Source organism: Miscanthus floridulus, chromosome 10 (assembly GCF_019320115.1).
Source record: "Miscanthus floridulus cultivar M001 chromosome 10, ASM1932011v1, whole genome shotgun sequence".
Taxonomy (NCBI): domain Eukaryota; kingdom Viridiplantae; phylum Streptophyta; class Magnoliopsida; order Poales; family Poaceae; genus Miscanthus; species Miscanthus floridulus.
Genome location: NC_089589.1, coordinates 108,663,674 through 108,735,762, shown reverse-complemented (window position 1 = coordinate 108,735,762; position 72,089 = coordinate 108,663,674). Strand labels below are relative to the sequence as shown.

The window sequence follows — 72,089 nt, the reverse complement described above, 5'->3', positions numbered from 1 at the left end:
AATAAAGGTCTACTCCCGGGCCGTGGCTGCGCCCGGGGTTAGAAAGTTACCTTTAGTCCCGGTTGGAGCCACCAACCGGGACTAAATGTCCCCCCTTTATATATCGGCCGTCTCCTTCTTCCTCCCCGAGCCCGAGCTCAGCACATTTTGAAGCTCACTGCACTAGTGTTCTTGCTTCCTCCCCCCTCCATTGTTTCTCCATCCATTCTTCGATTCCTCCGTCGATTTCTTCGATTCCTCCGTCGATTCTTCAGTTGTAAAGGTTACCAATCTTATACTCTCATTTTTCACCATTGTCTTATGTCATTTTGTTCACTATATATATATGGTTCTTTATTGTGGTTTTTTTCATTTGTAAGCAATTTGAGCTCAAAATCACTTCAAGCTTGCATATTTACATGAAAGAAGGTTAAATTATATATAAATATAAACTTAGAAAATAGTTAGAAAATTATAGAAAATCCGTACTAGTGGAACTTGCAGACCGTGTTCAGCTCGGCGAGCATGTTCTCTGCCGAGCGGTAACGAACGTCAAGGAGGAGCTTTGATTCTACGAGGGAGAGCGGCAACGGTCATGGAAGACCGTGTTCCCTTCCTCGTAGAATCGGAGCTCTTCCGTGGCCAAGTACGGTGCCGTCCGGTGGAGAAATGCTCGCCGAGATGATCACGTAAGCAAGTTCAACTAGTACGGATGATTATTTATTCACATGTCCCGATATCGTCGCAGTAGTCTGTTAATCACCGTACCCAAACGTAGTATATATATAAATATAAACTTAGAAAATAGTTAGAAAATTATAGAAAATCCGTACTAGTTGAACTTGAGGACCGTGTTTATCTCGGCGAGCATGTTCTCTGCCGAGCGGTAACGGACGTCAAGGAGGAGCTTTGATTCTACGAGGGAGAGCGACAACGGTCGTGGAAGACCGTGTTCCCTTCCTCGTAGAATCGGAGCTCTTCCTTGACCAAGTACGGTGCCGTCCGGTGGAGAAATGCTCGCCGAGATGATCACGTAAGCAAGGTCAACTAGTACGGATGGTTATTTATTAAAATATGTTTTTGAGCTATAATGTATTAAAAAATGAGTATAGAGATATAGATAATTTTATAGTTTCTTAATTTTATTTGTTTATAAAAGGAGAAATTTATAGTGTATTAAAAAATGAGTATAGAGAGTAGATGGCAACTGCTTCTGGGTCCTCGGCCTCTCATGGGTTTCCAAAGCGACTTAGGCCAGGCCTCCCTCTCATTCCATGCGGCAAGTGTCGTGATGAGACGAAGATTGTGATGGAGTACCGAGTGAAGAAGGAGGGTCCCAACAAGGATCGTATCTTCTACACGTGTCCGGATCGCAATGTGCGTTATTTTATCGTATTTAATGATTATGGTTAGTTTATACCTATTTTCATGATGGTTGTGATTAAAGTTCTAATTTTTTGTTTTAATTTCAGTGGGATGGCAGTGGACGATGTTTAGGCTTCTACTGGGAGGAAGAGTATGTTGAACTCGTGCAAAAATATCTTGCACAACAGGCAGATACGGCGGCTAATGAGGCAGTGATCCAGCTGAAAAAGCCCAAAGATGTTGCACAATCGGGGGATCTATCTGTTTTAGTTGAGATTGGTCGCGAAATCCTTGTGCTCCTAAAATGTATTTTAGCTTTAGTTCTTTTAGTGGTAGTTGGGATTGTCTACATTGTGGCGATGCTTTCATAAATTTGTATCTTTTGTGGTGGCACGCATGTTGTATAAATAATTAATTATGATCTAGGTTTTAATATGGTATTTATGTCATGTAATGCAGATGAGCCGGCATTGGATGTATAATGCTGATCGCCGCTCCCAAGAGTTCATTGACGGCGTGCATTCTTTGTTACGTGCGGCCAAGGCAAACAAATGCGACGGTTTCATGTGCTGCCCATGTGCCATATGTAAGAATACGGTGGAATATCCTTGCTCAAGGACTCTTCATTCACACTTGTTCAAGTCGGGTTTCATGCCAAACTATATTTGTTGGACGAAGCACGGAGAAACCGGTGTTGTAATGGAAGAAGGTGAAGAAGAACAATGGGACGACAATGATATTATTTCCGATGGTGCATGCTTCAATGATACTGCAATGGGAGAAGCTGAAGAAGAGGTAGCCGCAGAAGATGAGCCGGCTGATGATCTTTCTCAGGTCATTCGTGACGCACAAAGAGAATGTGAAAGTGAAAAGGAGAAGATCAAGTTCGAGCGGATGCTAGAAGATCACAAGAAATTGTTGTACCCAACTTGTGATGCAGGGCAGAAAAAGTTGGGAACCACACTAGAATTGCTGCAATAGAAGGCAAAGAATGGTGTATCTGACAAGAGGTTTGGAGAGTTACTAAAAATCCAAAAGAAGATGCTTTCGAAGGACAATGAATTGCCCGCCACTACCTACGAAGCAAAATAAGTTGCCTGTCCTATGGGGCTAGAAATCGAGAAGATACATGCATGTCCTAATGACTGCATCCTGTACCGTGGCAAAGAGTACGAGAAATTGGATGCATGCCCGGTATGCCATGCGTCGCGGTATAAGATCAGGCGAGATGACCCTGGTAATGTTGAGGGCGAACGTCCACGGAAGAAAATCCCTGCCAAGGTTATGTGGTATGCTCCTATAATACCACGCTTGAAACGTCTGTTCAGAAACAAAGAACATGCAAAATTGTTGCGATGGCATAAAGAAGACCGTAAGGTAGATAATATGTTGAGACACCCTGCTGATGGGTCCCAGTGGAGAGCAATCGACAGAGAATTCCCGGAGTTTGCAAATAACGCAAGAAACTTAAGGTTTGCCTTAAGTACAGATGGTATCAATCCTTTTGGAGAGCAGAACAGTAGTCATAGCACTTGGCCTGTTACTCTAAGTATCTACAACATTCCTCCTTGGTTATGCATGAAGCGGAAGTTCATTATGATGCCTGTGCTCATCCAAGGCCCGAAGCAACCTGGCAATGACATCGATATGTACCTGAGACCACTTATTGATGAACTTCTCATTTTGTGGAATAAAGAAGGTGTACGTGTATGGGATGAGTACAAACAAGAACACTTTGATCTGCGAGCATTGTTGTTCGTAACAATCAATGATTGGCCTGCTCTAAGTAATCTTTCAGGACAGTCAAACAAGGGATATAATGCATGCACACACTGCTTCGGTGATATTAGAGGTGTATTCTTGAAAAAATGTCGAAAGGTCGTGTACCTTGGCCATCGTCGATTTCTTCCTACAAATCACCCCGTAAGAAAAAAAGGCAAGCATTTTAAAGGGAAGGCAGACCACCTGACCAAGCCTCGCAACCGAACCGGTGAGGATGTACTCGATATGGTCAATGATGTGAAAGTCGTCTTTGGAAAAGGACATGGAAGCCAACCTATTCCGAACGACGCTAACGGTCACGCACCCATGTGGAAGAAGAAGTCCATATTTTGGGACCTACCCTATTGGCAAGTCCTAGAGGTCTGTAGCTCGATCGACGTGATGCACCTGACGAAGAATCTTTGTGTGAACCTGCTAGGCTTCATGGGTGTGTATGGAAAGCCTAAGGACACATTTGAAGCACGACAGGACCTGCGTTGTTTGAGAGAAAGAGACAACCTGCATCCAGAGAAGACAGATGATGGACGCCATTACTTACGTCCTGCTAGCTACACTCTAAGCAAAGAGGAGAAGTAAATCATGTTTCAATGCTTAAACAACATCAAGGTACCATCTGGATTCTCCTCGAATATAAAGGGTATTATAAATGTGCCAGAGAAGAAATTCTGTAACTTAAAGTCCCATGACTGTCACGTTCTCATGACGCAATTACTTCTAGTTGCATTAAGAGGAATTCTACCTCCAAATGTACGTCTAGCCACCGTGAAGCTATGTGCATTCCTCAATGCAATTTCTCAGAGGCAATTGATCCAACTGATCTAGCTAAACTACAGAATGATGTGGTTCAATGTCTCGTCAGCTTTGAGTTGGTGTTCCCTCCATCCTTCTTTGATATCATGACACACCTCCTAGTTCACCTAGTCAAGGAGATTTTCATTCTCGGTCTTGTGTTCCTACACAACATGTTCCCCTTAGAGAGATTCATGGGAGTCCTGAAGAAATATGTTCACCACCGTGCTCGCCCAGAAGGAAGCATCGGCAAGGGCTATGGAACAAAAGAGGTCATTGAGTTCTGTGTTGACTTTATTCCCGACCTTGACTCGATTGATGTTCCTAAATCGAGACATGAGGGGAGACTAAGCGGAAAGGGGACACTAGGGAGGAAAACATATATTGGTACGGATGATGATTATTTCAATAAAGCGCACTACACAGTTCTACAGAACTCCTCTTTGGTAGATCCGTATATTGAGATACACAAGGATCTCTTACGATCTGAGTTTCCAGGGAAGACTGAAGCTTGGATTACGCGTAAGCACATGGAAACTTTCGGTGGTTGGTTGCAAAAAAAATGTCAAGGTAATGAGAGCATCCATGAGCAACTGTATTTATTGGCTATGCAACCATCATGGCATATCGTCACATACAAAGGGTACGAGATAAATGGGAACATATTCTACACAGTAGGCCAAGATAAAAGGAGTACCAACCAAAACAGTGGTGTCCGCATAGATGCCACAGACCCGAATGGGAATAAGCAGACATATTATGGACACATAGATGAAATATGGGAACTAGAATATGCACCTACTTTGAAGATCCCATTGTTCAAGTGCCAATGGGTCAAGGTGACCGGAGGCGGAGTAACAGTAGACAACGAGTATGGAAGGACAACAGTAGACCTTAGTAATATTGGGTACAAAGACGAACCATTCGTTCTTGCCAAGGATGTGAATCAGGTGTTCTATGTCAATGATATGTCTACCAAACCAAAAAGAGGGAAAAACGATAATGACTCAACCAAAGAGCCAAAGCGCCACATAGTTCTTTTAGGGAAAAGAGTCATCGTGGGAATTGAGGACAAGTCAGACATGTCAGAAGATTATGAAAAGGATGACCGAATTCCGCCCTTCAAAGTGAACAAAGACCCTAGCATCTTGGTAAATGATGAGGACACTCTATGGTTACGACGCGATCATAACCAAGGGACATACGTAAAGAAGGAGTTCACTACTGTGCCCACTTGATGATATAGTGATTTAATGTAGTGTGTGTTTGAGATATTATGTAATAATTGTGAATTCATATGTTTATTATGTCATGTTTCAAATTAAATCAATGTTTGATTTGGTGGGATTTCTCTCTCAAAAAGGTAAATTAGGATATTGAGTGATGAAAAATTAAAATATTAACGTTAAAATGATGTGAAAATAAATTTCCTGTCCAAAACCAATAGTTTTAATAATTTTAATTAAACACTACATTTTTGCATTAACGAAATAATAAATATTAGTTACATTATGTTTTATAATTGTAACAAAAAATAAAAAAGTTAGGTTATAGATTTTTTCTATGTGCAATAAAGAAAAAGAAAATCCATATTTTTAACAAAATAATTTTATGCCTTTTATTTAATTTACTATGTATTTAACAAAAAACTATTGCATTTCTATTGTATTTAACAAGACTATTGCTTAAAACAGGCGGGAAACGAAACTGCAGGCCACCTTTACTCCCGGGTGGGAAGCCCACCCGGGAGTAAAGGTGGGCTGCAGTTTCATGGCCCGCCAAAAAAATCCTTTACTCCCGGTGCGTGCCTTTACTCCCGGTTGGTAACACGCACCGGGAGTAAAGAGACCTTTACTCCCGGTTGGTAATACGCACCGGGAGTAAAGGACCTTTACTCCCGGCTGGTGGCTGGCACCGGGAGTAAATCTCCCTGGTATATAACCGCCAGCGCCTGGCGCAGATCGATCCGCTCCTCTTCTTCCTCGTCGAACACTGCCGCCCTCTTCTTCCTCGCGCTGCCGTCTGTTCGTCTTAATCCGTGACACCGCCGCCCTCTTCTTCCTCGCGTCGCTGTCCGTTCGTCTTCCGTGACACCGCCGCCCTCTTCTTCCTCGTGCGGCCTCCACCGCGCGCACCCGTGGCCCTCCTCCGTGCGCGCCCGTGGCCCCTCCACCGCGCCCGCCGAGGTGATCAGTTCGTCTCTCTATAGCTACGTACATTCTCAGACGGTGGATCGAGTATTATGTTTGGAAACATCACTAGCTAATGATCGTATGTTGATATGGGCAACAATCTTATTTGTTCTGGTTCAATTATTCGTAGTTGTTTCGATGAACACTATTGGGACTGGAATTTCCCTAGCGGTTCGAAACTGTCAAGGAATGAATGAAATAAGCAAAACTATCAAAGTATTTTTCTGACAGCAAACCAGACAGTTTTGGCATGCGCGAAGTAGTTAAAACGTTACAGCAAATAAAATCTGCACAAACAAAAAATGTTATATTTTGTTGTGATACCGAATATAGATGTTCTAAAGTAAATTACAAATGTCCTAGATTTTATATACGCAAATATCATATAAAAATGAAGGAAAACTTCAACGTTTCTTCATTTGTGAACTTTGAATACAGATATAATATATTAATGTTGCTAAAGTAATATGAGCATTACATATTTTTTCGAGAAGACTATCTTCAAACTTTGTATCATAGCATCAGAGAAGTACTGTGCCTGTAGAAGAAGAAAATAAATTCTTATCATTTCGGAAATAGTAATGGTTATATTAGCAATAAGACACATATACTTACATTTCATAATGACTTATACTTACATTATCAGCATAGAATTTTCTCATATGATGAATGACTACATGGTTCACATGGTACATGGGATCACAACATCACGCACCGACACCGCTCCGGCCCGCCTCACGTCGTCGTCGTCAGCACGCCGGCCCGCCTCACGTTGTCGTCGTCAGCACACCGGCCACCGCGCCGACACGTATATATACGTCATTTGTATTCATATGCATGTATATATACGTCGCGGAGCACCGCCGCCCTCGTTCGCCCATGCGTTTCTATGTATACGACAGAGCACCGCCGCCCTCGTTCACCCATGTGTACAGACATATATACGGCGGAGTGGAGCGCCGCCACTCTTGTCACACCGCCCTCTCTCGCGGCCTAGTCGATCAACATTCGTATTATCGTTATCGTTAACGCTAAACAATCACACCAGGGCGAACCGCGCTGTTGATGTCACCGACATGGTTCGCCCTAGTCACCGACGCAATTCGCCCTCGGCCGTTTATGTATAGCCCTAATTCGCCCTAGTACCGACGCAGTTCGCCCTAGTGTGGTGAATTGCGTCCGTGATCGAGGGGCAAGATTTAATAATGCATATTGTTCGTAGATTTTACGCATGTAAGCAAAGATTTGATGTACTATATATTGGTTTTGTTTTTTGAAGCTAGATGGCCGACCCGAGAAACATGGATGAGGAGGAGTTGATGATGAATTTGATCAACACTGGCACTCAAGTTGCCGGCGATGATGGTGCTAAAAATAACGTGCAAGAGGATGCAGATGACGGGAGTCAGTACTTAGCTCTTGAACAAAATGAGCAACAACATATTGGCCAAGTATATATTTTTTATTATTAGCTATATATATTATCATATGTCTTATGTGTGCTCATGACATTAAAAATAATGTTTATGTTTTGTAGCCCTCTGGATCGACATCAACAACTACAACGAAAAGTAAAAATGTTCGAGGTCCCAAAAAGCCATTGGAGGGCCGCTTCATCATCTCGGAGTTCAATGTGGATACAGGAGAACCAGAGGGGCCGAATAAAATGAAATTCGTGCACCACTGTGGTTACCTTGTACGAGACCGACTCTCGATCAGTACCCGCGAATGGAAGAAGACCAATGCTCCTCATATCAGTTTTATCTCCGATCATGACAAGACGTTAATTTGGAAAGATGTCTTGGTACATTTCACGCTCCAAACAGATGGTTATGATGATATAATAGATGGTGATGAATTGAAGGAGCGAGTTAGGGATTGGGCAATGAAAAAGATGGCCACCCAGTTTCAGACTTGGAAGAAACACCTATACACGACGTATGTCAAGAAGAACATAGCACCAGATTTTACTGTCCCAGGCCTGATCTCAAAGCAGAGGCCCTATTGGGATGAGTTTGTACAGTACAAGACTTCGGAAGAGGGTGTGAGTCGGGTGATAAAGAACCAACGTAATGCCCAACAGAAGACATACCACCATAACTTGGGATGCCATTAAGAAGTGGAACAAAATGGAAGCAGACCTTCTTGCCAAGGGTATCAGACCAGAATCACTCGAGTGGGGAGAACGTGCAAAGAATTGGTTTTTCGCTCATGGGGGAACACTGGACCAAGAGACAGGGAAGTGCGTTTATGGCGCAAGACTGCAAGAAGCAGCAGAAAGATTGTTTTATGCTCAGAGAGCTACTGCTAGTGGTGCGTTCAGGCCCAACAGAGAGAAGGATGAGCTGACATACGCCATCGGGACTATTGAACATGGTGGCTAAACTAGAGGCAAAGGAAGTGTCTTATGGGAGCATGGATTCCCTCAGGACAGACCTTCCTACAGAAGTCGCCAGAGAAAGAAGGAAGAAGAGGCACAGCGGCTCCAGAGGTTGGAGGAAGCGGTGTGTGAAGCATAGGAGCGGGAAAAAAACCTTGAATCGAGAATGTAGGAGGAAATCAGAAGGCAAGTGCAAATAGCAGTGAGTGCAAGCAAGCAGGCATCAGAGCCAGGAATCAACATTAGCCAATCTGTTCAGTTGAAAAGCAGCTGCGCTTCCACGGAGATACCAAATCAAGGGGACACAGGACTGCGCTTCCCTGTGGATGACGTCACTGAACCTTGTACATCGTGTGAGCTACACATTCCGAAGGGGAATTCCACAATCAAGGTGGCTATCGGTCTTGTTAATCCTATCGACCGAACCAAGACACCAAGGATTCATGGGAATATAATCCAAGAAGGATATGCTACCATCTCGGTAGATAAAGCTGAAAAAGGTTTTAGTGATTTGCCTCTTGACATTCCTAGAGGTGATGGCGAGAAGACTCTAGGAGAAGCAGAGAAGACATTCATTCTATGGCGCAAGCGCTACATCATCATTCCCGGGATGTCGGCTCCACCTCCTCCTAAACTGCCTCACCATAGGTACGTGTGGATGAAAACACTACATCATTAATTTGTATTGGCTTAAATAATTAACAATCTGCTCATAATAATATGTCATTCCTTTTTTTTGTAGCAGATCCTCCCCCAACCTAAATCCAATTGTTCAATCGCCAGATCATCATAGTGCTCTGTATGATGACATTGTGTTGGAAGGCGAGGCTGCATCCACACCATCTCCAAGGAGGTCTCCAATGCCGCAGCCGCCACCTCTAAGGAGGTCTCCAACGCCGCTGCCAACACCTCTAAGGAGGTCTCCAACGCCTCCCCCGCCCCCGCCTACCAAGAAGCCTAGCAAGAGGCCAGCCCTGCAAACGAAGAACCAGTCCCCACCGGCAAAGAAAGCCACCGTGAAACCAAGGGCTATTCCCAAAATAATATCTGAAGAGAAGGAAGAAGGAACTGATGCATATAAAAAAGATATGTCTAGATTCTATGACAAACTTAAAAAGAATCAAGAAGCAAGGAGAAACCCGGAGAAACCGTACTTCTTCGTAGCTCTAGATATTCTAAGAAAAAGGGTGGCTTCTTACCAGCAACAACAGCGGGAATCTCGTAAGACGTCCAAATCAACGTTATTGGACTATGACCGCACTCTCACCAAGTCCATTGAGGCGGCACAGAAAAAGAAGCGGGCAGGGAAAGGAGTTGCCCAACTCGGACAACAAGCGCACCAATCAGTCCCCTCTAGTTGTTGGTAATGAATATTGTTCGAATTTAGGATTAATGCATCAGGCAAACATACCTCTGGATGTCGATTTGGATCACCTTGGTGAATTTATTGATGAGACTGGTCTCGACCTTTACCAGATGTTTGGTGATGGAAACATTGAGAGTGCGGCGGAGGTTGATATTTGGAAGAAAAAATTTGTACTAGGCCAGAGTCTATACAACCCTCAAGCCTTATCTGATCTGGGGACGCAAATGTACCTGCTAAACAAGTGGTACATGCAGGCGTCTACCGGATGGAGACTTCTGCGTTGGTGTCAGAATTAGAGATGAATATTGGTTCCGTGGCGATGATGTTATGTATGTTGACTTTGCAGAATTTCATCAACTATGCCACCTGACCTCTCTGGACAAAGTTATCATTAGCTGCTATTGCCTGTAAGTAATAATTCTTCTGATCTGTTATTAAACTCATCATATGTGTGTATATGCATATAAATTATCCTAACAAGTACTATATATATGCAGATTTACAATGACAGAGCTCAGAAAGGAAGGCTGCAATGAAATTGGTTTTGTTGATCCCCATATAGTGTTTAAAGACCCAGTTACTCCAAAGACTAATTGAAAGTCTGAGTCAGAGAGTAACCTCATGAACTTTTTAGTGAACCAACGCCACAAGAAGGATATACTCTTTCCTTACAACTTCAAGTGAGTGTTAATAATGTCGATCATCCTTAATGGCTCATATGTTGATTCTAGTTAATTAATGAGTGTTATGCGTTATATCCTATAAACACATGCAGCAATTACTGGATATTGATGGACATCGATCTGGTGAAAAGTCACTTGATAATCTATGACTCGATGAGAAAACCACAACAAGACAACTAAGATATGATAGATATTATCTAGAGGTAATTTCGGTATCTCTAGCAACTATATATACACACAAACATGATGATTAACTATATCTGATGACGTGGCAAATTTTTTATTGGGCAGTGTTTGGAAAACCTTTATTGAGAAGCAACACATGGGAAAATGCAAAGCGCCACTGAATGTAATCCCTTTGAAAGTAAATCCCCTAAATCGCATCATCTTTATTAATTAAACATATGGCTTTCACCGGATCACCAGATTGGATGACAAATCTTTTTCTCGTAAAGTGGTGTCTGAGGTAGGAACAGGAGAACAACTACTGTGGTTACTATGTTTGCAAGTTTATCAAGGTGGTCTCACAAAGAACTCCTACAGAGAGACTCAAAGTACGTTAAAAATACACTATATATTCATTTAATTATTATTATTGATTTTGTTACTATGTCTTTATATATATATATGTACATATATTAATTTATTTTCCTTTAATTCAAACCTGTAGACTCGATGGTTGGAGGAAAAGGTCATACGGCAAGACCAAATCAAAGCAATTCAAGAGTCTATAGCCGGATTTTTTAAAGCAATTCAAGAGTTTATAGCCGGATTTTTTAATGAGCAGGTCATCAATTCCAAGGGCGAGTTCTACTTTGACCCAACACTGTCATGGAAGCCAAGCTAGAGGATGAGAGGAAACTTGTTATATCACAACATCTGTAATGCAATCTTTTTGTAATATATGCATATGAAATAATATAATGTAAAATACACATATGCATGCATGCATGTAAATATATATATGATGCATGCATGCATATATATATATATATATATATATATATATATATATATTTCTATGCTTGAATTGTGTGATTTAATACGTTCATTGTGCTTGAACCGAAACATACTATACGCGCGTATAAATGTATAATTAGCAGCGTACAATACGACTTCGAAAACCTATTTTGAAAAGAAAACAAAAAAAAAATGAAAAGAAAAGAAAAAATAAAAAAAACCTTTAGTCCCGGTTCGTATTACCAACCGGGACTAAAGGTGCCGGCCATCGTGGCATGTCAGGAGGCACTTTTAGTCCCGGTTGGTAATACGAACCGGGACTAAAGGTCCTCCTTTAGTCCCGGTTCCTAACCCGGATGCTTGCTCCCAGGTGGGGAACCGGGACTAGAGGGGGTTCCTCACTAGGAGTAAAGCTCTGTTCTCTACCAGTGTGATGTTGAAGTAGGGACTAGTCGTCCTGTTCTGCTGCACTACTTCAACAGTACTTTTCAGCGAACGAATAATGTTTTTCTCTCACAACAAATCAGCATAAATAGCAGTATAAGCCAAATTTCAGTGAAACGAACACGGCTAAAAGTAAAGATCTAAGAGACAGAGCTGAGAGAACAATCTTTAGTAGAAAAAAAAACAATACTATCATCTTAGATTTGCATGCAGGTGGCAAGATTTGTTTCCATTTTTCGCTTTGTTAGCAATTATTGTGCGTTTTCTCTAGAACTGATTTCTTGCTGTGGACCCAGTTTTACCAGTCTATGAAAATTGTTTATGTAGTAACGGATAGGACCCCAATCATGAGAGAGTTGATTCAAGGAAAATGAGTGCTGGCAATTGAAATTCTATCTTTAAGTGACATTGAACTCTGAACACTACTGTACCAAAAGCAAGGAGCTCAGACTCACATAGCAAAAGTTCGGAGAAAAACAAATAGTAAGGTTTGTGTAATATTTTACACTTGAGGTCATTACTATTTTTACATTTGTACAACATAAGCATATGTATTTTTCCATCAACTAGACTAGATGAAAATAGCAACAATAATTGTTCGTTGAATATATGGATCGACAAAGGTAACAACGAGACATCCTTTTTCTTTTGATTTTGATAAATTAGCAGGCAACAGATTCCTTGACAATAACAAACGTGCCAACGAAACGTGCATTAATTCCGATTGGTTTAGGTCTCCTTCTCGCTTTTATATCTCCATCTGTCTCATATGTGGGGATGAGAGCAACAACAAAGAAAAGTCATAGACCCTGTTTCTCCCAGTACAACTCTATATATGTCAAGGACAAGGCCACCTATGAGGAGGATTAAGGGCCCGTTTGGGACGCCTTCAAGCGGCTCCGGCTTATCTGACAAAGCACTGTAGCAATACTGTAGCAAAAAGTCGGTTTTCTCTCTCCTACTTTTTCCTCTCACTGTAGCAAAAACACTGTAGCACGCGGGGAGAAGCCAGGAAAACTGGCTTCTGCGGCTTTGATGAACAGTGACGATGGCAGTGAGAGGGAGTGGAGAGGAGGGAGAAAACCGGCTTTTGCTACAGTGTTGCTACAGTACTTTTGTCAGATGAGCCGAAGCCGCCTGAAGCCGTCCCAAACGGGCCCTAAGAAAGTGACTGCTGGGTACTGAAAAGTCTTATCTTTATACTCCTCTAGCTATATGTGATGCTACATCGACGACAGACTAAATGGAAAGATGTATCTCTATAATATATGTGCTAACAAACACCTTAACTGCATTCCGATTGGTTCTGGTCTCGATCTCTTTGTTTATATATCTACCTCAATCCACCTTGCGTGTACCTTTGAGAGGAACAACAAAGAAAAGTCCCAGGCACTCTCTTTCTCATAGCTCCATTTGTGTCAGTGATTAGCCTTCTATGGGGGCTGGTTCGAAGGAAGTTATCGTTGGACAATGAAAATTCTTGTCTGTATATATATAGATGGCGGTGTGGTTTTTCATTCAGGATAGGGCATAGATAGAGACGATAAAAATTCAAAATGTGAACACAAAGGTTGGCCAAGAAAAATATTAAATCTTGATTCATTTTCTTGAACTATGGATCTGACTAGGTAGATATTAAACATTTTTTTGAGCAGTACAAAAGAAGTAGCCATCTAGGTGATATACTCCGTCTCAAAATGAGTAGGCTTCAAGATCCAGTTTACGTTTGACTAAGTTTATAGAAAAATATATCAACATTTATATATGATTCAAAATAGGTATATCATAAAAATATATTCTATGATGAATATAATGATATTTACTTATCATAAATGTTAGAGTCTTTTTATAAAAAAATTTGTCAAATCAAAGATGGATCGACATGTCACTGTAGCTAGAAGTGCACTCTTTTGGGACAAAGGGAGTGCATTCCAATTGGTTTAGGTGTCGATCTCATCATATATCTTATGTGAAGGGATGATAACAACAACAAAGAAAATTCCATGACCCTCGCATTCTCCTCTCTTTATGTATGTCAGGGACATGCCTCCAACAAGGAGGGGCTGGTTCAAAGAAAGTTATCACCAGGAATGCCGACAGTCTAGAAAACCAAGACTTCACATATAGAGACAATTAAAATTTAAAAGTTAAACATAAAGGTGGGCAAACAAATAATTGTAACTTTTGATTCATTTCTTGTACCATGGATCAGTAGAGGTAGATCACTACTACAAAAGCAATTTTAGGATACATGCCCTCTTGATTATCAAAAGGCAGGTACTCTTTTATGTGTCGTCTCTGTAAATGGTGAGGCGGGACTCAGGCAAATTCCCATCTGTTGATCATTTTCAGAGTCGGTCATTCTCCAACTATTAATCATAAATCGACTATTAATAGAGGCGGACGTCCTAAGGCAGAGATGCTTGCCTCTGAAAATAACTATTAACAGAAGTGCACATTCTACGGATACGCATCTAGAAATAGATTAATAGAGGCGGCCATTCTATGAGCCCACCTCTAAAATAGTTGTCCCAAAAAACTTCATATCTTTACTATTTATACTCAGATGAAAAAACCTTTATATCAAAATTGTAGAGTTTGACGCGATCTACAACTTGTATACTCAGATGAAGACAATTTTGCACTAGTTAGTTTATTTAGTACCATCTTGTGAATAAGTTTTGAAGGGATATTATCCTTGTCACTCTAAACATAGGATCACCGGGTTAAACCTTTTATTCAAAATAAGGACGAAAGTGTAAGGGATGTGTTACACATATGTGGGCTCGTTCGACATGAGGAGGCCATGACTAGATTTTTGCGGGCTGTTACTGAACTAGCCATCGAACCATATATAGGTTATGCATTTTAGCTTGCAAGACTTAAATCAACTTCTGGTAAAAATATGAAATTAAAGGGATGAAAGAAAAGATTGTGACATTGTTTTAATTCTTGTGGGCTACGGATATTTAATGCAAACTATGTACTAGAATTATTTTGAGAAATAAAAGGCTCAGATTTGCGTCAAGGTGCAAGATTTGTTACTTTCTAGTTAGTATTGCTATCAATTCTTTTGCGCTTTATTTTACAGAAATGCTATACAACACACATGTGTTTTAGCGCAAAAAAAAAACACATGGATTTTTTTGTCCCTCTCTCCCTCTCTTTTCACAGGTGTTGCGCACAGCGCCGCTATCGGCCACCGGCCGCTTCCTGTTCCGGATCGGAGCGGCAGCACTGTGGCAGTGTAGCGCTGGAGCGAGTGGTGCCCCTGTTCTCTGGTCCACTCCGACCGCACATGGATATACGAGCTGCAAGTTCAAGAAAATCGATTTGTCCTCTTGTCCTTGTATAGAAAAAAAATTGTTTTTTGTGATATGTGGATCCATGATCTTGTGATTTGTGATTGTCTGGAGGTAGAAGAAGGCTGGAGGTAGAAGGAGGATGGTGGCTGTTGGATTTTTAATTCTATGGTGTAAAAAAAAATCATGTGTTGAAACTGCATAAAACACATGGTTGTTGGATAGACAGACTTATTTTATCAAATTTCTAGGTTTAGATTGATCTGTAGAAATTGTTTTTGTGCAATGATCGATAGGCCTCCAATAACGGGAGCCGGAAAAGAAAACAAGTGGTGGCAACTGAAAATTCTATCTTTAAGGTGGATGTTCAAGTCTGAACACTACTTGTACTAAAACCAAAGTGCTCAACAGAGCAAACAAAAAACTTAGCGCAATTAAAAAAAACTCGACCTGCGGGGGTTATGACGGCCCCGGGTTTCTGTTTAAGAAGAAGATCTTCTCACTGCGCAGGAGGTGCCGTAACCCTGTGAGAACTGGACCGGAGCCTACCACTGCGCTTTGGCACATGGGGACGGGCGAGGGGATTTTTTTAACCTCAGCCTGAAATCCGCTCCCACGGGGAGTCGAACTCAGGACCTGAGGAGTGCCGCTGGGCCACATAACCGTTAGGACCAGCGGCGGATCCAGGAAATATTTCATGGGGGGCTGAACAACACTGCTGCTCGATCTTAAGTCTTAGCCCCCCCTACACTATAGAACTTTGCCTACATATTCATGGGGGCTCCACGGGGGTTCCACTGCTCCGGTATGGGTAGGGGGGGCCCCCGCCCCCGCCCCCGCCCCCGCCCCACCGTTGGATTCGCCCCTGGTTAGGACTAGGCGCCCTTTGGCAACTTAGCGCAATTGGAGAAAAACAAATAGTAAGATTTCATTACTCCCAGTGTTCCTAAGTCTCCAGCGTATTAGCCATCGGCACAGTGACCAAGTAGCAGCAAAGGAGCGCCGATTTGCTTTTAATCGCCGCAGTCTTCTTAATGCCCCGGCGTCCGTTCATTTGCCCGATTAAACACGCGCTGATGCCGCTGAAAACGCCGTTAACCCGCTCACGTACTCCGCGCGCTCATGTACGTAACCCCGCGCGGCCACGCTCACGTAATTTCGCGCGCTCACATACGTACCCCTGCACGGCCGTGCTTTTTCATTTGATCTTCCATTAGAACAAAATTTAGCCGCCAAAGCATCAAATTTTCATTGCCCGCCACTCCTCTAGTTCGATTTTGCCATGGCCTATATAAATCACCATGGAGGATCCCTATGCCCAGGTAATTCCAGCGAACTCTCCCCCTCGCTTCTCTATTTCTCTGCCTCATTCATGCTGCAGTACCAAAGCAATGCCTGGATTAGGGATCGATTTGAACCTACAGCCACCCGACTCAGGTCAAATCTATCCCATAGATTGGGATGACGTTGCAGAGTTTGATGGCCCTGCTCATGAACTCGATTATGACATGGTGTGGGACGATGGAATAGAAGGTGCTCCTTCACTCATTTTTCTGTTTTACCATGTCCTCCTTCTGGTTATGGTTTCATTCTTCCTTTTTTGTTTCATGCGATAGATGATGAAGATGGAGCTGATGGAGTGCAAGGTGATGGTGCAGCCTATGGAGTTCATGTTTCTTCAAACGCAGCAACAGATGGTGTTCAGGTTCCTTCGGTGCAAGGAGATGCAACAGCATCAGATGGTTAGTTTATGATTCTTTTCCTTTCAGTGTATGAGTGTCCAATTCATTTCAGTTTAGATGTTGCTTCATAGAACAGTCCAGTAGAATCGATTTCAGTTTAGGTTGAGTTAATTGTGTTTGGGTCTATTTTCAGTATAAGTTCAGAGATCATTTAGATGACTTTTTGGTTCAGTTCAGTAGAGTTTCAGTGAACTGCAGGTGCATCAACAAATGGAGGGGATACCGATGGTCTGCAAGGTGCATCAACAAATGTAGGTGATGTTTCAGGTTAGTGTGTTGTCGGACAGCTACAGTGTACAAACCATTTTCAGTTATCTGTGATTCAATGTAGCCCGGTTAGCTTCAGGTTTCAGTTATGTGTGATTTAATTTTTAAGCATTATGTTTGCAGGTTCTAACGACAAGAAAAGGAAGTTCTATCCTAATGATCTAAAGATCACCATTTACCTTGACTTTTTGTCAAAAACTGATCCACCTATTCTTCGTCGTGGAGTTTCAAAATCAGTTTCTAAAAAAATTGATGTCCCTTTAAGAGTTGGACAGTCCATTCGGAAAAATGGTCATGATGGTGGAATACAAGGAATTGTGAACAAGTATTCCAAGAACTGTGGTAGGAAACGAGTAGAAATTGATTTGGAGGCCATAAAAAACATTCCTCTAAAACAGCGCTCTACCTTTCAAGACCTCGCTAATGCTTTAGGAGTGAAGAAAAGCCCTCTTTATAAGCATTTCAAAGAAGGCTACTTTCGTCGGCACACTAATGACCTTAAGTTTAGTTTGCCGATGAGAACAAAAAAGCTCGGGTAAAATATTGTTTGTCCATGATGAATGGTTTATCTTTCAAACCATTGTACAATGTTGTGTACATTGACGAAAAATGGTTCTATAGGGCACGTAAGAACCAAAAATATTCTCTGGCCAATGATGAGGAAAGACCACAACGTTTTGTTAAAAGTAAGAATTTCATAGAAAAGGTAATGTTTCTAGCTGTGGTTACAAGGCCTAGATATGATGCAAATGGAAATTGCACATTTGATGGTAAAATAGGGATTTTCCCTTTTGTCAAGGTAGAATCAGCAAAAAGAAAGAGTCCAAATAGGGAGAGAGGTAAGACATTCTTCAATTTTTCATATGCTTTACATAACTTTGTCTTGGTGCCAGGCCGCCCAAGCTGATGGTTGGGACATTAGGCTAACATGCCAACCTCCTAACTAGCCTGATCTGAATGTCTTGGATCTTGGATTTTTTGCAGCAATCCAAGCTTTGTTTGAGAAAGGTACACCAAACAGCATTAACGGTATTGTCAAGAAGGTTGATGAGGCATATCAGAACTATCCGGTGGATAGATCGAACCGAATTTTCCTAACCCAGCAGGGTTGCATGATGGAGATCATGAAGCATAACGGCGGGCAGCACTACAACATCCCTCACATGAAGAAGAAGACCCTGGAGCTGTAAGGACGTCTTCCCATTACTCTGAAGTGCGCTTTGCAGCTTCGTAATCAAGCCATGCAATTCGTCGGTACTTAGAATTGTTTTAGTCTAGATACAATTAGCATGCGTCGGTATTTAGAAGTGTTTGTTTGTCAGATCAGGTTCAGTAAGGAGTTGCAATGATCTATTAGCCTGAATTCAAACTGCAAGCAAAATTAAAAATTCCAGATTTCATCCACAACTCATGATAAACTTGTTTACACTGTCCAGATGACATCCAACATCAAAACAAAATCATCGATAAAACTAAACCAAAGCATACCCGTGAACAAGGCCACGTCCAATCCAAAACAAAAGTAACAGAGGCATCGTGTACATGCTGTTCATGTTGTCCATACAAAAGAGGAAGGTAGACAGGGAGCAGCAAGCTAGTGCAATCTTCTCTTTCCTTGTCAGATTGAAACTTGGTTACCTCAGTTGATGCAAGTTGCATTAGAGCATGAAAGACGTCAGCATCATCTTCTTCGGCAGGGGCAATCTCCTGCTGATCCTCTTCTTCTTCGACGCATGAATCCGGCGCCCAGTTCACACCACGAACAAGCTTCTCTGGCACGGGCGATTCCTTTTGATCCTCTTCTTTTTCGTCGCATGAATCCGGCGCCCAGTTCACACCATGAACAAGCTTCTCGTCGACGGTCCATCCATGGCTCAAGAGGCCACGATGGCGCTGAGGCTCGATGATGGCTTGGGCACTCGATGGCGCGGTGTCACGGTCACGGAAGAGGCAGTACATGGGCAAACGGAGGAAACGTCGGATACGTATAAAAGCAAATGAGGCGACGGAGACCGGGAAAGATGCCTGCGCTACCGAGAAAACCGGGAAAGAAGCTAATACGATGGAGACTAGTAGAAAAACGAAAAATGCTCAGGCGACGGAGACTTAGGAACGGATGGAGTAATATTTTACACTACATGTTACGAGTTTCTACATTTACAAGATAAGTATAAGTATATTTCCATCAACTAGACCAAATGAAAATAGAAACAATTGTTGGTTGAATATATGAATTTTCGAAGGTAAGAAAACTTTGGAAACTAAAATACCACATTAATAGCAGGCCGAATTCCGGCATTGAATAGATTGGTGTAGACATTTCTTTCTTTCGATTTCGATAATTTTGCACGAAATGGATTTCTAGACAATAACTTATGTGCTTACAAAAAAACACATGATTTCTTATTGCTTTAGGTCTATATCTCTACTTTAATATATGCATCTCTATGTGTCTCCTGTGAAAGGATGGGAGCAACAGCAAGGAAAAGTCCATGACCCTCTCTTTCTCCAAGCTCTTTATATATATGTTACGGACATGCCTCCTATAAGTAGCGTAGGTTCAAAGAAAGTGATCCAGGCAATGTAAATTTTCATCTTTATATAAGTGATGCTGAGGTTTTTTTTTTCATCAATGACAGTCTAAAAACCAAGACCGATAGAGACAAAAAATTTAAAAGATGAAGATTAAAGTGGTGTTGATGGACGCTTCTGTTAGTCATTGCGAAGCAGGCTTATATAAAAACTCGCTCTATTAACACTCAACTAACTAACAGAGGCGGTTACCTTACAACAACGACCTCAGATAATGCACTACTACACATATCTCATCACTGTTGGCTTGTAAAGGCCTATCGCCACCGGTCTTTCTATTAACAGTGATAGTCGGCAGTGAAAACAAAGGTCATCACTGTCCGTTGCAAACTGGGGTGATAATTATATATATACAATTAAAATAAATCATACTGGGTCCTCCACCACTGAGCCGCTACCGAGACCGCTACCTCCGATGCTGCCATACTAGAACCCGCCGCTAATGAGGACATAGCTCCCAATCCCTTGCATCCGATCGGCACCGGTCAGGAGTTTCTCCACGAGCAAGATGTCGCCCCTCCTGCAGCCTCCTCCACCACCCAGCTCGTCTCTGCCAAATCTGGAGGAGATGGAGTGTGAGAGCGAAAGAGAAGACCCGGAGGATGACGGGAGCCCCCGCGCGTCGTCGCTTGGAGGAGCCGCTTTGTGCCATCGCCCGAGGAATCTCTGCTCATGTCGTTTGTGCTGGTCTTCGGACATGGTGGAGGAAGGAGGCTTGGTGGGGTGGTGGCGGAGAGGAGTCTGTGCGGGCTATGGTGGAGAGGAATGTGATAAGGAGAGAGAAAGGAGAATAGTGTGGAGGGAGAGGGAGACAAAGCCGAACTGGTTTTTGGTCGGATTGTATTTTCACAACCGGACTGTTTTTCCAGCTAACCGTGAAAATAAATTCTGATCACCCTCGGTTCGTGCTAGAAACTAGCTGTGAAAATGATTTTTTATGGTCACTTCCATTATAAACTTGTGGTGCACCATGGAAATTATATATCCGAGTTAAATGCACCAATGGTCCTCAAACTTGTAAGCGTGTGTCCTATATGTCCATAAACTTAAAAAATAGATTTCTGGGTTCCTGAACTTGTTAAGTGGTGCACCATACGTCGATGTTAACCAAGTAAGCATTTCTTAGTAATGTGGATGCTAGAGAGTCATCACTACCGGAAACAGCAGATTTGTCGAGTGCAAAAATGTTTGCCGAGTGCATTCTATCGGGCACTCGGCAAACAAGCTTTTTGCCGAGTGCTAAAAAAACACACTCGGCAAAATAATAGCACTCGGCAAATAAACTCTTTACCGAGTGCTGAAAAAAAACACTCGGCAAACTAGGAAAAAACATTTGGCAAAATAGAGACACTCGGCAAAAAACCGCTACGTGGACATCCGTTAGTTAGTGTGCCGGCCGTTAGGAGTTTGCCGAGTGTCCGTTAGTGGCACTCAGCAAAGAAATAAGTTTGCCGAGCGTTTTTTTTTCACTCGGCAAAGAAATAAGTTTGCCGAGTATTTTTTTGCACTCGGCAAATAAATAAGTTTTTTTCTCTTCTAACTTTGAAACTTTTTCTACTCTCCACATACAACATGTGGTACTCCATGTTAAGATTTGGTATATTTCTGGATTTGTTTGCTATATTTAATTAATTTATTGCATTTCAAGGAATTTTTTAGTATAAGTCAAATTTGAACCGCAAGTGATTTAAATAATAGAATAAAATGAGTAAAAAAATGATATTAATGTTATTGAGTCTAGTGTGAGGCCTTACCCGGGAAATGAAAAGAAATTTCGAACATCTTGTTCAGGAAACACGACCACAAACGAGTGGCCGAATGATTTTTAAATTCTAAAAAAACAAACGAAGTCTGAAAATCATGAGATTTGTCAAGATATCATGATATCAAACGTAGAGGCTATGGTAAAAAATTGAGATGGGTTCACACAATCTGTGATGTTTACAAACCGAAGTATCTCATAAGAAGAATTGTAGCGTCGAAAAGGATTCGGTAAGATTTAGAGTCAAAGTGACGGTTGAATTGGGGTTTGACTTGAAAACTTTTTGTATAGGCAATAGAGAACAAAGATTGTTTCATGTGAAATTTTGGTAATTTTTTGGATTCGTTTGATAATTTTAATTTATTAAGTGCAATTATAGAATTTTATTCGATATAAATTGAATTTGAGCTATAATTGCATAAAATAATGGAATAATATTCCTAGAAAAATCAAATATATATTGTTCAGTGAATTTGAGAAGGTATTTTCAAAGTACATTGGAATAAATCGAGGAATACATGTTATGGAAAAGAAGGAGAAGAAGAAAAATGAAAAAAAAGTTTGCCGAGTGCCCCTGATCTGGCACTCTGCAAACCTGGGGTTTGCCGAGTGTTAGACCTAGGACACTTGGCAAACCACTTCACAGGGCGCCACACACGTGCAGTAGTTTAGGGTTTGAAAATGAAAAAAAAAAACAAAACGAGTTTGTCGAGTTTCCGCAATCTAGCACTCGGCAGCCGAGTGCTAGATCGCGGTCACTCGGCAAATCTCCCTCATAACCAACCCCTGGCTGCACACACACGCACACACTCACACACACAGCCACGCCCGCACACACACACCACGCCGCCGTCGCCGTCCCGTGACTGCACCCCGCCACCGTCGTCCCGTGCCCGCGCCACGCTACGCCCTCCCATGCCCATACCACGCCACGCCGCCATCGGCCCACGCCACGCCCTGTGCCCCTGACCGTCGCCCTGTGCCCCAGCCGCCGCCAACCTCCCTTGCCCCACCGCTGCCCCAGGACCCCGCCGTCGCCCCCCAGCTCACCCTACGTTGGGCCCCTAGCCGGCCCCCGGCACCCCGGCGGCCGGCGCCCTCCCTCCGGCAGCCGACGGCCAGCGCGCTCCCCTCCGGTGCAGGACCCTACCTGCAAGATTTGTCGGCGTTCGTCCTCTTCCTCATCTATGAATCAATAGCACTAGTAGTAGCTATGGCCTGGGAATCCAGTGTTCACGGGCCAAAAGAAAAACCCTGCAAATGATCAAGTGATCAGGAGTGCAAATCATATCTAGTGTTCAGGAGCTAGCTAGCCATCATCTTCTCTTACAGCTGCACATACAATTTAGAATTTAGAGCTTGATAATTCATCTTGATTCTTGTTAGTACTAGCTAGCACTAATTAATTGGTCAAACGATTAGTCACATTTGTGACTTGTTAACAAGACCATTGAAAGGGGACCGTGACGCCTAAGAGGAGGGGGTGAATTAGGCAACTTAAAACTCTAACTCTAAACTATGGCCACTTCTTCTAACCTTAGCAAAACCTATGCAAAAAGATAAACTATCTAAATGTGCAACTACGGCTTTACTAGTGTGTTGCTATCTCTATCGCAAAAGGAGTTATGCAAACAATGTAAATGCGGAAGCTTAAAAGTAAGGTAGAGATATACAAACTCCTATTGACGACTCCGGTATTTTTACCGAGGTATCGAGAAGCACGCAAGCTTCCCCCTAGTCCTTATTGGAGCCCCTCGCAAGGAATCCCTCGCAAGGGCCAAGCTCCTAGTCGGGTAACTCCGTGGATAGCCCCGGGCCATCCCCACGTGCAAGTGGGTCTCCGGTGTGCCTTCCGGCAAGCCTCTCCCGGATACTCCCCGCCGTCTTCACTATCAAGCTTCCGGCCAAAATGCCACGGGCCTTGTTCCCTCCGGTACACGGTGGCGGCCACACCACAAACTCGGTTGCTGTGATCTCGCAAGACTACAAGCCTCTCTGATGTACAACAATGGTGCGCGCAAGCACCGAGTGGTAAGAGGTATGCAAACCTCACTAAACACTAAGCCTAAACCTAGAGCAAACACATAAGCGGTGGTCTAATCAACCTAAGCACTTCGTAAGGCACCTACGCTAATCACCTAATGAATCACTAAGCACTATGCAAGTGGAAACCACTAAAATGGTGTATCAACACCCTTGGTATGTTTTCTCAGCTCCACCCTACTTAAATGGCCGGTTAGGGGTCTATTTATAAGTCCCACTGAGAAAGTAGTCGTTAGGGATAAAACCCAGCTTTCTGCTACTGACCGAACGTTGCTTTCGTCTTGACTGGGCGCGTCCGGTCGTCCCGACCATTGGAGCGCGTGCGTTGATCGGACTCTGAGCTGAGTCTGGTCATCATCGACCGGATGCGTCCGGTCACACTGGCGCCACTCTGGAACCTCTCTGGACTCGATCGGACGCTGCATCTCCTGCGTCCGGTCGTCCAGTCAGCTATGTCCGGTCATGCTGAAAACACTGCCGTGACGATGAATAGTGTCACCGGTGCGTTCAGTCACTGCTTCGCTCAGCATCCGGTCACTGCTGCTTAGCATCCGGTCACTACTGCTCAGCGTCCGGTCACTACTGCCGACGCCTGGTGTTGCCTGGCAACTGATTGGATGTGTCCGGTTCTTATTAGGGTCGTGTCCGGTCACCTCTGCCGAGCTCGTTTCTTCGCAATCTTACGTCCGGCTTGGTTCCCATATTCGTGCTTGGGCTTTTCTTGACCTTGTATGTCTTCTATGCATCTTCATATGTCTTTCTTGGGGTGTTGATCATCGGGTCATCACGTCGCCTTCGTCCAAATCACGTTTTGCATCCTATTGAACTATAAAACAATTACTCGCGAATCTATTAGTCCAATTTGTTTGTGTTGGTCATCAAACACCAAAATCCCAAGTAAATGGGCCTTGGGTCCATTTTCCTAACAATCTCCCCCTTTTTGGTGATTGATGACAACACGACCAAAAGAAGTAAATAATAAAATTTGTGGAATTTAGAAACTATTTACTTGCTAGGATGCAATGCAAAGGGCAAGGTTATATGATGCTAAAAGATACCACATATAAACGTCTTTGGAAACTTATCTTATCCTTGCAAATGTCCCCATGTGGCATTATGGATTTAAGCCTCCCCCTAACTCCATAATCCACTATCCTCCCTTTCTCAGACCATTACCACTTGTAAATTATTATGACCGGGCTTACTTTTGGTCCTACAAATTCTCTCCCTTTGGAATCAAACACCAAAAATGAAGATATTAGTTGCACAAGGGAGGGTCAAACTTTCTGATCCTTTGTATGTGGAGTGGAATAGGTCACAAAATTTGACTCTCACATTATATAGACTAAGCTCCACCTAAATATATGCATACATATGATGGAGAATGTAGTTTATGCATAATTGATAAATTAATGCTTAAGGGAGTTTAATCTATATAATGCATGGAGAAAGCATATAAATACCAAAGTGAAATCAACATGATGATATCGATTTACAAATACCACATGTGGAAACCAATTTGATTTATACCACTTGCAATAGGTGGTGGATATTTGAAGTATGATGCTTAACTACGGGGACTCCATTTTCCTTGCAATGAGACTACTGCACACATGATAAGCTTGAAATGGTGTTAGTCTCAAGGCATCCAACTTGTAGAATAACCTCCCCCTAAATTTATGCACACAAGTATGGAATACTTGTAGGAGACATGCACATTGATTTTAGAATAAAAAATACCACTTGAAAGATGACATCACATGAATGTGAAATCATTTTCGAAAGTAATATTCAGGAGAAATTATCTATAATTTGGACTTTGGCACATATTAGATGAACAATTGTAAAACAAGCTATGTGTCGCGCTTCTAAATAATTTAAACCATGTAGGTTTGCTCCAAGGGTTAAGAGTGAGACCGAGCAAGCCTACCATAAGATATACCTAGTGTATGCATGACAAATGATTTAAGCATGCAAATGCAAACCTAGGCATGAAAAGGAACTAGATGCTAATTGAAATTACAAGAAATTAAATCTAGTTACCTAACATGGGAAGGAGAATTTGGGTCTATAGTATTCACTAACCCACTTGGCAATTGACATGATCCAATGTGATGCACCCCATAAAATACACCCATACTTTGCCAAGTCTTCAAATTCCCCAAAGTCCATTGGACTTCTCACTTCCTTTTTGGGATCCAAACCTTCTTGGTGCTCTTTATATTGGAAATGATCTCTTTTGGCACCCAAAAGCGTTTGACCCAATTTTTGGCTTGCTTGTTCACCTTGATGGCCACCACCTTGTCATTTTCTTCATCTTCAAGAGATAAGGTGTGGAGGTCTTTTTGTCCACCTTGTTGGTGTAGGTGTTGGAGAGCTTGCTTGTATACTTTTTGTTTTTCTCTTTCTTCTTAGCTCCTCCCCCATTCTTCACCTTGCACTCATAGGACTTGTGGCCTTCCTTGTGGTATATGTAGCAAACCATGCTTTGTCCTTCATCAAGCTTCTTCACTCCCTTGACGGTGTTATCTTGATGAAGTTGGGCTTGCTCCATCTTGCCTTTCACTTGAGTCAAGTCCTTGGTGAGGCGAGCCACTTCTTGCTTGAGTTGCTCATTCTCCTTTGCAACCTCTTGTGTGCATGTTTCTACAATAATTTTTTCAACACAAACTTGGTTGCATAAGGGTGAGTCTAAACATAAATCATTATAAGAAGTAAAGGCATCCTTTTTAGGCATGTCAAAGATAGAACCTTCCTTTTTAGGTGCCTCAGTGGGGGTAGTACCGATGGCTTCAAGATTAGCAACTTTATTAGTTAGCTCATCACAATGTTTGCACATAGTTTCCATTTTAGCAAGCAAACTTTTATAAGCATCTTGTGAGCTAGCTAACTTTTTCTTTAATTTTTTATTTTTCTTTACAAGTTGCTCATCATTGATTGTGCAATTATTTGTTGTTGCACTGGCCTCAAGTTGCTAAATTTTAGTAGATAGTTCAATATTGAGATTAGCAAATGTCTCATATTGTTCAAGCAAGGTTTTATATGCTTCTTGTGAACTATCTAGCTTTTCTTGCAACATTTTTAGCTTCTTTTGTTGGCTAGCGCAAGCCTTAGCATATTTAAGATTTTCTTGCATAAGTTCATTAAGAGAAGGCATTTCATCATCACTGTCACTCTCACTAGAGGATGAGCCTTCGTTACCTCGTGCCATAAGGCACACACATGAGGTGCTTGATGATGAGTGCTTGTGCCCTCGTCTCTTGTGATGGTCTTCTTCTTCACTTGAATAATCATCCCATGACCTTATTAATGTGAGGGCTTTGTCCTTACATGCCTTCTTCTTTGTCTTGGGTGTGGGCTTGTTTGGACAAACTTCCACAAAATGCCCTAACTCGCCGCATCCATAGCATCCTTTCTTTCTTTGCTCATTTCTTTGATTGGTGAAGATGAAATCTTAAATTTGGATGGGCACACCTTTGACATTGAGCCTTTGGATCATCTTCTCCACCTTGTTGATAAGTTTGATTGATTCTTCATCAAGGTCGGAGGTGGAGGAGGAAGATTGATCATCATGATTTGAATCTTCATCATCCTCATCCTCATCTTCTTCATCTTCACTTGAGGAGTTTGAGCTTGAGCTTGTCTCAACTTGCTTGCCCTTCATCTTCTTTTTTTACTATATGTGAGAGCTTTGCCTTTGCTTGATGAAGAGGCTTCTTCTTGACCCATCTTGCATGACATTTCAAATGCCACTTCTTGCCAATAACTATGGGCGGGGTCATGGTGCTCAAGTCCTCCATGTTGTGAAGGATGGTGATGATGCTTGCATATTTCTTTCGTGGTAGCACAGAGATGATCTTCCTTACGATATCCGCATCATCTAGCTTTGTTAATCCTATTGAATGGAGCTCATTGATAATTAGATTTAAACGAGAATACATATCACGAACAAGCTCATCATCATTCATTTTAAAGGAATCATAATTTTGTTTAGCTAGATAATGCTTTTGCTTACGGACATTAGTTGTGCCGTCATGGAGCTCTTAGAGTTTTAACCAAATTTCATGTGTCGTGTTTAAAGTGAACACTTGGTTAAACACATCCACGCAAAAAGATTCAAACAAGCAATTTTTAGCTCTAGCATTGAAATGAATTTATTTTTCTTCACTCTTTGTGGGTTTATCGGGATTTTTAATGGGTTTCATCTCGTCACGAGTGACTCTCCAAACACCCAAATCTATTGCCTCAAGGTGACAAGCCATTCTAGCTTTATAGTAGGGAAAGTTAGTGCCGTCAAAGTGCAGAAGCCTAGAGGTATCCATCCCAACCACTCTAAATAGCGTCGGCTCAATGGCGGTGAAGCCAAAAATACAAATTGAGCCAACCGGCTCTGATACCAATTGAAAGGGGACCGTGATGCCTAAGAGGGGGGGGGGGTGAATTAGGCAACTTAAAACTCTAACTCTAAACTATGGCCACTTCTTCTAACCTTAGCAAAACCTATGGAAAAAGATAAACTATCTAAATGTGCAACTACGGTTTTGCTAGTGTGTTGCTATCACTACCGCAAAAGGAGTTACGCAAACAATGTAAAGGCGGAAGCTTAAGAGCAAGGTAGAGATATGCAAACTCCCATCGATGACTCCGGTATTTTTACTGATGTATCAAGAAGCACGCAAGCTTCCCCTAGTCCTCGTTGGAGCCCCTCGCAAAGAATTCCTCGCAAGGGCCAAGCTCCCGGTTGGGTAACTCCGTTGATAGCCCTAGGCCATCCCCACACACAAGTGGGTCTCTGGTGTGCCTTCCGGCAAGCCTCTCTCGAATACTCCCCGCCGTCTTCACTATCAAGCTTCCGGCCGAAACGCCACGGGCCTTGTTCCCTTCGGTACACGGTGGCGGCCACACCACAAATGCGGTTGGTGTGATCTCAAAAGACTACAAGCCCCTCTAATGTACAACAATGGTGCGCGCAAGCACCGAGTGGTAAGAGATATGCAAACCTCACTAAACACTAGGCCTAAACCTAGAGCAAGCACATAAGCGGTGGTCTAATCAACCTAAGCACTTCGCAAAGCGCCTATGCTAATCACCTAATGAATCACTAAGCACTATGCAAGTGGAGATCACTAAAATAGTGTATCAACACACTTGGTATGTTTCCTCAGCTCCATCCTACTCAAATGGCTGGTTGGGGGTCTATTTATAAGTCCCACTGAGAAAGTAGCCGTTGGGGACGAAACCCAGCTTTCTGCAACTGACTAGACGCTGCTTTCGTCCTGACCGGACACGTTCGGTCGTCCCAACCGTTGGAGCTCGCGTGTTGACCGGACTTTGAGCTGAGTCCAGTCATCATCGACCAGACGTGTCCAGTCACGCTGGCACCGCTCTAGAACGTCTCTAGACTCGATCGGATGATGCACCTCATGCGTCCGGTTGTCCAGTCTACTGTGTCCGGTCACGCTGAAAACACTACAGTGATGATGAACAGTGCCACCGATGCGTCCGGTCACTGCTTCGCTCAACGTCTGGTCACTGCTGCTCAGCGTCCAGTCACTGCTGCCGATGCCTGGTGTTGCCTGGCAACTGATCGGACGCGTCCGATCACCTTTGCTGAGCTCGTTTCTTCGCAATCTTGCATCTGGCTTGGTTCCCATCTTCAAGCTTGGACTTTTCTTGACCTTGTATGTCTTCTATGCATCTTCATATGTCTTTATTGAGGTGTTGATCATCGGATCATCACGTCGCCTTCGTCCAAATCACGTTTTGCATCCTATTGAACTATAAAACAATTACATGCAAATCCATTAGTCCAATTTGGTTGTGTTGGTCATCAAACTCCAAAATCCCAAGTAAATGGGCCTAGGGTCCATTTTTCTTACAACCATCATACCTCATTCTGATGTACAATACTTTATTAGGTTCAAATTATTGATGAACTGGACAAACCAATTGAGCCACGTTTACTTACTCATCAGAGAACATGATCAGCTAATTGTTTCAGCTAGGCTATATATAAATTAACCCCCGGTTTGGTAATAATACTTGCATTGCCAGTCAAAGCAGTGTAGCAATTGCGTGTTTAATATGCATGCAGTGATCAGTTGGAGTTGAATGTTATCCAAGTCTATTGTCAGGTGTATCTTTCTGGTTGATAGTGCCAAAGAAAAGTTTTGCTACTTGTGCTAAACCAATCATGTCCGTCATTTTGTCTAAAATGCAAGTTGCCAAAGAAAAGTTTTGCTACTTGTGCTAAACCAATCATGTTATAATTTGGTTATAACATGGTTTGTTTTATGTTATAATAGGTTACGCGGCCGCCGCTCCCTGCCCCGCCCTGCCGCCGCCGTCCGCCGCTCCGTGCTTTGCCCTCCCACCGCCCGACACCTTGGACCTGTCGTGGTTTTGCAAGGTATAACCTTGCTCCCAGTTGATGGCATATGCTTTGGCCCACAAGGGCAGGGTGACGGCTGATGTCGCCTACAACCCGGAGGACCCACCCTCGCACGTACATCAACGAGTCCATCCACAACCGCCTCGATGAATACACATCGATGGCAAGGGCGGTCCATGGCCCAGAGTACGATCCGAGCGCCCATGACCTTGATGGAGAAGTGGTCATGAGGGCAGGAGGAGGCAAGAAGCATGACCGGTTCTGGATTGGCGACAGCACAATCGACATGACCAGTACACCCACTCTTTCCTAGTTTCGAGCACGGAGCATGAGTTCCAGCCTAGCGATACACCCACGGTCGGACTCTACACGGTTCCAGATGAACGCACTCCATGTTATTTCTGTTTTATTCATCGTTCATTGATTTTTATATACTTTTGCATTGCATTGTAACATTGGTATACAATATTGTAGGCTCAGCTGGAACAAGAAACGAGGTGCCGGGAGGAGCTAGAGGTGAGGATGTAGACAGAGCGGTAGAGGATGGAGGCAGAGCGGCAGAGGATGGAGGCAGAGCGGCTGTAGATGTTTGAATATATGAGGGGTGTTTACGCTGCAATCGGTCAACCTCCGCCACCGATGCCAGTCCCTCCTCCTCAACCTGCTCCAAATACTATTTCAGGCACTGTGAGTCACTTCACAACCTTATAATCACCGTTTCTAGTTTATGCAGAATCAATCTTTTCTCCTTTGTGATGTGCGTATGTTTATAGTTTCTAATTTCTAGTTTATTTCTAGTTTGTAGTTAACCTTGTAATCACTATTTCATTCTCGGTCACTGTAACTTAGCTACTTTTAGTTTTCGCAGAATTAATCACTTTTTCTAGTTGCTAGTTTATTTCTAATACTTGTATGTTTCGTTCTCAATCACTGTTAATGATTTATCTCTTCTCCTTTGTGCAGAATCAATATGCGGCATTGAATGAGACTTATGACTGACAATGGTCACAGTGGTCACCGTGGTCATAGTTTATTTGCATTCCTGATGAGCCTGGCGAGCGACCGGGAACTATGTACTTGTGATTCTGAAGTTTATTTCAATTTGTGATTATGATGTTCATTTTGCATTTGTGATGTGGTCGATATATCTATATGAACTGCCTGTGATGCCTATTGTGAACTATCTGTGATGTTTATTTGAATGTGGTATATGGCTGTGACCGAACCAAATAAACTGATTATATGTGGTAGCTTTGCCGAGTGTTACACTCCGCAAAAGGGCTATTTGCCGAGTGCCATGAAAAATACACTCGGCAAAGCGGACACGTGGCAAAAATCTATGCATTCTGGGGCCAAAATGGCTTATTTGCCGAGTGTCTACGCCATGACACTCGACAAAGAAGGCATGTTTGCCGAGTGTCAGCGCCTGGACACTCGGCAAAGAGACCAAAAGCTGGGTTTGGAATGGCTAGTCTTTGTCGAGTGTTCGGGATGTGACACTCAGTATACATGGATTATTTGCCGAGTGTCGGAGCTGGGACACTCGGCAAACATGCATTATTTGTCGAGTGTCAGGGATGGGGCACTCGGCAAACAAGGTCATGTTCGTCGAGTGCCGAGGTTGTTAGACAATCGGCAAACACGCCGTGACCGTCTCCGCGCCGTCACGTTACTTTTTTTGCCGAGCGTTGGTTTCAGTACTCGGCAACATCTTTGTCGAGTGCCTGATAAAAAACACTCGGTAAATAAACTTTTGCCATCACTGTGTACGCCGTGTGTTGTTTGCCGAGTGTTACACTCGGCAAAGCCTTTGCCGAGTGTTTTTTGGGCTTCGCCGTGTGCCTTGGACACACGGCAAAGATCATGTTTTCCGGTAGTGCATGCATTTTTTATTTAACCTCTCACATTTATTTTTCTTTTAAAAAATAGGCCATCCCTTCTCCTCTTTCACCTCCCACGGGCCCACGCCTCTCAGTCTCGCGGTGGCTCATGCGGCCATGTGAGGTGCGAGAAGAGAAGATAGTGTCTATTTTTTAGAAAAAAAAATGAGAGGTTAAATGAAAAATATGTGCCACGTTAGCATGCCACATCAACAAGAAATGCCTACATAACATGCATGGATCTGCGGCGTACCATTTAACAAGAAATGCCTATATAACACGTCTCAAATTATATGTTTCACATGCATGCTCACAGGTTATATGGCGCCCCTGTGCATTTAATAACTCTTACTAGGTAGCGTGTCCGTGCATTTAATAACACACGGATCGCACGATAAGATAACAATACTATAAAAATTAAATATCAATGTTAAGTGACATTTAATCCAAAAAACAAAGTGTGTGAAATTAACACAAGTCACGGAGAGCGCGGCGTCGCAGGCTCACAAACTCCACTTTATAGATCTTTTCCGTGATGTGGCTAAGATAATGTTTTATATTGGTCGAAAGAAATCTCCGATATCCATTTCTTTTGTGCGCCAATAATTGCCAATGTTGAATATTCGGACTCGGATACGGATAGATCTAAACCCTCTAAACGGATTCGGTCTCGGATACGGTCAAAAAATATCCGTACCGTTTTCACCCCTACTCATAACAATGCCTAAATAAATGGATTACAAATTACATCCACCAAGGTTTATATGCAATAGACAAATTACATCCGCAAGGTCCATAGCTCCAACAAGTTAGAAAATAATAATAAAAAATCTAGAATTAAAAATTGAATTGTCTTAAGAACTAAAACAAACTAAAGCAGTTTTGCTGAGCCACCAGTGGTCGTGCTTGTCTGAAATTAAACTACATGCTGATCACCAGTATTGGACGAAATGGTATATTTAAATGGCCACAGGATACACCGTATGTTTGAACAAATTGTATGAGTTTGATAGCTACTGCTCCATGGCTCTGTAAATGGTAATATGTCAAAGAAAGTTAACATTCCAAACTAACAAATATGCATTAAGGTAGCGTGCCCGTGCGTTGCTGCGGGACAGCTAAACTTTTATACTAAAAATACATGGATCGCATGATAAGATAACAATACTATAAAATTAAATACCGACATTAAAGTGATATTTAATCTAAAAGGCAAAGTTTATGAAATTAACACAGTCACGGAGCGCGGCGTCGCAAGCTCACAAACTCTACGATATAGACTTTTTCGTGATGCGACTAAGATAATATTTTATATCGGCAGAAAGAAATCTCTGATATCTATTTCTTTCGTACGCCAATAAATCCACGAATAAGTTCTGTCGCATTTCATACCATCATGTACACAAGTTCAAGTATATATATAGATATTAATTCCTGTCACATGGGTAATACTGCGTGTCATGAAAAATCTCTTATAATACCTTAAGTATGTTATACTCACCGTATAAATATGTGTAGCTTTAGGACTATTTCACGCAGACATATACTGTAGAATAAGGTATCCACTTAAGTGTCTATGGCAAAATTCACCATCAGCAATATATAGAAATAGTTAAATCATATGTATTATTATTGCAAGCGACAGATAAAAGTAAATTAGAGGTTATCATAATTGTACATTTGATTCTTCCTAGTTTTTTAAGATGATGATGTCCAAGGTAAACTTCAAAATATATCATTTTCATGCATTGTGTCTGGGTACAAGCTAATTCACTATAAAATAATAATTGGAATTTTCTCTCTTAGTTCGAAATTATAAGATATTTTGGTTTTTCTAGATATATTGTTTTAATTATGTATATCTAAGCATATAAAAAAGTTATGTATCTAGAAAAGCCAAAGCGTCATATAAGTTGGAATTGAGAAAGTAATTTTTCGTAGATTCATTGGTCCATTCTGAATTAGTTAGAAACACTTTCATAAGGAGAAATTATCTGCTCAGAAACCACAAATTCAAGTTTTGCCTCCTTATAACACAAAAGTTTTTAAATTTGCTTCACAAAGTCAATCGTCAACTCTTCATTGAGGCGTGATGGCTGTCAGTTTTACTACCTCCCAAGCACCATCCAGTTCCAGCCAACCTCTAAATGTCTAAAGTTTTCAACACCATGTAAGCATCGTTCAATGCTCGATTTCAACAAGCTTTGCTTCCAAACCATCCTCTCCAAACTATACAACCTCCCCGTTGTATGATCTCAAGACCTCACTGCTCTGTGCAAGTAGTTTGGGCATAAATAAACCATCTGCTCATCGTCCAGCCCTGGGAGTAGCATGTAATTTTGAAATCATGACACATCAGATTTTTGGGACATGTCTACACGAGAATCAAGGCATGAAGGGATGTGATTGGTAAAGAATGGAGAGTGCATGCATGTGGTTGGATAAAAAATTGTTCTGTAGAAACTATCCATTAGGACCATGGTTTATATATGTAGTATCTATGGAAATTAATAGATATAGCATTGTGACTGCCATAATACATTATAGAAACACCAGAATAACTATTTTTTTCACATGTAGAAGTACAAGATTGAGAAGCAAATTGTCAAGCTTGTTTGGCTAATCTATGAGCATCTTGTTTAAATATTCTTCAATAAATCGTGGAAAGATAATGTCCAATTAATCAAAATGTACAAGTCAGAGCATGGGCGAGGGAGGGCGCGAGGGCGGAGGCCGGTGCGAGCGAGGGCGAGCTAAGCTGGCAAGGGTGGGCGCTATGGCGAGGCCACAGGATTTGTAGCAAAGGATTGATAGCCGTCTCTCTCTTTCCTTTTGTCTTAATTTTCTTTCCTTCTGTGTTAATTCTCTTTCCTTTTGCTCGTTGCCATGTATGCTGGGGCATGCAAACATGCAATGTGTATATGGATAGCACAATAATTTTCTACTTCCTATTTTGCAAACATGCAATATTCAATCAATGAGACAAATCGCGGGCTTTCATTTTCTAGCTCGCTCATTTCCTTTTCTCGCTCGCCCGTTGGACAGCGTGGGAGGTGGGATCGATCGCATGGGGTGGTAGACGGACGAAAAGGCAATTGTCGCACCAAAACGATGTCCACACTTTGTTCTTTTTAGTTGTAGGAGATAGGAGATAAATAATATAAATCACCTTGGTATACATCGTCGGGTGGACATACACGGATAAACTTGGAAATCGCTCATCTGGCGGAGCAATATGAGGAGTTTGGCATGCCACAGTACTACGGGTGCTACGCCTTGTGCATTTTCCTTGTTTTCCTCGTCCATGCCGTGGTCCGCGCTAAGTTGGGCGCGAGCAAGAAGCTCGGGCCGAAGCTGCCTCCCGGACCGTGGCAGCTGCCCCTGATCGGCAGCTCCGACTGCCTGCTGAGCCGCAGGCTCCCGCACCACCGCATGCGCGACCTTTCCCTGCGCCACGGCCCGCTCATGCTGCTCAGGATCTGCGAGCGCGTCGTCGTCGTCGTCTCCTCCAGTCCTCCGCCGAAGCCGCGGGGGAGGCGTTCCAGGACGCCGCCTTCGAGCAGCGGCCGACCAGCCCGGCGCTCGACGACCTCTACTCGAGGCAGGGCATGGGGATCGTCTTCGCGCCCTACGGCGACCACTGGCGGCTGCTCCGGCGGGTCCTCGTGACCGAGCTCCTCAGCGCGCAGCGCGTCGAGTCCTTCAGGCGCATCCGGGAGCAAGAAGCGGCCAACCTCATCTCGTCTCTGGCCTCGTCTCCGCCGGGCCAGCTCGCCAACATCGACGATCGCCTCGCCGTGTTCGTCACGGACTCGGCGGTGCGCGCCATCTTCGGCGACATGACGATGCCCGACCGAGCCGCGCTCCTCGATACGCTGGAGAAGGCTCTGGACTTCTTGTCGCTCTTTGATCTGAGGGACCTCTTCCCGTCGTCGTGGCTCGTGCGGATGCTGCCGCGCAACGGCAAGGCCGAGCGGAACAGCCTGGAGGTGGTCCGCCTCATGGAAGGTATCCTTCGCCTCCACGAGGAGAGGAGGTCCTCTGGACATGCTGCTGCTGCCGGCGATCAGGACATGGTCGACGTGCTGCAGAGGATACAGAGTGAAGCCGCCATGGGAGTTTCTCTCACCAACGGAATCATCATGGATATGCTAATTGTAATATCTCCCGTCTCACTGATTGCATCTGGATGTTCTACTTCCACCTTGATTACGTACTTCAACTTATTTTCTCGTCATGGATTGATTATTTCATCTGTCTGAATTTTTATAAATTTTCAGGAGAAACAACTAGTACAACCAAAAAAATGGCAACTCACAAGAAACAATTTACAATTTCTTCCGACTAGTCCATCAGCCCGTACTCTCACACGGGCTAAAATGTAAGAAGATATAAGCATTTTTATTGTTTAATACTCTAACTAAAAACAATTTCTCAAAATAAATTGTATGTTTTCACTTATTTATTTTCTAACATAAGAGTCATAATAGATAGTGAGATACTCTGTAGTCTACATCCCGTTATCATAAATCTATCAATTTTTTTTTGCAAGGAACCAATCTATATTTTTTTTCACCCATATCCATGGTGTTTTTCCTTTTGATGGCACCTCTATATGTATCTTGAATATGCATTTGTTGTCGTAGACTGTGGTGGCTTTTGTTGCATCTCAAATCCTATGACGTCCTTAATTTAAATTTTGTTTTTTCAAATTATATTATTATTGATTGATATATATTTTTTATCTTTAAATTAAGTTAAAACTTTTGTTCCTATTGTATCTTTTATTAAGTCTCCTTTACGTACTTTTTAAGAATAATGATAGGTGATGGACTGCATTCTTAAATACTATAACATAAGAAATTATTTGTAACCTTCGCCATGTAGATAAGTGGTTGAACTTGAAGTGAGAGCTCTGATGGGTAGCGGTGCTACCCTCTAGAGAATATTCATGTTTAAACCTTATATGCACGTTTATTCTACAGGGATATTAAAGGCCACTAGTGGTCTCTCCCACTTCTCAATGTGATTATTTAGTTTTCCTATAAAGAAATTATATGTGCAGTAGTTGTTATACTACAAATATAGATAGATATATCAAATATTTTAGTTCAAATGTATACATATATCTAAACTAACAAACTATACAAATTATATGCCATGGTTACTAATATGGTTTTAAACAATTTGTTAGTATCATTAGAATATGAGTTGTTAAGGAAATATTTTTTATATGCTAAAACATAACATATATATTTATCGATCATGCAAATTGGCACGGTATGTATATTTACTTTGACCAAAAATTTTAATATATTAATATCAACAGAACTAGGTAGCCTATAAACATAAATATTCGTTATGGTTATTTAAATATTTTTTTGTAATAGAAGATGTTGATATTTAGATGTAGATTTGAGGGGATATTTAGTTTTTCTAATAGTGAGATGCAAAAGGTAGGGGTTACGTGGATTACCTATTATAACAGGGTAGGTGGATAATTAGATGCAAAAGTTAGGTTTACTTTCACTAGTAGAGAACAGGCCTTTGATCCTCGATCAAAATGGGCTCTAGTCCCGGAATTTTTTGCGCCCGGGATTAGAAATACCTTTAGTCCCGGTTGGTGTCTCCAACCAGGACTAAAGGTCCCTGCCCCAACGGCTACTGCGCCAGACAGAGGTGGCAGGGACCTTTAGTCCCGGTTGGAGCCACCAACCGGGACTAAAGGTATACTTTTACTCCCGGTTGGGGGCTCCAATCGGGAGTAAAGGTCTACTCCCGGGCCGTGGCTGCGCCCGGGGTTGGAAAGTTACCTTTAGTCCCGGTTGGAGCCACCAGCCGGGACTAAAGGTCCCCCCTTTATATCCCGGCCGGCTCCTCCTTCCTCCCCGAGCCCGAGCTCAGCACATTTTGAAGCTCACTGCAGTAGTGTTCTTGCTTCCTCCCTCCCTCCATTGTTCCTCCATCCATTATTCGATTCCTCCATCGATTTCTTCGATTCCTCCGTCGATTCTTCAGTTGTAAAGGTTACCAATCTCATACTCTCATTTTTCACCATTGTCTTATCTCATTTTGTTCACTATATATATATATGGTTCTTTATTTTGGTTTTTTTTTCATTTGTAAGCAATTTGAGCTCAAAATCACTTCAAGCTTGCATATTTACATGAAATAAGGTTAAAGTAGCTAGTTGAACTTGCGGACCGTGTTCATCTCGGCGAGCACGTTCTCTGCCGAGCGGTAACGGACGTCAAGGAGGAGCTTTGATTCTACGAGGGAGAGCGGCAACGGTCGTGGAAGACCGTGTTCCCTTCCTCGTAGAATTGGAGCTCTTCCGTGGTCAAGTATGGTGCTGTCCTGTGGAGACATGCTCACCGAGATGATCACGTAAGCAAGGTCAACTAGTACGGATGGTTATTTATTCACATGTCCTGATATCGTCGCAGTAGTCTGTCAATCACCATACCCAAACGTAGTATATATATAAATATAAACTTAGAAAATAGTTAGAAAATTATAGAAAATCCATACTAGTTGAACTTGCGGACCGTGTTCATCTCGGCGAGCACGTTCTCTGCCGAGCGGTAACGGACGTCAAGGAGGAGCTTTGATTCTACGAGGGAGAGCGGCAATGGTCGTGGAAGACCGTGTTCCCTTCCTCGTAGAATTGGAGCTCTTCCGTGGCCAAGTACGGTGCTGTCCGGTGGAGAAATGCTCGCCGAGATGATCACGTAAGCAAGGTCAACTAGTATGGATGGTTATTTATTCACACGTCCCGATATCGTCGCAGTAGTCTGTTATGTGTGTACACTCCCATTCTTCTGTTAATTTGCAGAAATATCATGTGAATTACTTACCTGCCGCAGTAAAAGACGAGAACACAATGACCATTAAAAATATCATTGTTTAGAGATCTAGATAATTTTATAGTTTCTTAATTTTATTTGTTTATAAAAGGAGAAATTTATAGTGTATTAAAAAATAAGTATAGAGAGTAGATGGCAACTGCTTCCGGGTCCTCGGCCTCTCATGGGTTTCCAAAGCGACTTAGGCCGGGCTTCCCTCTCATTTCATGCGGCAAGTGTCGTGATGAGACGAAGATTGTGATGGAGTACCGAGTGAAGAAGGAGGGTCCCGACAAGGATCGTATCTTCTACAAGTGTCCGGATCGCAATGTGAGTTATTTTATCGTGTTTAATGATTATGGTTAGTTTATACCTATTTTCATGATGGTTGTGATTAAAGTTCTAATTTTTTGTTTTAATTTCAGTGGGATGGCAGTGGACGATGTTCAGGCTTCTACTGGGAGGAAGAGTATGTTGGACTCGTGCAAAAATATCTTGCACAACAGGCAGATACGACGGCTAATGAGGCAGTGATCCAGCCGAAGAAGCCCAAAGATGTTGCACAATCGGGGGATCTGTCTGTTTTAGTTGAGATTAGTCGTGAAATCCTACTACTACTGAAATGTATTTTAGCTTTAGTTCTTTTAGTGGTAGTTGGGATTGTCTACATTGTAGCGATGCTTTCATAAATTTGTATCTTTTGTGGTGGCACACATGTTGTATAAATAATTAATTATGATCTAGGTTTTAATATGGTATTTATATCATGTAATGCAGATGAGCCGTCATTGGATGTATAATGTTGATCGTCGCTCCCAAGAGTTCATTGACGGCGTGCATTCTTTGTTACGTGCGGCCGAGGCAAACAAACGCGATGGTTTCATGTGCTGCCCATGTGCCATATGTAAGAATACGGTGGAATATCCTTGCTCAAGGACTCTTCATTCACACTTGTTCAAGTCGGGTTTCATGCCAAACTATATTTGTTGGACAAAGCACGGAGAAACCGGTGTTGTAATGGAAGAAGGTGAAGAAGAACAATGGGACGACAATGATATTATTCCCGATGGTGCGTGCTTCAATGATACTGCAATGGGAGAAGCTGAAGAAGAGGTAGCCGCAGAAGATGAGCCGGCTGATGATCTTTCTCAGGTCATTCGTGACGCACAAAGAGAATGTGAAAGTGAAAAGGAGAAGATCAAGTTCGAGCGGATGCTAGAAGATCACAAGAAATTGTTGTACCCAACTTGTGATGCAGGGCAGAAAAAGTTGGGAACCACACTAGAATTGCTGCAATGGAAGGCAAAGAATGGTGTATCTGACAAGGGATTTGGAGAGTTACTAAAAATTCAAAAGAAGATGCTTCCGAAGGATAATGAATTGCCCGCCACTACCTACGAAGCAAAACAAGTTGTCTGTCCTATGGGGCTAGAAATAGAGAAGATACATGCATGTCCTAATGACTGCATCCTGTACCGTGGCAAAGAGTACGAGAAATTGGATGCATGCCCGGTATGCCATGCGTCGCGGTATAAGATCAGGCGAGATGACCCTGGTGATGTTGAGGGCGAACGTCCGCGGAAGAAAATCCCTGCCAAGGTTATGTGGTATGCTCCTATAATACCACGCTTGAAACGTCTGTTCAGAAACAAAGAACATGCAAAATTGTTGCGATGGCACAAAGAAGACCGTAAGGTAGACAATATATTGAGACACCCTGCTAATGGGTCCCAGTGGAGAGCAATCGATAGAGAATTCCCGGAGTTTGCAAATGACGCAAGAAACTTAAGGTTTGCTTTAAGTATAGATGGTATCAATCCTTTTGGAGAGCAGAACAGTAGTCATAGCACTTGGCCTGTTACTCTAAGTATCTACAACATTCCTCCTTGGTTATGCATGAAGCGGAAGTTCATTATGATGCCTGTGCTCATCCAAGGCCCGAAGCAACTTGGCAATGACATTGATGTGTACCTGAGACCACTTATTGATGAACTTCTCATTTTGTGGAATAAAGAAGGTGTACGTGTGTGGGATGAGTACAAACAGGAACACTTTGATCTGCGAGCATTGTTGTTCGTAACAATCAATGATTGGCCTGCTCTAAGTAATCTTTCAGGACAGTCAAACAAGGGATATAATGCATGCACACACTGCTTCGGTGATATTAGAGGTGTATTCTTGAAAAAATGTCGAAAGGTCATGTACCTTGGCCATCGTCGATTTCTTCCTGCAAATCACCCCGTAAGAAAGAAAGGCAAGCATTTTAAAGGAAAGGCAGACCACCTGACCAAGCCTCGCAACCGAACCGGTGAGGATGTACTCGATATGGTCAATGATGTCAAAGTCATCTTTGGAAAAGGACATGGAAGCCAACCTATTCCAAAAGACGCTAACGGTCACGCACCCATGTGGAAGAAGTCCATATTTTGGGACCTACCCTATTAGCAAGTCCTGGAGGTCCGTAGCTCGATCGACGTGATGCACCTAATGAAGAATCTTTGTGTGAACCTGCTAGGCTTTATGGGTGTGTATGGAAAGCCTAAGGACACATTTGAAGCACGACAGGACCTGCGTTGTTTGAGAGAAAGAGACAGCCTGCATCCAGAGAAGATAGATGATGGACGCCATTACTTATGTCCTGCTAGCTACACTCTAAGCAAAGAGGAGAAGGAAATCATGTTTGAATGCTTAAACAACATCAAGGTACCATCTGGATTCTCCTCGAATATAAAGGGTATTATAAATGTGCCAGAGAAGAAATTCTGTAACTTAAAGTCCCATGACTGTCACATTCTCATGACGCAATTACTTTCAGTTGCATTAAGAGGAATTCTACCTCCAAATATACGTCTAGCCACCGTGAAGCTATGTGCATTCCTCAATGCAATTTCTCAAAAGGCAATTGATCCAACTGATCTAGCTAAACTATAGAATGATGTGGTTCAATGTCTCGTCAGCTTTGAGTTGGTGTTCCCTCCTTCCTTCTTTGATATTATGACACACCTCCTAGTTCACCTAGTCAAGGAGATTTTCACTCTCGGTCCTGTGTTCCTACACAACATGTTCCCTTTAGAGAGATTCATGGGAGTCCTGAAGAAATATGTTCACAACCGTGCTCGCCCAGAAGGAAGCATCGCCAAGGGCTATGGAACAGAAGAGGTCATTGAGTTCTGTGTTGACTTTATTCCTGACCTTGACTCGATTGGTGTTCCTGAATCGAGACATGAGGGGAGACTAAGCGGAAAGGGGACACTAGGGAGGAAAACATATATTGGTACGGATGATGATTATTTCAATAAAACGCACTACACAGTTCTACAGAACTCCTCTTTGGTAGATCCGTATATTGAGACACACAAGGATCTCTTACGATCCGAGTTTCTAGGGAAGACTGAAGCTTGGATTACGCATAAGCACATGGAAACTTTCGGCGGTTGGTTGCGAAAAAAATGTCAAGGTGATGAGAGCATCCATGAGCAACTGTATTTATTGGCTATGCAACCATCATGGCATATCGTTACATACAAAGGGTACGAGATAAATGGGAACATATTCTACACAGTAGCCCAAGATAAAAGGAGTACCAACCAAAATAGTGGTGTCCGCATAGATGCCACAGACCCGAATGGGAATAAGCAGACATATTATGGACGTATAGATGAAATATGGGAACTAGAATATGCACCTACTTTGAAGATCCCATTGTTCAAGTGCCAATAGGTCAAGGTGACCGGAGGCGGGGTAACAGTAGACAACGAGTATGGAATGACAACAGTAGACCTTAGTAATATTGGGTACAAAGACGAACCATTCGTCCTTGCCAAGGATGTGAATCAGGTGTTCTATGTCAATGATATGTCTACCAAACCAAAAAGAGGGAAAAACGATAATGACTCAACCAAAGAGCCAAAGCGCCACATAGTTCTTTTAGGGAAAAGAGTCATCGTGGGAATTGAGGACAAGTCGGATATGTCAGAAGAATATGAAAAGGATGACCGAATTCCGCCCTTCAAAGTGAACAAAGACCCTAGCATCTTGGTAAATAATGAGGACACTCCATGGTTACGAAGCGATCATAACCAAGGGACATACGTAAAGAAGAAGTTCACTGCTGTGCCCACTTGATGATATAGTGATTTAATATAGTGTGTGTTTGAGATATTATGTAATAATTGTGAATTCAGATGTTTATTATGTCATGTTTCAAATTAAATCAATGTTTGATTTGGTGGGATTTCTCTCTCAAAAAGGTAAATTAGGATACCGAGTGATGAAAAATTAAAATATTAACGTTAAAATGACGTGAAAACAAATTTTCTGTCCAAAATCAATAGTTTTAATAATTTTAATTAAACACCACATTTTTGCATTAACGACATAATAAATATTAGTTACATTATGTTTTATAATTCTAACAAAAAATAAAAAAGTTAGGTTATAGATTTTTCCTATGTGCAATAAACAAAAAGAAAATTCATATTTTTAACAAAATAATTTTATGCCTTTTATTTAATTTACTATGTATTTAACAAAAACTATTGCATTTCTATTGTATTTAACAAGACTATTGCTTAAAATAGGAGGGAAACGAAACTGCAGCCCACCTTTACTCCCGGGTGGGAATCCCACTCGGGAGTAAAGGTGGGCTGCAGTTTCGTGGCCCACCAAAAAAAACCCTTTACTACCGGTGCATGTTACCAACCGGGAGTAAAGGTATACCTTTACTCCCGGTTGGTAACACGCACCGGGAGTAAAGAGACCTTTACTCCCGGTTGGTAATACGCACCGGGAGTAAAGGGTTTTTACTCCCGGTTGGTGGCTGGCACCGGGAGTAATTCTCTCTGATATATAACCTCCAGCGCCTGGCGCAGATCGATCCGCTCGTCTTCTTCCTCGTCGAACACCGCCGCCCTTCTTCCTCGCGCCGCCTCCACCGCGTCCGTTCGCCTTCCGTGACACCGGCGCCGCCCTCTTCTTCCTCGTGCGGCCTCCACTGCGCGCGCCCGTGCCCCTCCTCCGCGCGACCCGTGGCCCTCCACCGCGCCCTCCTCCGCGCTCGAGGCCCCTCCACCACGCCCGTGGCCCCACCGCGCCTTCCGTGACACCGGCGCCGCCCTCTTCTTCCTCGTGCGGGCTCCACTGCGCCCTCCTCTGCGACCCGTGGCCCTCCACCGCGCCCTCCTCCGCGACCCGTGGCCCTCCACCGCGCCCTCCTCCGCGCCCGAGGCCCCTCCACCGCGCCCGAGGCCCTCCACTACCGAGCTCGAGGTGATATGTTCGTCGATGTCTTTGTACATTCGCCCAAGCCCTCCACTACCGAATCATAGATCACGTCGAAAACTACGTAAAACTTTGGTGGAAGTCATGTCAACGCTCGAGGTCGATTGAAAATTCCAAATTTTGAATCACAAAATTCAGGAACTGAAAATGAATATTTGGAACTGTATATATATGCAGCGAGCGAGGAACTCTATATATTTGGAACTCTATATATGCAGCGAGCGAGGAACTGAAAATGAATATTTGAATCACAAAATCATGACAAGTTTAATTAAGGACCACCAATATGAAATTACTTTAGAAATTAATTAGATCGATGTAAATCCATGGCTTGTATAATAAACACGCTATATATTATTTGGTTTATAAAAATTAAGCGTTTTTTAGTTTATAAAAAATATCACATGTGATGATGTAAGCAGTTTTGGTTGGACTTGCATGCATGGCTACAAACAAATGAAGGAAAACTTCAACGTTTCTTCATTTGTGAACTTTGAATATACAGATATAATATATTAATGTTGCTAAAGTAATATGATGAATGACACATATACTTACATTTCATAATGACTTATACGTTTCTCATATGATGAATGACTACATGGTTCACATGGTACATAGGATCACAACATCACGCACCGACACCGCCCCGGCTCGCCTCACGTCGTCGTCGTCGTCAGCACGCCGGCCCGCCTCACGTCGTCGTCGTCAGCACACCGGCCACCGCGCCGACACGTATATATACGTCATTTGTATTCATATGCATGTATATATACGTCGCGGAGCACCGCCGCCCTCGTTCGTCCATGCGTTTCTATGTATACGGCGGAGCACCGCCGCCCTCGTTCACCCATGTGTACAGACATATATACGGCAGAGTGGAGCACCACCACTCTTGTCACACCGCCCTTTCTCGTGGCCTAGTTGATCAACATTCGTATTATCGTTATCGTTAATGCTAAACAATCACACCAGGGCGAACCGCGCTGTTGATGTACTATATATTGGTTTTGTTTTTTGAAGCTAGATGGCCGACCCGAGAAACATGGATGAGGAGGAGTTGATGATGAATTTGATCAACACTGGCACTCAAGTTGCCGGCGATGATGGTGCTAAAAATAACGTGCAAGAGGATGTAGATGACGGGAGTCAGTACTTAGCTCTTGAACAAAATGAGCAACAACAGATTGGCCAAGTATATATTTTTTATTATTAGCTATATATATTATCATATGTCTTTATGTGTGCTCATGACATTAAAAATAATGTTTATGTTTTGTAGCCCTCTAGATCGACATCAACAACTACAACGAAGAGTAAAAATGTTCGAGGTCCCAAAAAGCCATTGGAGGGCCGCTTCATCATCTCGGAGTTCAATGTGGATACAGGAGAACCGGGGGGCTGAATAAAATGAAATTTGTGCACCACTGTGGTTACCTTGTACGGGACCGGCTCCCGATTAGTACCCATGAATGGAAGAAGAAGACCAATGCTCCTCATATCAGTTTTGTCTCCGATCGTGACATGGCGTTAATTTGGAATGATGTCTTGGTACATTTCACGCTCCAAACAGATGGTTATGATGATATAATAGATGGTGATGAATTGAAGGAGCGAGTTAGGGATTGGGCAATGAAGAAGATGGCCACCCAGTTTCAGACTTGGAAGAAACACCTATACACGACGTATGTCAAGAAGAACATAGCACCAGATTTTACTGTCCCAGGCTCGATCTCAAAGCAGAGGCCCTATTGGGATGAGTTTGTACAGTACAAGACTTCGGAAGAGGGTGTGAGTCGGGTGATAAAGAACCAACGTAATGCCCAACAGAAGACATACCACCATACCTTGGGATCAGGTGGCTACCCAACTGCCATTAAGAAGTGGAACAAAATGGAAGCAGACCTTCTTGCCAAGGGTATCAGACCAGAATCACTCGAGTGGGGAGAACGTGCAAAGAATTGGTTTTTCGGTCATGGGGGAACACTAGACCAGGAGACAGGGAAGTGCATTTATGGCGCAAGACTGCAAGAAGCAGTAGAAAGATTGTTTTATGCTCAGAGAGCTACTGCTAGTGGTGCGTTCAGGCCCAACAGAGAGAAGGATGAGCTGACATACGCCATCGGGACTGTTGAACATGGTGGCCGAACTAGAGGCAAAGGAAGTGTCTCGTGGGAGCATGGATTCCCTCAGGACAGACCTTCTTACAGAAGTCGCCAGAGAAAGAAGGAAGAAGAGGCAGAGCGGCTCCAGAGATTGGAGGAAGCGGTGCGTGAAGCACAGGAGCGGGAAAAAAACCTTGAAGCGAGAATGCAGGAGGAAATCAGAAGGCAAGTGCAAATAGCAGTGAGTGCAAGTAAGCAGGCATCAGAGCCAGAAATCAACATTAGCCAATCTGTTCAGTTGAAAAGCAGCTACGCTTCCACGGAGATACCAAATCAAGGGGACACAGGACTGCGCTTCCCTGTGGATGACGTCACTGAACCTTGTACAACGTGTGAGCTACACATTCCGAAGGAGAATTCTACAATCAAGGTGGCTATCGGTCTTGTTAATCCTATCGACCGAACCAAGACACCAAGGATTCATGGGAATATAATCCAAGAAGGATATGCTACCATCTCGGTAGATAAAGCTAAAAAAGGTTTTAGTGATTTGCCTCTTGACATTCCTGGAGGTGATGGCGAGAAGACTCTAGGAGAAGCGGAGAAGACATTCATTCTATGGCGCAAGCGCTACATCATCATTCCAGGGATGTCGGCTCCACCTCCTCCTGAACTACCTCACCATAGGTACGTGCGGATGAAAACACTACATCATTAATTTGTATTGGCTTAAATAATTAACAATCTGCTCATAATAATATGTCATTCCTTTTTTTGTAGCAGATCCTCCCCCAACCTAAATCCAATTGTTCAATCGCCAGATCATCATAGTGCTCAGTACGATGACATTATGTTGGAAGACGAGGCTGCATCTACACCATCTCCAAGGAGGTCTCCAACGCCGCAGCCGCCACCTCCAAGGAGGTCTCCAACGCCGCTGCCAACACCTCCAAGGAGGTCTCCAACGCCTCCCCCGCCCCGCCTACCAAGAAGCCTAGCAAGAGGCCAACCCCTCAAACGAAGAACCAGTCCCCGCCTGCAAAGAAAGCCACCATGAAACCAAGGGCTATTCCCAAAATAATATCTGAAGAGAAGGAAGAAGGAACTGATGCATATAAAAAAGACATGTCTAGATTCTATGACAAACTTAAAATGAATCAAGAAGCAAGGAGAAACCCGGAGAAACCGTACTTCTTCGTAGCTCCAGATATTCTAAGAAAAAAGGTGACTTCTTACCAGCAACAACAGCGGGAATCTCGTAAGCCGTCCAAATCAACGTTATCAGACTATGACCGCACTCTCACCAAGTCAATTGAGGCGGCACAGAAAAAGAAGCGGGCAGGAAAAGGCATTGCCCAACTCGGACAACAAGCGCACCAATCAATCCCCCCGCTAGTTGTTGGTAATGAATATGGTTCGAATTTAGGATTAATGCATCAGGCAAACATACCTCCGGATGTCGATTTGGATCACCTTGGTGAATTTCTTGATGAGACTGGTCTCGACCTTTACCAGATGTTTGGTGATGGAAACATTGAGAGTGCGGCGGAGGTTGATATTTGGAAGAAAAAATTTGTACTAGGCCAGAGTCTATACAACCCTCAAGCCTTATCTGATCTGGGGACGCAAATGTACCTGCTAAACAAGTGGTACATGCAGGCGTCTACCAGTGGAGACTTCTGCGTTGGTGTCAGAATTAGAGACGAACATTGGTTCCGTGGCGATGATGTTATGTATGTTGACTTTGCAGAATTTTATCAACTATGCCACCTGACCTCTCTGGACAAAGTTATCATTAGCTGCTATTGCCTGTAAGTAATAATTCTTTCGATCTATTATTAAACTCATCATATGTGTGTATATGCATATAAATTATCCTAACAAGTACTATATATATGCAGATTTACAATGACAGAGCTCAGAAAGGAAGGCTGCAATGAAATTGGTTTTGTTGATCCCCATATAGTATTCGAAGACCCAATTACTCCAAAGACTAATTGGAAGTCTGAGCCAGAGAGTAACCTCATGAACTTCTTAGTGAACCAACGCCACAAGAAGGATATACTCTTTCCCTATAACTTCAAGTGAGTGTTAATCATGTCGATCATATCCTTAATGGCTCATATGTTGATTCTAGTTAATTAATGAGTGTTATGCGTTATACCTATAAACACATGCAGCAATCACTGGATATTGATGGACATCGATCTGGTGAAAAGTCACTTGATAATCTATGACTCGATGAGAAAACCACAACAAGACTACCAAGATATGATAGATATTATCCAGAGGTAATTTCGGGATCTCTAGCAACTATATATACACACAAGCATGATGATTAACTATATCTGATGACGTGGCAAATTTTTTATTGGGCAGTGTTTGCAAAACCTTTATTGAGAAGCAACACATGGAAAAATGCAAAGCGCCACTGAATGTAATCCCTTTGAAAGTAAGTCCCCTGAATCGCATCATCTTTATTAATTAAACATATAGCTTTCACCGGATCACCAGATTGGATGATAAATTTTTTTCTCGTAAAGTGGTGTCTAAGGCAGGAACAGGGGAACAACTACTGTGGTTACTATGTTTGCAAGTTTATCAAGGTGCTCTCCCAAAGAACTCCTACAGAGAGACTCAAAGTACGTTAAAAATACACTATATATTCATTTAATTATTATTATTGATTGTGTTACTATGTCTTTATATATATATATGTACATATATTAATTTATTTTCCTTTAATTCAAACCTGTAGACTCGATGGTTGGAGGAAAAGGTCATACGGCAAGACCAAATCAAAGCAATTCAAGAGTCTATAGCTGGATTTTTTAATGAGCAAGTCATCGATTCCAAGGGCGAGTTCTACTTCGACCCAACACTGCCATTGAAGCCAAGCTAGAGGATGAGAGAAAACTTGTTATGTCACAACAACTATAATGCAATCTTTTGTAATATATGCACATGAAATAATATAATGTAAAATACACATATGCATGCATGCATGTAAATATATATATGATGCATGCATTCATATATATATATATATATATATATATATATATATATATATATATATATATATATATATATATATATATATATATATATATTTCTATGCTTGAATTGTGTGATTTAATACGTTCATTGTGCTTGAACCGAAACATACTATATGCGCGTATAAATGTATAATTAGCAGCGTACAATACGATTTCGAAAACCTATTTTGAAAAGAAAACAAAAAAATGAAAAGAAAAGAAAAAAGAAAAAAACCTTTAGTCCCGGTTCGTATTACCAACCGGGACTAAAGGTGCCGGCCATCGTGGCATGTCAGGAGGCACCTTTAGTCCCGGTTGATGTTACCCACCGGGACTAAAGGTCCTCCTTTAGTCCCGGTTCCTGACCCGGGACTAAAGGACCCCCTTTAGTCCCGGATGCTTGCTCCCGGGTGGGGAACCGGGACTAGAGGGGGTTCCCCACCGGGAGTAAAGCTCGGTTCTCTACTAGTGTTTGGATCATGTTTCTTAATGGCATATGTGGGCAATTTAAGTATAGAGTCATGGGTTACTTTATGTTGGTGTGTGCAATAGCATAGGTGGGTAATTATTTATTAAATAGAAAAGATTTGATAGGTGTTATTATCATAGGTGATTAGATTCTATCAAATTGATGGTGTGAGAATTTCTAGGATCTATCTTTTTTCTATCAGGTCTCGTGAGGATCAATGTGGAATATCCATTGGGGCTCTAGTTAGAATTTCTAGTATTCATCTTTTTTTAGCGTGATATGTATTGAGTTGAAACCGAAGCTTAAGATATATAAGCTCTTGTTGCATCCCATCCCATGCTGTGACTTCATCAATCTATGGTTTAGGTTTCAGTTTTTAATCTAATTGTTGCAATTTTTGCACATGTTAAGTTGGAACTCTAGTATTTTTATCTTTTATTAAAACTTTTATTTTTTTTATTTTATTAAAAATGAGTTTAGATCCTAGTGGTATTGTTTTCCACATATTAAGTGGAAACATAGCTTGCACCCCGGCACTGAACATGTTAAATTTGTTATATCATAGGATTATATATGTAATATTATTATTTTATATAACATAGAGTACTAAAAAATAATATACTAATATTGATATGACATGATAGTTTAGTCAAAATATATAAGCTTATTAAAAAAACAAATTATGATATTTATTATCATTGAGTATTAATATAAATTAAAGTGAACTATTAGTGTTATTGTTTTGTGGTTTGTTAAGTGAATATTTTCATGCTTCATATGCTATTAAAATAAATGTTTATCCTATACATGCATGTTCACTTGGTCTATATGATGGAATAGTTTTATGCTTGACTAAGATTTTTTGAAAGAGCGAAGCAAGCTAGCCATCTACTTTCCCAACCGAGTATGGGAGCTGGTGATAAACTGGTAAGGAAGCACTCGACGAATAGTGACATTTATGAATGCAAATAACTTCATAGTCATACAATGTGTAATTTAGCAAATATATTGCATACTTCATGGATGTTAAATTAGTTTTTGTGTGGATTAGTATAAATATGTAGATTCGAGAGATATTTTTGTTTATTTTTTTAACAGCTGAGGTAGAACACAAATGTAAAGGTGTTACTTTATATTATCTTTCGTGATAGCATATATGTGTAGGTTTAACGCAAAGTTAGGGTTATTTGCATTATCTTTCGTAATGACATAGCTTATCTTTCATAATGCCATAGGTGATAATTTCTAAAATTGATAAGCAGTATTTTAAATCACCTCTCATAATGGCAGATGAGGGTAATTTAGATGCAAAGTTAGAGAGTTATATTGAATTGTCCTCATATAATGATAAAAGGTGGATAATTTAGATGCAATGTTAGCGGGTTATTTTGGATTCCTCAATAATGGCAAATGTGAATAATTTAGATGCAAATTTAGGGCATTATTTTTCATCCGGAACCGTATTTTTCTCTTACAAATTCCTCCAGCATTCCTCCAAACCATCCAAATTCTTCCAGAATTCCTTCAAGCGAACGGGCCCTATAAAAAGAAGTGAAATATATATTTTACCAAAGACCTTACTCGTGTGCATGGATGTGTTGGGCAGGATGTGTTTATTGCAGCAATCAAGGCAACAACGTCTACTCTTCCATGGGCCATGGCCGAACTAATGGCAAATTCAACGGTGATGGAGAAGGTTCAGTCCGAGATCCGCCGCGTCCTCGCAGGTCAGGGTAGAGTGCGCGAGGTAGCTGTAAGAGACATGGGCTACCTCAAAGCAGTGATCAAGGAGACTTTACGGCTACACCCTCCTATTCCACTAACCCCTAGGTTTTGCACACAAGACCGTAAGATTCAAGGATACGATGTGCCAAAAGGGACAATACTTGTTGCAAGCGTATGGGCAATCTCTAGAGACCCAAACTACTGGCAAGACCAAGATCCTGACAAGTTCGTGCCAGAAAGGTTTGAGGCCGAGCAGACCTTCAACTTGATGGGGTCAGACTTCGAGTTCATACTATTCGGGGCCGGGCGACGAATTTGCCCGGGGATAGCCTTCTCGCAAGCAAATATTGAGGTTGCTTTGGCTAGCCTCCTATACCATTTTGATTGGCCGGAGGAACTAGATATGACGGATTCTTGTGGACTTGAAGTGAGGAGGAAGGCTGAACTGCTTTTACGTCCCATACCTCGTGTTCCACATGTAGATGAATCATAGTTTAAGAAATGTTGATAAGAACTTATTTATCATAAAAACATTTATCAGAAATTTTATCGAAAACGACATGTTGCAATATGTCTTTTTATGTACTATCTCTGTCCGACAAGAATGTATTTCTGGATTCTAGATCTAATCTAAGTCAGACTATACTTCGATAAGGGCCCGTTGAGATCCTTGGAATTGAATTTATTTTAAAAAATTGTAATTTAGGCATATATTAATTAAGCTAATATGGTTGTATATGAAATATATTTGTATACTATTGTTAGCCGTGCAAGGAATATGCTATATGTTGCATTTGTATTATAGAGAAGCGAGTTGGAGAGCGTGCTATAAGTTGAAGAGTATAAATATAGCATAGTGATATACAGAATCAGTTTTCATCTCGCATCCTATGAATTTGAGACATGCTTATATGTGAACTTTGAAAAGTTATGGAATCTCAAATTCCAAGCCAAATAGCCTAATTCATTAAGTAGATTCTAATTTCTACAAAATGAAAGGATCCAAACGGCCCCTAAGAGAAAATTATGGTGCTTGAAAATAATGAGATCTATTCATTCATCTAGATATAACCGTTAAAAATTAAAAGAAGCTAATAGCACGAACCTAAGTCGTAGGCCAGAACCTAAATTTGATGGGCTAGGAACCAAGTATAAATTTAATTCGGAGGGTATACCAGAAATTTGAGGAAATTCTTTATAGTTCAACTGCCTTATCTTTTTCAAATACTGTATATAATAATGGGAAAAAATGGACCACAGATGCAAGACAGTCAAGATGAGTCCAAGATCGCTCATTTACATGGTGCAAGTAAAACCGAGCATGCACGTCAATGGTGTCCCCACGTCACGTTCTGATTCAGCAGGAAAAGCACGGCCTCGTTGACACCGAGAAGGAAGGCCGAGTGGGCTTTCGGTTCTGTTGGGCCGACCGGCAGAAACAAATTGGGTCAAAACTGTATTCATCGTGCCTCCCTTCCACGTGTCCGGTCAATACGATCTAACAGCGTATCTAGCAGATTCCTCGGAGGCTCCGCATGCGGTTTCAGTGGCCTCCCACGCCCGCTGTTTTTTCGCCTCCACCATGCGCTATTGGATCGTGTTGATCGGATACGTGGCAACTATACATGACATGTATACAGAGAGAGGCATGTATACATAGAGGCACGGTGGATAGGATCCACCCAATTTTTTTTCCCGACTGGCGCCTGGGCTCCGTTGCCCGCTGTCTGCCTCCTCTATTTATGTGGGCAACGGATGCGAGAAGGTCGCGCTGCGACGGAGGCAGCTGCGGTTGCGCACGCGATGGGATAGAGACATGGCCATAATATAATTGGGTCTCTGCTGGTTCTGAGCGACTACGCAAGGAGTTGCAGCCATCCCAGCGTGCATGGCGGAGGGCGCGGCAAGCTTGGCGGGCTCGATTCCCTCCGTGGCATCTCAGGAAGTGTTTTCTGACTCTCGAGTTTTGCTTTGATGATTTCTATTAACTCAAACTTATTTAGCATGGTACATTGTTTCTCTCTTATTATAAAACAACATCAACATGCTTATTAACCGCAATCCGAGGCATTACCATTGGCTTCCTCGAGTGCAACGGATCATCCTGTGACGGAGACCGCTCGACCACGCTGGCTCCTATCTACCATTGCTCTGTTCGCTTGACTGATAAGCCATGACTAAAAATACCTTTGGCTATTTGTCGTGAAACAAAAATATTATTCATTGACCGAAAAAGTACGACGATAATGACGCATATCAGTTAATGCTGTATACCACCTCCCCTCTCAAAAATCCCTGTAGATGAACAGTGCTGCCCCCGGCGCCGTCCGGCACCGTGCACGCGTCCACGCTTCTGGAATCGACGGCGCGGCCCCGTCCTCCCCATCCCTTCGTCCTCCTCTCCTAGGCTCCATCCCTTCGGCCTCGTCTTCTACGGAGAAAAAAAGGACCTCGCCCCGCTCCCTCCCCTTCGCCTCTCTCCCCCTCTCCGCCTCCTAGAACGGCGCGGCCGAGCAGGCCATGCCTGCGGCCGCCGTCTAGCGCGGCGCGGTGGGCCTCCTCCTCCCTTCTCTTCCTATCTCACCCAGCGGTAGGCGGCCAGGCTCTGGCGCATCGGCGCGGGAGGCCCACGCGTCGAGTCCTCCAACGCGGAAGGCCTCCGTTGCGGCGTCCAGGGCAGGGGCGAGCGGCCCGACGCAGTGCGGGAGCCCCGCCGTGGGAAAACCCTAGCGGCACACCTGCTGCCGGTGCGCGCCAGGACTCCGGCGACAGCAGATCCAGCGTACTCAGACATTTCCGTGCAGCTATGGTGTTCGACTTAATGCCGCTGAAGATGTCGCGTTTGTCAACGACCGTATGCATCTCTCATACGTGATGCCTAATTGGCTGTTGCACTTGCTTCGGATTGCTAATTTGGTAACTGCTCAATTTTGGTTTTGTACATGCAAGATCTTTATTAATTTCCTAATTCATGTTGGGTATGATTTGCATGTTACCAATTATACAGGTGTATAAAATATGGAACCGCCAAATATTTCCAGCATCCTACCAGATGTGCAGAGCCTTCTCTCTTCTTGCTTCTCAAACTTCTCTCCACACTGCTCCGGGGAGTCTGCTTATCTTTTCCAGATGATGTATTTTTTGTCCACAGATCTTTGAGCCTTTTTAATTTGTTTTAAATCCATCTTGGGTGTGGCTCAAAATATTTATACCTTCTTCTTCTCAGCATTGTTCTTCTGTAATAAAGGATATAAAATAGCAGGTAGCTGTATATTTTCATTGCCCACTATTAATGTTGTTGTTTCCCAACTGCTATTGTTTGAGTACCTATGATCAACGAAACTTAATATTTAATATTTAATATTTAATGGAGCCCCAACAACTACTGGTCTGTTACCGACTAAAGTTCAAGGCGCCAGTATTTCTTCTCATAACATTAGGCTATATTAAAGTCCTCATAATTCTTTTAAATGTTTAAGTTAAGAAATTGCCTTATGCTGTAGATCTTAAATGAAGCTGACAATTCTTTGGCTTCCAAGGGATTCTCATATCATCTTTGTAACTGCCAGAGGCAAGCCGTTCATTCCCATTTTTCGCTGGCCACTGTGAACTTTAGGCTCTATTACAACACGCACAACCATAATGCCACGGACTCTATTTTCATGCCATTGAAAAATGTGGTTGAGTTTACCTTTCGGATCTGCATTACAGGTATAGGCTGTAGGACATAATGGCACCAAATTATGCCACTCAACTACTCAGCTAACAATCAGCCTGTTCGCTTGTTGGTTTCAGCCAGGGCTTATCAACCAGCTAACAGTGTTTTCCTCTCACAACAAACTAGCACTAGCCGGGCTTATCAGCCCAGAAACCAACCAGCTAATAGACCCAATAAAAGATAAGCTGTACGACATCCTAAATATACATATTTCTCTCTTGCCTTATGCTGTAGATCATCCATGCAGCTGACAATGATTTTCTTTGGCTTCCAGGGTATTTACATATTTATGTTACGAATTTGTTTGATACTGCCAAGGTAAGTACCGGTACAATATGTCCTTTTCACACAATTTTTCTATTCTGCAAGCATTTCTGGTATTCAACGCATTTAATACCATTTGTGGGCCATGTATTGCTTAAATTCACACCCCATTTTCACAAGGATCAATTCTGTGCAGATAGTTTAGTTCTTACCGGCTGAAAGGCAATAACATTCAAAAATCTTATTTTGTTTTCAGTCAGTAGGAATTGTACCAACTTTCTTTTGCCTGCTGTACTTTGTTGCAATTGTGTTGCACGGCTACTTATTCAGAGAAAATAGATCCACATGTTCAGGTACCTAAACAGAAAGAAAGCTGCATTATGTGTGCCAACAATAATAGAATATGCATTTCCCAGATGACTGGCACATTGCACAATGGTTAAAAGACATCTTTTCCATGTTACAACAGTCTAATCTCACATTTTCTTATGTTGTTTACTTATGTTTACATCCATCGCTTGCATTTTCTGACTCTGCTCTCCCAATAAGGAACAACGTAATGAAGCACATACAGACAAACCGTCCCACAGCCGTTGCTGATCAAATTGATTCCCTATCAACACTACCTTTCCCTCTTACATTTTAGTGCACGTGCCAAACATTTGGTTTAAACACAGGTTCTCCAACTTTCATTCTTTTTAATGCAGCTGCGAAACATTTGACGTTGTAACAAATTGTCTAAATTTCATTGCTTCTTCCGTGTACGTATGGAACAACCATGTAACTTGAAGCTTTTATAATTCTTTGTTTCGTATACACAGCCGTCTAATGCTGTGCCGATTGCTATACTCAACTTGCCCCGCGCATTGCGCGGGCGGACTGGCTATTTATTATTATAATATGGCTTCTGAGTTCTGACGGTCGGTCCACTTGCGGTGCCCTGTTCTGAGATCTTGTGCTCTGCTCTATTGCAATCCTTGGAAATGGGCTGACTCGTATAGGGCTTGGCCCATCTGCTGTTGGCTCGGAGGCTGGAGATGTTTTGCTGTCTTGGGCTGACACACATAGTGTACAGCCAATCTCTCCTAAATCCTAATCCCACCTCCCCCTCCTAATCTGTTGTTGGCCTGGGGTCAAGATTTGCAGCCTCCCCGCGAGTGTATTCTCGCCCAAGAGCTAAGAGCATATCCTATTTTTTTCTCTCCTAAAAACATGTAATTTTGCAACTCTTTAAAAGGTATTAGGATGAAAAAATAAGACCATCTCCAAGAGTTTTTAATAATCCACTCCTAAAATATAGAAGACAATTTTACATCAGGAATCCTATATTATTTCTAAATTATCGTAACCACTTTTATATATTCTCTCATATATTTGCATCAGGAACTCTTTCCTATTTATTATTTTTCCTACACCCTTCCACCTTTAGATTGACCGATCGATACGCACGGGAAAGCAGTATCCGCGCGATGGAGGAGCCGCGCAAAGTTACGCGGAAGGGGGGTGGATTTCCAAAGTGTGTAAATTTTAAGAGGAAGTATAAGGAGTTGTTGGAGAGGGATTTTTTCTTATCTTTCTAAAAATCAAGGATTAGGAAGGGATTTAGGGAACTCTTGGAGATGCTCGAATCTACGGTCTCTCCTCCATATGTCGCTTGTTCAACATGATGGCACCCAATACTCCTCTGTCTTCTAAGTCTCTTTTCTTCTCGACGGTGACAAAGGTGATAGATGCTCTTCTGTCGGTGCCCAAAATTCGGAAAAGAAGATCTAAATCTATTCGATAATGATACAATTAGGGCGTCCTTCCGTCCGAACGCCTCGTGCTGCACGCTCCACTCACTCCCCCCCGCGCCACACGCCCTGACCGCCATGTCCGTCTCCATCTGCACCGCTCGGATTTGCCGCCTCAACTACACCGCGCGAATTCGTTTCGCCCGCTGAGGCCGCTCCATCCGCTGTTGAATAAGTAGCCACTCCATCCGCCTGCCGCAACCACCTCCACCGCGTTAGGGACCTCAACCATTTTGGGTGCCGCCATCCGCTGTCATGGCCACGTCCACAGCGTTAGTTCGCCGCGCCGCCCACGCTAGGTTGTGTTGAAAATGCATGTTGCAAATGTATGTTCGAGATGTTTCGGAGGTATGTTGCAAGTGTTTCATGTGGATGTTGCGAAGGTAGATTCGGATGTTGCATATGTTGCAATGGCTATACTCGTATGTTGCAAGAGTTTTTTTTAAAATGTTTTATTTGTTTCATAGGTATATTGCAAGTGTTTTATTTGGATGTTTCATATGTTGCAATAGTTATATTGCAAGTGTATGTTCTAAATGTTTTATCCGTTTCAGACAAATGTTGCAATTGTTTCATCTTAGTGTTGCAAAAGTAGATCTAGATGTAGGTGTGGAGGAAGCCAAAGCCGTTGGTGGTTGTGCTTCTGCCCGAGCAGTGACACATAGAAGGCGGGCAGCTACGGCGAAGATGGAGGCCGTAGACGCCGGAACAGCGGGGACGGGATGCCGAGGTGGATCGGGTAGGATGGGGAGAGAGATGGGCGCGGGCGCGGCGCATCAGGCATGATGGGGAGTAGAGTTGTGTCGAGTGCGGGCGCGGGAACTCCGTCCAAACGGACGCCGCATCCGGAGCAGGATGAGTGCGGGACGAGGGAGCTGCATCGAGCGCGGGCACGAGCGCATGGCGCGAGAGCTGCATCCGGACGACCGGGCACTAGCTACGTCAAAATCTCTTTACGCAGGTAGAGGTACCACCCCTCCTGTTAGAACAAGAAGATGTAAAAGGTCAGCTGGCGTGGGTGTTGAATCACTGCCGCCCGAGGCGAGCCTCCCAAACGATGGGCGATGCGTTCCCTTGGAGTAACCTCTGAGGAGGAAGCTATTGAAAAGCAGGCGTTGGATGACTATGCCAAGGTCTTCCAAAATCCGCTTTCTGTTTCTCAGGTAAGGGCGTTGGCTGCCCTCTTTGGTTGGGCTTGGGCCCTGTCTAAGGAAAGTGCCTTTGGGCTTTGTGTGATTCTTATGGATCCTGCAAACATTATATTTTGGAATGTCCGGCAGGTTAAATTCAACAGCGCGCGACAGAACTCTGTTCGTTCTTTGGTGAACCCAATCAAAGGAGATGGGTCATGTGTCGCCGCGTTTCCTGCTCTCGATCTTGGGACTGGCCCTTTCACACTATGTATTCCTGGCAGCTAATTAAGCTAGTTGTGGGATTCTGATTTGTTGGCATGAGACTATGAGAGGATTGGTTCTGCACTTCGGACACGGGTGGATCAATTCTCTGTTTCAGTTCAGTTTGACGCCCCACATGGATAGCCTTGATGGTTAACGTGTTTATGGTCCACAGACTACAGATGGTCCTCAATGTCCGGGTCCCTGGTTAGTGGCCGGTGATTTCAATTTAATCTACCGGGCTGAGGATAAGAACAATAACAATATTAATAGAGCTACGGTGGGAAGATTTTGGTGTTGTATTCATGATATTGCTACGAAGGAACTCACGTTGATTGGTCGAATATTCACTTGGTTTAGCGAACAAATTTCTCCAACGCTTGAAAAACTTGACAGAGACTTTGTTTCAGTGGATTGGGTACAGTTCTTTCCATACTCCCTTCTGCAGAGTTCATCTACTGAAGACTCTGATCATTGCCTCTTGTTATTGGGGCTGAAAGACTTAATTAATTCATATTAAAGGGAGATTCCACTTTTAGTATTTTTGGCCCTCTATTGCTGGTTTTTCAGATGAGGTCTCCCAGATTTGGACTTCGGTTCAGCCAAAGACATGCCCAGCCGAGAGCCTCTCCTTTAAACTGAAGGAGTTGGCTCATGGCCTACAAAGTTGGAGTCAGAAAAAAGTTGGACACATCAGGACTCAGCTTTTAATGGCTCGAGAGATCGTCCATCAACAGGAGATTGCTCAGGGCTTTTCGTGTGCTGGCCAATGATGAATTGGCATTAAGATTCATGCTCAAGAAGCACAGCCTTGTTCTCTCCTCGTTGCTATGAATAATTAGTAGACTGCGGAAGAGTATTGAGTTGATTAAACAAAGGGATCATGAAAATACTCGGCTTCTTCAGATTGTATGCTAAGCACAGTAAGAGGAAGATTTTTATCCCTAAGATCATGGACAATGATGCAGTTCTCACAGACCATAATGAGAAAGCCCAGGCTACTTGCTATGTTTATCATAATCTGATTGGGATGGCCGAGGACCGAGATTTCTCCATTGGTCTCGACCGGTTGAATTTTCCACAGCTGCTCTGATGAACATGGACAGTCCTTTCTCTGAAGATGTAGTTTGGACTGCTCTCAAGGAAATGCCTTCTGATAATGCTCCCAGACCTGATGGTTTTACTGGGCGATTTTAAATTCCAAACTTATGTGTAGGTTTAGGTTGTAAGGACCGTGACGCCTAAGAGTGCATGTGAATTAGACAACTTAAAAATCTACTTCTAACTATGACTTCTAATTTTTCACCTTAGCAAAACCTATTCAAATAAATAAACTATCTAAATATGCAACAACTGTTTTGCTAATGTGTTGCTATCTCTACAGTAAAAAGAGTTATGCAATCTAGATTCTAATCCTATCAACTAGCCTATCAACTAAGATAGGAAAGGTAAAGCATACAACTAAGGTGGAAATATAAATGCAGAAGCTAAAGATGAGGTAGAGATGTAAACTTCCATCGACGAGTCCAGTATTTTTACCAAGGTATCGAGAAGCGCTCAACCTTTTCCCTAGTCCTCGTTGGAGCCCCTCGCAAGGAATCCCTCTATTGGTATTTCTTAGATACTCTTGTAATTGTGATTGAGAAAATATATTATATATAAAGAATTCTGCAAGCGCACAGATATACCGTTGTAGCACCTCAGGTATCGTTATTTATATTTTTACCTTAAGTAAGGACTGGCAAAGGAAATATATTGATAACTTATATTTATGATGAATGAACCAACCAACCTTCTACTCTAAACAAGGGTAAATCAAGATATAGGATAATATATATATAATAAATGTAAGACTCAGAGTACTCCTTATGATAGCAATAGCAAGATTAAGTAGATACAATAGAGACTAAATCCTAAGTTATTCTTAATTACAAGTCAAAGTATTCATTGACTGTGCAATTATACTTAATAATCATGGCTAAGACTAACTTCATATCTACACATAAGGCACATTACTAAGGAAGATCAAGAACAGAGCCTGACTTCCATCGCAACCGCGTCCTACTTGGCCTATAAAATCAGGAGGTGGACTACAAAGGACTCAACGAGGTTGTCACCCCACGATCTACCACACGATCTGGAATGTACATCCACAGGTAAACAACGTATAAGCACTACGCTTACACAATATCGACCACTCACCCCACACGTGCATAAGAGTGAGCGCTTTGCGAACTTATGCATAAACATAATGATAATTCTAGCAATACTGAGCATATAATCAAAGTAAACTATGAACATAATAACTAAGAACATGAATAATATTTAGAACAATGTCATAGCAAATGTAGCAAACATATGAATAATGAAGGATACAAGAGAGGATACAAGTGGCTTTACCAAGCTACGCTCTTGACAAGATCAGGAATCCAAGCGAAAAGCTTGCCTCTCTCTAGATCTAACTTTGCTAGCTATGTCTATAAAATATTTGTGGAGCTTTGAGGTTCTTCTTCTTCTCTTTTGATGGAGGATTGAATGCAGGAGGATTCCGTGAAGGAGGTGGTATGGGGAGCTATTTATAGGGGGAACCAAGGGTCCTGTGGGCCCATAAATCCATGGCAACGTCAAATCTAAACCGTTGATACGAAATGACCTTGAGCAACGGCATAGATTGAACCTAGGAGGTGGTGGAGAACCGACATTCGAAGCGGAGGCTGACATGTGGGGCCCATAGGCTGGCCGACCTACAGGTGGGGCCAGCCGGCCCCACCTAGTGGCCTTTCGGGTCCGATCGTGGTGCATTGTCTTCTAGATGATTCCAGAGTCTTCCTAAGTCAGTTTCGTCGCGGACAAACGTGATTTGCTCTGACGATTGGGTCAACCTTGCTCGTTTTCTGAATAAATCCTGCTAAAAACACAGATTCACCAAAAAACTCGTGGAATTTATTAGTTTAAACCCCTAAACCTTTATTGGTGATCATTTTCATGCATTTGTACAAGTTATATTGACAGTTTATGATGAGTGTTAACTACCGTCAACACCCTCGCAAGGGTCAAGCTCCCGGTCTGGTAACTCCGTGGATAACCCAGGGCCTTCCCCACGCGCAAGTGGGTCTCCAGTGTGTCTTCCAGCAAGCCTCTCCCGGATCGCTTCCCGCCATCTTTACTATCAAGCTTTCGGCCGAATCGCCGCGGCCTTGTTCCCTTTAGTACATAGTGGCAGCCACACCACAAGCACGGTTGGTGTAATCTCATAAGACTATAAGCCCCGCACGAGTACAAGCACGGTGTGTGCAAGAATCTTTGGTTGAGAGGTATGCAAACGAAACTAGCAACTAGAACTTAGCCTAGAGAAAGCGCATATGAGCATGGTCTAACTAACCTAAGCACTTCGTAAAACACCTACGCTAATCACCAAGTGATTTTAAGCCCTATGCATGTGGAGAGCACAAATATGCTGTAGGAACACCCCTCTACCTTTCTCTTGCTCCCTCACACCTCAAATGGCCGGTTGGAGGTGATATATTGCCCCCAATGAGAAACTAGTCGTTGGAGGCAAGGTGCAGCTCACTGCGTGGTCACCGGATAGTCTGGTGCCTGCTACGTCAGGTAGCCATTATGCCACTGATATCCGACCGTTGGAGCACTGTGCATGTCTGGTGCCAGCTTGTCCGGTGCCCTCTGGGCTCCTCCAACTCGATTTCCACAGTCTCTGGAAAAATAGGGCGGTGCCCTATCCGGTGCCACCATGTACAGTGCCCTCTGGGCTGCTCCAACTCAATTTCCACCAGTTCAAAACTATAGAGCTTTTCATTAGCTTTTCGAAAAGTTCAAGATCATCAAGATTGAAGTTCGGAGCTAAAAGTTATGGCCAAAATACGAAAGTGTGCCGCGTTGAAAAAATAGGGCGGTGCCCTGTCCGGTGCACAGTGGTTGTACGGTGCCACCTTGTCCGGTGCACACAGTCCTGTCCGATGCCAACTGCAGCTTTGCCCTTTGACGTTTCTTCACGATCCTTTTTCTGGGCTTCTTCATCTTCGCGTCTTGGACTCCTAGCTTCACTTTTAGGTTGATCACACATGCTCTAGCATCTTCCTTTGAGTGTTGATCATATTCTTCATGTTCCAATCTTGGTCCAATCCATGTTTGCATCCTATTGCACTATAAAATAAACACATGCAAATTCATTAGCCTAACTTGGTCATGTTGATCATCAAACACCAAAATCTAAACTAAATGGGCCAAGGGTCCATTTTCCTTACAATCTCCCCCTTTTTGGTGTTTGATGATAACACGACTAAAACAAGCAAAAAATGACAATTTCTAAATTTAAAACCTATATACTTTCTAGGATGCAATGCAACGGCAAGATTATATGTTGTTAAGAAGATAACACTTGTTTGGATCTTTGGAAACTTATCTTGCCCTTGCAAATGTCCCTGAGTGGTATTATGGACTTAAGCCTCCCCCTAACTGCATAATCCACTTTCCTCCCTTTCTCGGACCATTCCCAAATAAGGTTCTCCCCTTTGATTTTCCCTTAACCAAAACCACTTGTAGCTTGATACCAATTGAATGTTTCCACTTGTATAACGATCAAATTTTAAAATTGTGGATATGGTGTTATTATGGGTTGGGCTTGCTTTTGGTCCTATAATTTCTCCCCCTTTGGAATCAAACACTGAAAAGGAAGACATTAGTAGCACAAGGAAGGGTCAAATTTTTGTGATCCTTTGTATGTGGAGTGGAATTGATCATAAAACTTGACTCACACATTACATAGTCTAAGCTCCCACTAAATATAGCATACATATGGTGAATGTAAAAGCATATGCATAATTGGCAAATTAATGTACAAGGGAGTTTAATTTATATAATGCATGAGGAAAGCATATAAATACCAAATTGCAATCAACATAATGATATCGGTTTAGGATTACCACATGTAGAAACCAATCGGATTATCACCACTAGTAATGGGTGGTGGATTTTGAAAGCATGATGTTTTTCTCCGGGGACTCCATTTTCCTTGCAATCAGACTACTACACACAAGATAAGCTTGAAATGGTGTTAGTCGCAAAGCATCCAACTTGTAGAATAAACTCCCTCTAAATTTGTGCATACAAGCATATAATACATGTAGGAGACATGCATGTTGACTTTAAAGTCAAAATATCACTTTGAAAGATGACATCACATGAATCTGAGAATCATTTTCATAGATGGTATTCGGAGAAAATTATCTACAATTTGGACTTTGGCACATATTGGATAATCATTTGTATAGAAATAGAGCTATGTGCCATGCTCCTAAAGAATTAAACCATGTAGGTTTGCTCCAAGGTTTAAGAGTGATGTTTCACTGCAATTAAGGAAGAGAGCTGAGGGATAAGAAAATGATTTCCTAGAAAAGAAACTATATCTATACGGGAGCCAAGATATATGAAGAGGTGTGATTCGTAGATGATAGGAGAAAGAAGAGAAGTGATTGGACCAAATTTGTTTTAAAAAAACCATTAATTGAGAATATGGATTCAATGTGCAGTGTAACATGACTTGATAAATATAGAAACTCTCTTTTAGTTTCTAAGTTGGAACTGCCTTAGTCGATCAAAGCTTCACTCAATAAAACACGGAGTCATCGTGCAAACCATGGATGATCCATGAACATAAAAATTAATGTGTGTCTTCAATTGAGGGGTCACTTTATTGTTGGTTTAAACAAAGCAATGTGATGTATGAATTAAATTGAATTGTTTCCTTCACACAGGTTATGGAATAGGTCACCAAATTTTTCCAAAAATGGAGTGAAATTTTAAATAAATAGAATAAAACAAAAAACAAAAAGGGCATATAAAAATTTATCCCAGAACAAGGGTTCCAACACATCATTTTATAATTTTAATATTTTAATGCAGCCCAATGGGCAGACAAGTATGGAAATAAATCATGCAAAGGCTCAACATCGAAACAATGTTTGATCTGTGCAAAATCATGCCTATACTCAAGTTCGTCTCAATCCAGATGTATTGGGATCGATTAGGGTGAAAAATAAACTATTTTTCATCCCAATTTCTCCTAACCCATGTGAATTAAGGTGGGTTAGACACTAGAACAAAAATGATTCTTGTTGATGCTTTCTACATTTTTTTACTGGTGGTTTATAATGTAAGGGTGCCTGTAGAAATGAAATTGTGAGCCTAAGCCATGATTTCTACAAGTGGTAGCCTTAAGAAAATAGCTAGTAAAAATATATTTATACTGGCGGTTTTCTTAACCTACTGCCACTACAAATTAATTTATTTGAAGTTTTCAAATGATCTCGGATTGATACATGGTCTGAACAAAATATTCATTTGATATCTACAACTTTTTAGATGATTATTTTTTCATTTGAAATAATTTAGGGCTCCAAAATTATGTTTTAAGATTAATGATTTTAATATTCATATTTTCAAAATTTATTAAATGACCTCGGATGGAAAAAATGGTCAAAATTAAAGTTCTAGATCTTGACGAGATTTAAAAATTTGTAGTTGAAACTTTTTTCATCAGAATTAGGTTAGGGCCCCAAATCTCCCTTTCAAAATCTTATGGAGTAAATGCTGCAGGCTTATTTGTATTGCTCAGTAACTAGGGACTTTGGGGTGCAGTGATAAGCGGTGTATCGCGTGAGCTGTGAGGTCGTGAGTTCGGTTCTCGGATACTGTAACTTCCATGAATTTATTGAAATTGGGTGTGGATGCCTAGTTTGGGCCTCTCCCAATTACAAAATTTTTTGCTATTTTTAGCGCGATTTCTAATTTTTGAAACATCATTTATGGCAATTTTCTTAAGAAATCCGTCGGTGTAAATATTTGTAGTGGCGGTTCTTAGGCGACGCCAGTAAGGTTTACTGATTTTCACACTGGTAGTTGGTAAAAACCGCAGTAAAAATAAGAAAAGTGCCGCCAGTAAAGATAGTCTGTGTACTAGTGAGAGTGCAGGCATATGAGCTTTAGGATGATTAGCCTATTCACATGCTTCATGTATTTGATTAATGAATCAATAGGTTCAGTCAGTTTCATTAAATACAAGTGTTGCTGCACGCATGGAGAAAAATAATATGCAAAACTTGATCTGGACGCTAACTCAGTCAGTAGAGTTCGAGGTTCGGCATTGTTTGCGTCAATGACCAATTCAAAGTATATACATATCTCCACAATAAGTAGCGTTAACCACTTGTATTCAAAGCACTTTAGGTGTTAGCAATATATTTACTGCTGCAACATGTATGACACCTATTGTACTGCATTACTCTTCCCCTGTTCACGATCTACATTCATATCATGCTATGATATATATGTACACCAAGTAGGTAAACATGAGTTTCAAGGGAAAAATTACAATGTTAAAGGACCATCCATACTATTTATTATTTCAATGCACTTTCTTTGGGTCGCTGACGCTGATTGATTGGACGTCCAAGTTCCATGTTGTTACGACCCTTGTGACATTCGCTGCAACTGGAAATCAGAATTTTGATTCACATCTAACCCATAGCTGATTCGATCCCAAGACAGTTCGTGAAGAATACATGCTTGCCATTTCTTTCTTGATCTGCGTCCACGTCCCTAGCCACTTGAATTAATAATTCGGTATGCATTATATAATACTATTAGCTTGTGATGCTGATCAAGTTGGTTATTTTCGAAAGGTATCTAAATGATTTCAGTATCTTCCAAAACATGCTTGACATCTATTTTTTTAACAAAGGGTGCCTCTTGAATAAATATAATAATTTGGTAAATATTACTCTATTAGCTTGTGGTGCTCATACACGTAGTCTCTAAAGGGAATATCAATATTTCAGTATCTCCTGTGATACACTTGACAGTTACTGCCTATGCTGTCTTTTATAAGGCACACAAGCATATCAAGGTTTAAACATTAAAAACTTTGGCCAATAATGTGGCAAAATCATTTTAAACTATTATAATAGAAACTTGATGTGGTTAGATTTGTAAGCAATTATATTATACCATCAGTTTATAAGCATAAACAATATAATATAAAATAATGATTTGTCAAAGAGTCACCGTATAAAACGGAACCTGGGGAGTAAATTTCAGAAACTGGAATACATTGGAAAGTAGGCATCTTAAGCTGAAGCAAATAAAACAATGTTGTTTCTTTTATGGTGGATGAGAGAAAGTCATTCTTATGCAACGTATAGGGGCACGAATCAAGAATTCTTTTTTCGACACGGGTAGACATTAACATTATGTCTATTGTTTTCTTTGTTGTATAGTGACTGAAATCCTGCTCGGACTCGGGCTTAAGAGAGATGTGCTATGAGAATTTCTAGTTCTGTTAGGACTTGAGTGTAGAATTTTACTTGAAGTAGGACTCCTACTTGCATGGATGGGGTCTTGTATCAAACTATATAAACAAGGGTTAATTAGATTTGTCCTATTATAATTGCGCCAAATTTTAAGATACACGACTATCTACGCCCGAAGGCCCCTTGGGCCCTATCAGACGTAGTACTATATTTGCCTATGGGCCCTTTTGCCCCCATCCAAACACATAGCGTCACGAGCCCACCCCCCTACCTGAACTGTTCCCCATTCCCTTCTCCAATCCCTAACTCTAGATCGAGGGCAGCTTTCTTCTTCACCGACGTTGTCCAGGAAATTGGTAGCGGTTCGCGGTTCACTTGGTCTATGGCGAAAATGAGACGGATTGGGCATCCTAGATCCATGAATGTCGACATCAGTGCAACAATGGCTGTCCAGTAGTGTTGCGATGGCTATCACTACTACAATAATGATTGTCGGCAACGAGAGCATTTTTGGGCAGAGGCGGCTCCTGATTGAGACACTTCTATAGTGTTGTGGGGGCTTCCCCTAGCCTCCTATATATCCTCGTTGGGGATCAACACAGAGGAGGCCGAGGGTTACCGGCCCAAGGGAAAAAGAAAAGCAAAGGTAGCTAACAGAACAACAAGGTGTTGTGATAAGTTCTGGAGTAAATGGCCATTAATTCATCATCGTTACAGTGCCACCTACCAGGTATTTATTGATCACACCCGGGGGTGGAGTGAATTTACATCATGCCCTCACCAGTGGGGTCGATTCTTTATAGGTGCATGGGGGCACAATAGTCATTTCTCACGCTCTTCCCACAACTACCCACGTTGACGACGCCGTGAACACCGTTGCTGGGACCATCGTCCCCGTCAGATGCCGTAGATCTGGCTCCACAAGGGTCATGTCTCCCCTGCGAGGGGACCTCGCCGGGCGATGTCAGATCTACAACTGCATAGGATCGGGGTTACCTCTGTTGGTAGGGTTAGTTAGGAAACCTTCACCGTGGATACTACTCAGTAGGGCGCGCGACTCTGCTAAAGGCAGACGAGGGTCCAGCTTGTGGTCGAGAGTCGACCGGGTTGGCGCCATTCCCCCCAACAGTAGCCCTCGGAGGTTTGGTCCAGCTTGATGGGCCTAAGCAGCACAAAAACCGGGGGAGGAGAGCGGAGCTCCAGCCCGTAGGCCCCCTGGCCCAAGCGACGCCACGTCTGCCTTCGGCTACTAGCACTGGACCCGAGGTATTTTGATGGGCACGTCTTTTGAGGAGTTGGTTATGCGTGGTGGCGTGAAAGGGGATGCGTTTTTGCAAGTTTCGGTGAGTCGCTCCTCGTTTTTTTCAGGATCACACCGATCCCGGCAGGCGCGTGGTGGGGGGTTGTGCCTATAAGTCGAAGCGGTAGGTGGGATGCATTCTTTCCTAGGTTCACTTGTTGTCAATTGTTGCCGCTGAGATGAGATGTTGAGTGCAAAGGTTTTCACTGAGTGGATCTGTTGGCGCTTGGCGAGGGGGGTTGTTGCTGAAGGTTCTTTGGTGAGTGGATCTGTTGGCCTTGCTTGGGCTTGAGTACTGGTGAGTTGTTCTCCTCGCTCCGTAGGTGTTCGATGGCTTGGTTGGTGTTTCGTAGGCTAAGCGGTTATCTTGCTTTTGTCAGCGATGGGTCGTACTATGCAGACCGCGAAACTTGCTTTGTGCTCGGAAGGCGCATCCAAACTGGAGGTTGAATCTTTTGATTTTTGGGCTAGAGAGACGGTGGACCATAGGCTGGGGACACGCTTAAGCTCTCAGCATCGTGGAAATCATTCCGCGTTGAAGAGTAGCTAATTTGAGAATTTTTTTCTTTTCTGAGATTAATTAATTAATTAATTTAAAACATATAAAAAAATCAATGGTGCAGATTTCTTCCAGAACCTCTTAGTTAGCGAGATAGTACTGTAGCAGTACCCTCAATGTAGACCATGTAATTCAAAATTTCTTAAACTAAATTTCAAATTTTGTCAGCTAAAAATGATTTTTTTTTACTCTAGAAAAAGTTTCTAACCAAAAACTTTTGAACTATAATGCTGTGGATCGAGTTGAGCTCTACAATTTTGGTATTAAGTTCATCTTTATCCGACTTCATATCAAAAGTGATGAATTAATTTTAATGTACCTATTTAGAGACGACCCCTTAAGAAGTGAAGAGCACCACCTCTGTTAATCTATTTCTAGAGCCGGTACATTTAGGGTCTGTTTGGTGGGGCTCGTCTCTGGCTCCGGCTCTTTTATAGGAGCCCTAATAAACATTTTATAGGAGGAGCCGTTTTTTAATAAAAAAAACAGGACCCAGATGACTCCTGTAAACGGCTCCGCCTCCTTTGGAGGACCCCTGTCAAACACCCCCTTAGAGTGTTAGGCTTTTTTAATAGCTGTTAATATTCAAGTTTAGAGGAGGACATCTCGATAAGATGGCCTCTATTTTTAAGCGATCAACAGAAGCGGACGACCGCCTCTGTAAAAAGACATGGCTGACCATTTATAGCGGCGGATTCTAAAATTGTCCATCTAAGTTACTAGACCGTTTGACTAAAAAAAAGTGTCTAGTAGCAGTGTAATAATTCTATAATAATTTAATATCAGTCTGTTACAAACACAATATAGATTGGGCACCGAATAAGATAACATTATTGCTGCATAACGATGCATACTTCCTCCAGATTATTAAAAGCACATACACGATAGGTGGGAAATCACATGAGTTTTGCTAGTTCTTGAAGGAAAGCTTGAGCATGCTCCTCCTTGACAAAGGCCGATGACACATTGGCCCCGCCTTCGCCTTGGCACGGCAGGCACACAATGCAGGCTGGAGACGACGGCGTATTTCCTGCCGCATATGACGTCACTCTAGCCGCTTTCCCGCTACCAAAGTCAGCATCCTCAAAGCCAAGATTTCGCCAGGATGTCACCAGTAACACGTTGTACCGAAGTTGTGGACCAAATAACTGCGGCATCTGACCCTTATTGGCTTCCGTCAGGTTGCTGAATTGATTCAGAATGGATGTGTGAGGTATGTCCTCCTTGGCGCGCTTTATCATCTTGACTAGGTCCAAGATATCTGCACTCGCCACGGTACCACTTGGTGCCATGAGAAACTGGCACGATGTGCAATTGCCGTAGTATCCTGGCTTGGCGCCCACATGCTTCCGCACATTGGCGCTGAACATAAGCACGGCTGGGGTATCTGAATTTGACATAATTGCACGGGTTCGGCACTGCCATAATACTGCACAGACAGCCTCAAACATGGTACATGGCTGGCAATTGAAGCGACTGCCAAATTCAGCTCTGATGAGGTTAATTGATCTCGAGGGGACAGTGATGTCAAGGTAGGCAAGGTGCCATGGAACAAGAGTCAGCATAGCCAGCCGTAACGCATCATCCATGGATGGAGGGAGACGTGGGAGTGAATCATCCAACCTAACTGGAATGATAGACGGTGAAGACAACCCACGGGCAAGCTCACCAACGGCCTGCAAGAACTGAGCCATCCCAGCGCCGTCAGCGATAAGGTGGTTCCAGGTAACCCCGAGAACAAATCCACCGCAGGAGAACTCTGTCACCTGCATCAGCAACAAAGGATCAGCGGGGCCACAGCCCTTTGCAGGGTAGTAGATGGCCAGCTCCTGTAGCAGCGCCCTTTCGCATGGTGAGTGGTCTAAGAATATGGCTTCCTTCAAGGCACAGTTGCTGCAAGATGCTGAGATGAATGCCACGCCCTCGCCATTGCACAGAATGTGATCCTCCTCACCATCATCATCGATTCCTGCAACAATGCGACCAGCAAAAGGATAGTAGTGGACAAGTGTTTCAGACAACGCCCTCATTATGGTGTTGGCCGGCTCATGGATTGGATTTTCAAACACAAGCAACACTGTGGCTGGTATTTTTCCGACAACCTTGTCAAAGGCCGAAAGTTTAATGGTGTCGCTCTTTGTAACCGGCCTTGATGGCCTGACAACTACTGGTGATGACTTCCTCACCACAGTACTCATTGTTTTGTGTGTAGTATGTATGTTGATGCTCTGATTCAAGCTGCATCTTGGCCCCGTAGCTTCCCTCGCATATATATAAACCTGTGATGCTTTACCTGTGGACATGTAAAGTCAAACTTGTGACCCATCAGCACGCAGCAGCTCCATGCATGGATTAAATATCTGTAATTTTATAATTTGCATGTGATGATGACAACTGGATCAGGTGTGGTTCAGTGTATTATTTCAGGATTTTGGTTTTCCTTCAAGTGTAGTAAAGGAATAATCCCCTTCATTATCATACAATCGGAGGGCATAGACATGCTACTCGTCCTGTCCTGAAACATAAGGAATCAATGCAATTTTAGGACATGTTATAGGGTAATAAGGCAAATGACGCATACAAGCATCCGTGATTACCATATTTGGTTTGGTGATAGTAGACATTAAACGCCAGGTACGCATGTGAATGTTGCTTTTCAGAATATTTATTCACCTAGAATCCATTATAATTTGGTACATATTTTGAACTCTTAATCCTTATATTTTAGAATGGAGGGAGCACCTTCGTACTAACCACCTACTCAGCATTATTCTCTACGCGGATATCATTGTCTGATTTCGTAAGGGCAGTACAAAACAAAAAACATGAGTTTCGAGGGAAAAAAATTACTGTACAATGTTAAAGGACCATCCATACTACAATGCACTTTCTTTGGGTCGCTGACGCTGATTGATTGGACGTCCAAGTTCCATGTTGTTACGACCTTTTGACATTCGCTGCAACATGAAATCAGAATTTTGATTCACATCTAACCATAGCTGATTCGATCCCAAGACAGTTCGTGAAGAATACGTGCCATTTTTTTTTCTTGACCTGCGTCCACGTCCCTAGCCACTTGAATTAATAATTCGGTATGCATTGTATATTACTATTAGCTTGTGATGCTGATCAAGTTGGTTATTTTCAAAAGGTATCTAAATAATTTCAGTATCTTCCAAAACGTGCTTGAAATCTATTTTTTTTAACCAAGGGTGCCTCTTGAATTAAAATAATAATTTGATAAATATTACTGTATTAGCTTGTTGTGATCATACATGTATTCTCTAAAGGGAATATCAATATTTCAGTATCTCCTGTGATACGCTTGACAGTTACTGCCTACGCTGTCTTTTATA

The 72,089-nt window shown here is 42.5% G+C and overlaps 3 protein-coding genes and 1 long non-coding RNA gene across 4 annotated transcripts; 3 read left to right on the top strand and 1 right to left on the bottom strand.

The window, feature by feature from the left end:
- The first annotated feature begins 35,527 nt into the window (after window positions 1-35,527).
- Window positions 35,528-36,181, top strand: LOC136489250 (cytochrome P450 71D18-like). Its single transcript, XM_066485941.1, has one exon. It carries the CDS (start codon window positions 35,528-35,530, stop codon window positions 36,179-36,181), a length of 654 nt encoding a protein of 217 aa, XP_066342038.1.
- A 15,132-nt stretch (window positions 36,182-51,313) lies between these two features.
- Window positions 51,314-51,874, top strand: LOC136489249 (desmethyl-deoxy-podophyllotoxin synthase-like). The gene has a single exon (XM_066485939.1). It carries the CDS (start codon window positions 51,314-51,316, stop codon window positions 51,872-51,874), a length of 561 nt encoding a protein of 186 aa, XP_066342036.1.
- Window positions 51,875-53,202: 1,328 nt separating this feature from the next.
- LOC136485286 (uncharacterized) lies at window positions 53,203-56,676 on the top strand. Its single transcript, XR_010766391.1, has 3 exons — window positions 53,203-54,297; window positions 54,389-55,286; window positions 55,374-56,676. It is a non-coding gene; the product is annotated as an uncharacterized lncRNA (long non-coding RNA).
- Window positions 56,677-69,629: 12,953 nt separating this feature from the next.
- LOC136489248 (acyl transferase 15-like) lies at window positions 69,630-70,931 on the bottom strand. The gene has a single exon (XM_066485938.1). It carries the CDS (start codon window positions 70,929-70,931, stop codon window positions 69,630-69,632), a length of 1,302 nt encoding a protein of 433 aa, XP_066342035.1.
- Window positions 70,932-72,089: the final 1,158 nt, after the last annotated feature.

Coding starts and splice junctions, on each gene's coding strand:
- LOC136489250 (XM_066485941.1), top strand. CDS start 35,528: ATGGGGATCGTCTTCGCGCCCTACGGCGACCACTGGCGGCTGCTCCGG.
- LOC136489249 (XM_066485939.1), top strand. CDS start 51,314: ATGGCCGAACTAATGGCAAATTCAACGGTGATGGAGAAGGTTCAGTCC.
- LOC136489248 (XM_066485938.1), bottom strand. CDS start 70,931: ATGAGTACTGTGGTGAGGAAGTCATCACCAGTAGTTGTCAGGCCATCA.